The sequence below is a fragment of the Belonocnema kinseyi genome, chromosome 6 (genome assembly GCF_010883055.1).
Source record: "Belonocnema kinseyi isolate 2016_QV_RU_SX_M_011 chromosome 6, B_treatae_v1, whole genome shotgun sequence".
Taxonomy (NCBI): domain Eukaryota; kingdom Metazoa; phylum Arthropoda; class Insecta; order Hymenoptera; family Cynipidae; genus Belonocnema; species Belonocnema kinseyi.
In genome coordinates, this window is record NC_046662.1 from 12,779,981 (window position 1) to 12,852,069 (window position 72,089).

A 72,089-nucleotide genomic window follows, 5' to 3' on the forward strand; every position below is an offset into this window, starting at 1 on the left:
ATATTTTTGTTTGAAAATTCGTTTTTTTTTGGTTATAAAAAATAACGATTTTGGCAGAAGTTTCAATCATTTTTTTAAATTATTGTTTTGTTTCTGTTAAAAATTCATTTCTTCGTTCAATCAAATAGTTGAATTTTCAAAAAAAAAAGTTTCATTGTAAATTAAAAACAAATTCAATGAAAAAATACGAATTTTCAACCAAAGAGTTAAATCCTCATTTCCAATGTTTAAATAAACATTGAAATTCATTTTCAATATATTTGAAACGACAAATTTTGTAACTACTAAACTGTATTCGTGCAAAAATAAAAAAATAAAATCATACCAAGTTCCTTTCCTGTGAGGCCCAGAGAATCAAAAGCAGTTGGCCCAAAAGTGGTCAAAACCACTTTCCCATTCGCCTGACCAACAGCAAGTAGAATATCCGGTTCCGCTTGAGGATAAATATCAATACACTTGACATAATGATGACTCGTATTCGTCGCAAGCAAATAAGCAGTCGTCGAATCCGATACTTTAATACACGAGGGTCTGACAGTTTCTTTAATCTGCGAGATTTCGTACAAGAATATCTCGGTTCCCCAGGTGATGAATTTGTTCGAATGGATTGGAGACCATTGCACTTCCAACTTAATGCTACTCATTTTTTATTCCTCACTCGAAACACCATCTAATGTCCTTTTATTGGCAAATAAATAGAAAACACAACTGGCACTGTTTACTCTATTTACTCTCTCAAGAAAACATTAAAACCAACTGTTTTAAAAATCGTTCCTTGGCCCACATTTTTCGAGTTTAAATAATACACATCTTGCTGCTTAGAAATCTGTTTAAATAAGGACAATTTGTGCGTCTTTTCGAAAAATTGCGTTGTGGCTGCTGTGTGTTTTGATACTCGAACAACATAACCTTAATTCACGTCTCAAAACATTCTCACCATTTTGACAGCAATCGAGCAATGTGTCGTTTCAGAAACTTTTACTTTTTGAAACTTTCGGCCGAAAGTTTCAATGAAACATTTAAAGTAAAGGAAACTTATGACATTTTAGCGATAAAGTTTTGATTTTCTTCGTTGAGTTGCTCATTTTGGAATCTTTTTGTAGTGCGCATGCGTTTCTTGGCGCGCTTTTTTAAAATGATTAATTTTGTTTGGGTTTGTTTATAATTATTTACATTAATAATAACTGTAAAGTGCATAAATTGTATTAAAAATGAAAACAATTTTCTTGCACATTTAATCATTCAAAATAAACACGCCAAAATTAGGTCTTTTCACTTCAACCATCAGCTAACTTCACGTTGTTAAAAGCTGAGGGGAGAGAAATGAATCCAACGTAGAGTTCTTAAATTCCCGAGAATTTAAGTTCAGGTTATGTAACCGAGAATATGACAGAATTGAGGAGATTTTAAAACAATTTTAGAGAATTTATGAGTTTTAACAATATTTTTATTGTTCAGCGGTTGAATATACATTATTTTCTAACTCAGATACATTCAGAAATTACAGTGTTTTACATACGTTAAAATTTTCAAATGGATTAATTTATTTCAAACGAAAAAAAGTCTTTTCTACTTTCAAAGATAAATCTTTGACAAAGTACTAGAAAAAGAATTAAATTTATACAACAAAAGAAAAGCATTTTAAAACCAAAAAGACGAATTTCCAACAAATAAAAATTTTTCACTCAAAAAATAAATAAAAGTTTATCTAAATTATTGAACCTTCAAACCAAAAGACAAATATTATTTACCAAAATGTAATTTTTAAACAATAAATATTACTGCTTAACAAAAAATTAATTTTCCACGAAACTGATGCATTTTTACGCAAAAAAGGCAATTTTAAACTAAAACATAATTTAAAAAAAAAAACGAATTTTCAACTAAAACATATCAATCTTAAAAAATAGAAAAGTTTCATTTTCTGTTAAAAAATAAATTCGAAACAAAACAAAAAGAAGTATTTCCCACTAAACTGTTCAATTTTCAACCAGACATAAGCCTTCAATAAAAAAATTTCACAATGTAGCTTAACTTTGACCCAAATAGTTGAATTTTCAATTTAAAAATATTAATTTATAAGAAGATAATTAAACTTTTAACCGACAAGATAACTTAAAATATAAATCTTTAGCAAAAAAATTGATTTCTTAACAAAGCGATTCAACCAAATGTTTTAAACGAATTAGTCGAATTATCAAGTAGAGAAGAACGATTTTTAACCAAAAAGTTGCATTTTCATACAAAAATGAAATTTCTTCTGTAACAGACGAAGTTTTGAATCAAAAAGATCAATTTTCAAAACAATAGTTGAATTTTCTGTTGAAAATGATTTTAGTCGAGTTTTCATGATCAAACTGAATTTTTTAACAAGAAATAATTTTCTACCAAAAAAATTCAATTTTCAATCTAAAAAGACCAATTTTTAACAAAAAAGGATGACTTTTTAACAAGATTCTTGAATTCTCTAGCAAATAGTTGCATTTTGATTAAAAAATATATAATTTATCTCAAAGGAAAAGAATTTTTTATCACAAAAAAAGTTGCGTTTTCATTCAAAAAAGATTCCAGTGAACTCAGTAACATCAGATATTGAATTTTTGTAATAAAAAAAAGTAATTTTCTACGAAAATATTGAATTTTCAATCCAAAAAGACGAATTTTCAACCAAAAAGGATGAATTTTTAACAAAATAGTTACAATTCTCTACGAAATAGTTGCATTTTCATCGAAAAAAGATCAATTTTTTACTAAAACAGATGAATTTGTAATAAAACCAAAAAAAATGTTGTTATAAGTGGTATAATAGCTTAATTTATAACCAAACAGTTGCATTTTTATCAAAAAGAGATTTAATTTCTGCTAAAGCAGGTAAATTTTAAAATAATAAAGACAAACTTTAAAAAAAAGAGTTGAATTTTCAACCGAAAAGTTAACGAAAAAATGCAATTTTCGATTAATTAAAATAAATTCTCAAATTCTCGTAAATTCTCAGAGAATTTATTTCTCGGTTATATTCTCAGTAATATTCTCATTCTCGTTACCGTTCTCAAAGTAATATAACTGGCTCAGAACTCTAATCCAGTGCAAGGGATTAAGTTCATTTTTGCCCTATTTTGCTAATATCTTCGTAAAAGCTAATTTTTTCTGTATGAGTGCATTTCAAAAATATTTTTTATTTTTTAATTACTATTTAATGAAATAAAAAAAAGATAATAATAATGATTAATTATAAAAATATTACAGAAATAAAGGTTTGTTCTATGCATTTGATTCATTGTTTTCCCCTCAGCTTTTAACGAAGTGAAGTTAGCTGATGGTTGAAGTGAAAATACGAAAAATAACTAGTTGACGCCACGCATGCGCATTGCGTAAAGGTTTTAAAATAGGGGGCACTGGCTGAGGGAAAAAAATTTAACCAAATGCATATGGGACAACACTTTAATTTTGTTATATCTTCGTAATAAATAATAATTATTGTCATTTTAATATTTCTTCAAATAGTAATTAAAAACCAAAAACTAATTTCTGAACACAATTATATGGAAAAAATAAGTTTTTACAATGATAGCAACAAAATAGGGAAAACATGGACCGAATCCCATTCGCTTGGTCCATTGTTTTCCCCTCAGCGCTCAATGAAGTGAAATGAGCTGGTGGTTATGTGAAAATACCTGATTAGGTATTCCACGTTAGGTGGGGGAAATTCAAGATGTCTGCACGCCGAGGGCCAAACAACAATGCCAGTTGCATTGGATGAAACTTTATTTTTTTAATAACTTGAAAAAAAATTATCTTCCACCATAAGAATATCTTTGCCATAAGTATCTTTAAATATTATTTTTTTTCATAGGCTATACAATAAAATAATAAAATCGCTCATTTTCTTTGTATCGTGTTTATTATGCAATTAAACTGCTTTTGAAAAACAAAGAATAATATCCAAAGCACAAAGTTCCACGAAAGTTCAAATTGGAAAAATTAAAATAAAATTTTTATACCAATTAAAAATTAAAGTTTATCCACATAGTCCACATTTATAGTGTTAAATTTTCAACTAAAGGAATTAAACTAATAATTAATTTTCAAAAAACTAAATAATTTTTAACAAAATGATTAAAGTTTTAAACAAACAAAGGAAGTTACAAACAAAGAGAATCATATTTTACCAAAAAAGGCGATTTTGCTACAAAATGCATGAATTTTCAGCCACATAGTTGAATTTTCAACCTAAAAATATACATTTCTAACCAAAAATGGAATGGTTAAATTATCAGTAAAAAAATAATTTTCGAGCAAAGAAAAACGAAGTTTCACAAATCATTACAATTTTCGTTCAAACAAATTAATTTCAAACTAAAAATTTGAATTTTCAACCAAAGAAATTAATTTTCAACTAAAAAAGATACATTCTTATCAGAAAAGATATTGTTTAATTTTCATCAAAAGAATAATTTTCAACCAAAGAAAGAGAAGTTCCAACAAAATATTTTAATTTATAATCAAATAAAATAATTTCTAACCAAAAATGTTGATGCTCAAACAAATAATTTTCTCACAAAACACGAATTTTTAACTAAAAGAAAATTATTTTAAAAAAAGGAGTTTCAACAAAATAGTTAAATGTTTAACCAAATTGGTATAGTAAAATTTTCAGTTAAAAAAATTAGTTTTCAAACAACTAAATAGATTTCAACAAAATAGTTCAATCTTAAGCAAAAAAAATTAATTTAGAAACAAAAAGAATGATATTCTATGAAAAAATACGAATTTGTTACAAAACACAAATAATTTTCTATCCATAAGTCGAATTTTCAAGTAAAATAATAAATTTTTTTTACAAAATATTAAAATTTTTAACCAAACAGTTAAATTTTCAAACAAGAAGATTAATTTTGTACTAGAAAGACAAGTTTTTTAACAAAATATGAATTTCTAACCAAACTGTTAAAGTTTAAACTAAGAAAAGGTACATTTTCAACAACAACAAAAAACGAATTTTCACCATAGGAATTAATTTTAAACAAAATAGTTAAATTTTCATCCAAACAAATGATTTTTCAACTAATAAATGTAAATTTTCAAACCAAAGAAAAACTAATTTAAAAAAAAAATAGTTAAATTTTCATCAAAAGAAATGATTTGTTAAACAAAAAAATAAATCCTCAAATAAACATTATTAATTATTTGATATTTCAACCAAAAACGATTTTAAATGTAAAGACTAGAAATAAAAAAACAATAATAATAATTTTGAACAAAATAGTTCAATTTTCAACTAAAGAGAAGACTCTTCAGCCGATAAAATAAATGTTTAACTAAATATTTTAACTTTCAACCAAGTACTTGAATTTTCAACAAAAAAAAACTACATTTTTTAATTTAAAAAACTTTAATTCAACCAAAAAAATTTTATTTTCATGGAACTTTCGCTAGAATTCTCCTGTTGGTACTGTTGCTTGACCCTCAACGTGCAGCCATCTTTGATTTCTCCCACCCAAGCTAAAATGGGCTGTGAGCGTGACAGCGCAACCTCAAATTTACCCCTCAAAAGTCTCAAATGCTCAAACATTTTCACGCGCAAAGGCAAACACACATATCACACACACGCATACAAGTGGGTTAGTGAATATAAAAAGCTAAAGAGCCCCTAAAAATAACAAAATTTCAAGTACATTAAACAAATTTAAAATTGCAAAAAAAATGGAGAATTAAAGGCAGAATCTTTTAAATTTTTTATCGGCAAAGTGAGACGAATAGTTGAATATAGTGAATAGTGTTCCCCAGTGTATAATTGACTCCGTGTGTACATTTTTTTATAGCACTGGAATTTACGGAACGCCACTCACGCCGATGGCAGTGTGACGAACCAGGGCAAACTCACAAGTGGCAAGTAGTGAATACAGAGTGCTCGAAGTTTTTATTGTGATCCGATTCTGAAAGGTATTTACACGAAAGAGTGAGATTTTGATTGTGAAATTTAAAATTCGCTCAGCAGAGGTTTTCCAAAATTGTAACCGTAGTTCTAAGCCACGAAGAAATGAGAATCAATAATGGTTAACACACATCGAAAGATATCACCCGACAGCGCGGCACCGCCTTTTTCGTTATTCATGACTCGTATACGCCCTTTATCTTCGAAATTAATTACCATTTTAATTGTTATCACTACCCTATTCGGACTATCGCTATCCTAACCTCAAACTCTCCAGAACTCGATTTTTTCTCAAACGTTCTACCTATAATCAATTCAGTTTCATTAATTTCAATTAACAAGCGTGTTTCAACTTTTCACAAACATTTTCAGGAATCGGGAAAAAGTGGATAGTCAATCAAACGTTTTTTTAAAATGATTTTCGGAGAATTTAATTTTCTGAAATTGAGAAGTGACAGATGTCAAAAGTGACGTTTCGGAGTGTTTTTTTCTCTCTTTTTGGTGCAGATTTCCCTTGCGGGATTTGAGAAAGTTTTGGATTTTATTTTTGGTAGGTAGAATATGAGGTCCTAAATAATTACTTTTTTTTTATTGATATTCTTTGCGTTTGTTGGTTAACATTTGTTGAGTTTTGTTTTATGTAACTCCTTTCACTGATTTTATTTTGGATCTTGTGTTAATTTCATTTATCAAACTGAACTGGTTTCATAACTACTAATCTAACTTTCATAAGTTAAAAAATGTATAAGAAGGAAGTCAATTATCGAGGCGGAGTAGATTACAGTCCCGGGTGAATCACGTCTCTGATTCATTCCAATTTGGTTTCTAATTACTAGGGTGCTTTGTAAAAATGCTTAATCTTTTTTTTTTATAACATGGCTTCCCTACGTCTTGTTTCTTTTAGTTTCAGATTATTTCAGGCCAATTATAAGAAAAACCTTTTGAAATTTTTTTCTCTGAAATTTTTTTTCGATGATCTAAGTTTGATAATCAAATTGATGATATTTCAAACATGCAGTAACAAATATTTAAAAAAAATACAATTATCACGTTTCATTCGCTGATTTGGAACAGGGAATTTTAGAAAATAATTATCGTTTTTATTTTAGGGCAAGAAGTTGCCGTAGAGAAATATAATTTCACTTGTGACAATGAATTTTTGACATGGAACGTGAATTTTTTTAAAGAAAATGAAAAAATTAAGAAATTTGAGCAAGAATAGTTGAATTTTCAACCAATAAATAAACCAACAATTTTCTACATAAAAATTAAATTTGCAATCAACTTGATGAATCTTGAACTGAAATAGTTCCATTTGAAACAAACAAGATTAATTTTGAAATAAAATTATGTATTTTTGACTAGAATAGTTGGATTTTAAACCCAAAGGTGAATTAAAAAAGAAATAAAAAAAGAATCTTCATTGAAAAAAAATCTATTTTCAATCCAAAAAAACTTTTTTTTTCAACATAAAAATTAGATTGCAAACCAACTTAATGAAAATTCAAATGAAATAGTTTAATTTTCAACTAAAATTATGAATTTTTTACAAAAAAAAAGAACCGAATTTTCAACAAGATACACGAATTTTCAAATAAAAAAGATCACTTTTAAAACATTTAGTTGAACTTTCAACTAAAAAGAATGAATTTTGACTCAAAAATGGAATAGTTACATTTTCAATTACAAGATTAATTTTCAACAAAAAGAAAAAGAATTTTCAACTAAAATGGTAAATCTTTAACTGGAATAGATAAATTTTGAACAAAAACGTGATTTTTCAAGCAAAAAAGGTAACTTTTTAACCAAATATGGTATAAAAAAATTTTCATTTTAAAAATAAAAAAAAAATTTAACAACACACATAAATTTTCTACCAAAAAAGATCAATTCTAAATCAAATAGTTTAATTTTCAATTAAAAAATATATATATTCGGCCAAAAATGTATTAGTTAAATTTTCAGTTAAAAAATTAATTTTTAACTGCAAAAAATGAATTTTTAACAAAATAGTTCAAATTTAATCTGGAATAAGTAAATTTACAATTAAAAAATTAATTAAAAAAAAAAGAATAATTGTCAACAAAAATTTAATAATTGATATATTAATCCAAAAAGATTTTTCAGTCATGCGATTTTTAGATAAAGAAAGAAGATTGTTCGTTGCGAATTCATATTTTTTAATTAAAAATTCAACTTCTTAGTTAAAAGTTAACCTCTTTTGTTAAAAATTATTTTTTTGTTTCAAGCTTTATAATTTTTAATTGAAAATTCAACTCTAGTTTTTAGAGCAGAAGTAGTATTTCAAAGATGAAATATTTCTGAATTATAATAGAAATTTTTTTTACATTGTTTATTGCGAATTCATGCTTTTGTAGTTAAAAATATAAATACTTGGTTAACATTTCTGGGTGGCCGCTGAACCGGGAAATGACCGGGAATTTTTTGAAAATGGGAAATGACAGTGATTTTTTTTTGTTGACCGAAAATGTTATGTAGAAGAAAAATCTGTCCACGTTCGATTTCAGCAGTTTTTAAATAATTAGTTGAATTTCTATGTTTTTCAATTATGCAAATATTTAGCTTACAATACGTAATTAAAAATTTCTTTACATTCAAAATTTTTATTTTTAAGCTTATATTTTTAATTTAAAGAATTTTTAAATTCTTTCTTAAAGGCTCGATCAAATAAAAAAAAAAGCCTTTAATGTTGAAAATTTTGGAAAATAAACATTTTCATTTAATTAATAAATCTGTTTTTTATTTATCTCTACTTTAAGTAATAAAAAGTAAACAAAAACGATTTTAAATCAGTTCAAAGTTTAAGAATTTTCAGATTTTAACGTTAAAACTTAAACGGTTTCAATTTGAAAGTCTTAATCATTAAAAAAATATGAACGTGTGACTGAAGGTTTATAAACTATTTTCAACATAAAAATAACTTCATAATAATACATTCTTAATTAAAGGAGTTTATTACATTAAAAATATTGTTTCCGTCTAAAATATTCAATTTTTAACCCATTCAATTTGAAATGTTTAATTAAAAAAAAGATTAATTATTGAATATTTAGCAATATTTGAATTTGTATTTAAGACAAGTAAATTGAAACCAAATATTGAAAAATTAGGAATTTTCAACTAAATTGTTTGAAATAGAAAGCCTGGAATCGTTAAAATTTCGAAGAATCTTTAAACTTTGAACGTTGCAATTTTAATTGTTGTATTTGAAAAATGCTTAATGTGTAAGTGAAATTGTTTCAATTTTGAAGGATTAAAAAAAATGTAGGAAAAAATTCAAATCAATTTAAAAGATACTTAAAAGTTATGAAAACATTTCTAAAATAATTTAAAATTTTAAAAAAAGTTCAAACATGCTAATGTTTCAAGATTTTGAAATAAAATTTTGAATTTTAATGTTAAGTTCAGTTAAAAAAAATGTAATCGGTCAATTGTTAAAATTTTTAGCTTAAAATTTTTTAAAATGATATAATTTTGAAAAATTAAATACATTGATTGATTCTACAATTAGGAGCACTGAAAATGATAACTTGGATATCTAGTTTGGGAGAGAATGCATTTAATTTTTAATTGTTTAGTTGAAAAGTGTTGAAAAGCTTTCATTTTACACGTGGAAATTATTGAGAATTTAAATACAACGTTTTTGAATTAAAAAACTGTTAAACCTTAATTTAAAAAATTTTTAATTCAAGAATTCCATTTTTTTGGACCGGGAAAATCCAGGAAATGACAGTGAATTTTTTCTTTTACCGAGAATTTTACAAATTTGTAGAAGAAAAATCTGTCCACGTTGGTTTTTAACAGTTTTTAAATAATTAGTTGAATTGTTATGTTTCTCAATTATGCTATTATTTAGATTACAATGCGTAATTCAAAATTTTTATACTTTAACAATTTTCCATTAAAAATAAAAGCCTTTGATGTTGAAAAAAAGTAAAGAATCTTTAACTGAATTGTTTGACATAGAAATTCTGTAATCGTTAAAATTTCGAAGAGGCTTTAAACTTTGAATGTTACAATTTTAATGGTTATATATAAAAAATGCTTCTTTTGTAAGTGAAATTTTTAAATTTTGATATATAATTTTCAAATTAGCATTTGTAGAAAAAATTTGACTAATTTTAAGAGATAATTAGGATTTTTAAAAAGATAAAAAATTATCATGCAAATTTTAGAAAGTTTTCTGAAAGTCTTCTAGAATCTTTTTTGTAAGTTTTGTTTAAATCTTTGAAAAACTTTTAAAATATTCTCTTAAAATAATTTTTCAAAATGAAAAATTATTCATTGACCGTGAAAAATATTTGCGAACCGGGAAATGACCGGAAATTTATTTCGTCGATTAAAACGGCCACCCTGAAATTTAAACTCTAATTAAAAATTAATTTTTTAGGTTGAAGATTCATTTTAATTTAAAATTTATCTCTGGTTGAAAATTTAATTACTTTGTTGAATGAAAATTTGTGTTTTTTAAATTGAAAATCCAAATACTTCGTGGAAAATTCACGTATTTTGTTCAAAATTCGATTTTTTTGTTAAAAAATTATCACTTTATTGACGTTTTTTGTTTAAAAATTCTTCTTTTCGGTTAAAAATATAAGTATTCCAGTTAAATAATTATAATTTTAATTGAAAATTCATCTTTTAGATTTGAAATTAAATTATTTGATGTAAAGTTAAATTCTTTTTTAAAAATTAATTTTGTATGTTTGTTAAAGATTCATCGTTTTAATTCAAAATTTATTTCTTTAGTTGAAAACTGAGCTGCTTTATTAAAAACTTGATATTTCTTTGAATATTTTTTGGTTGAAATTTTTTTTTTTTTAAATGAAAATGTAACTATTATTCCAGTTGAATATTCCATTATTTTAAATAAAAATTCATCTCTTTAGTTGAACATTCATTTTTTTACTAACAATTTCTCATTATTAGTTGAAAATTCATATTTTTGTTAGAAATTAATCTCCTTGGTTGAAAATTAATATTTTTAGTCAAAAAATTAATTATTATAGGTAAAGATTCAACTATTTGGTGAAATATTAAATTCTTTTGTTAATTTTTTTTAAAGATTCAGCATTTTAATTGAAAATTCATCTCTGCTTGAAAACATAATTTGCTTTATTGAAAATCCATTTTTATTGTTAAGAATCCGATTATTTTCAAAAAGTTTAGCTGTTCTATTTTTGGTGAAAAATGTATCTTTTGGGATGAAAATTCAACTGTTTGGTTGAAAATTGATTTTTTTTTATTTAAAAATTAGACAATTTGTTTGAAAATTTATATACTTTGTGAAAAGTTCGCCTTCTTTTGTAGAAGATTAATCTTTATCGTTAAAAGATTCATAGTTTTAGTTGAAAATTCATCAGTGCGATTGAAAATTAATTTCTTCAACTGATAATTTAAATGTCCAGTTTTAGTTGAAAATTGATCTTTTCTTGTTCAAAATTCAACAATTTGGATGAAAATCTGTCTTTTTTAATTGAAAATTCAACTCTTTTGTTAAAAACTCACATATTGTGTTAAAAATCTTTTTTTTTTTGTACAAAATTATCTTTTTCTTTGCAAGTTAATCTTTTTGTTAAAAAATTATCTTGTCGGTTAAAAATTCAAGTATTCCAGTTAAATATTTATCATTTTAGTTGAAAATTGATTTTTTACATTTTTTGGGTTAAAAGTTGATATTTTTTTAGTGCAAAATAGATTTATTCCAAAGTTTATTTAAGTTTCTATTGCCTCAAATTCGTATTTCTAAATTAAAAATTCAACAATTTGATTGTCATTTTTTTCCTTGGCTGAAAATTAAACTGTTTATTTTTTTTATTTTGAAAATTCGTCTTTTTTGGTTAAAAAATCAAACGCAAACTGCAACTATCTGAATGATAATTCAAGAATTTCTTTCAGAAAATTTGGACAACTACCATAAAATGTTCCTTTTGCAATCTGAAAAAAAGAACAAAAAAAACATTTAAAAATGTGAAAAGCTTCACGATTTTTGGTTATTTTATTATAAATATAACTATTTGTTCGAAAATTAATTTCTTTTGATTGAGCATTCGATTGTCTTGTTAAAAATTCGTCTTTTTGGGTTGGAAATTCAACTGTTTGGTAGAAAATTCGTCTTTCGGTCGGAAAAATACAATAGTTTAATTTCATTTTTTTTTTACTGAAAAATCATCCTTAGTTAAAAATGCAATTGTTTGGTGCGAAAATAATTTGTTTCGGTGAAGGATTCAACTATTTCGTTGAAGATTCGCTTTTTTCGTAGAATTCTACCCTACCTTGATTTCAATTAAAAATCTCTATTAGTCGAAGTTAAAGTTTCCGCCGGTAATCGGTTCTGTCAGTTTTGTTGAAAATTAATTTTTTTGTTGAAAATTCAACTGTTTTGTAGGAAATTGGTCTTTTTTGCTTGACAATTTTCTTAATTTCTTTACAAAAAAATCTTTCTTGGTAAAAATTTCAACTCTATGTTTGAAAATTTATTTCTTTTGTCAGAAATGTAATCTTTTTTAGTTAAAAATTCAACTATATATTTGAAAATTAATCTGTTTTAGTTTAAGATTCAACCGAAATTTTAAATATTTTGTATTGAAAATTCAAAGGATTTATAAAAAGTTCGTCTGTTTTTTTTTCAAATACACCAGTTTGGTTTCAATTTTTGTTATTTTTTGACTGAAAAATTTTCCTTTGTTGAAAATATAATCCGTATGTTGAAAATTCTTCTTTTCGTTTTGCAAATATATATTTTTTTTAGTAGAAATTTTCACATTTTTGGTTAAAAATTCAACTATTTGGTTAAAAGTAGGACCGCTTTATTAAAAATCCATATTTTTAATTGAAGATTTATCAATTTAGTTTAAAACTCAATTCTTTTGAAAGAAAATATTAAATCATTCATTTTTTCGTGTTAAAAATTCCACCGTTTCCTTTGATTACATTTTTATCTTTAGATATAGTATAAATATTAAAATTAATCCCGTTAGTCAAAATTGTATCTAAAAAAATCAGTATTTAAATGCAAAAAAAAGCTGGAAATAAATTTGGTTGTGCCTCTAAGAATGTGAAAGTAAAACTTGAAAAGTATATTTCTTCACGGATTTTTGATGCAAATGTTCTACATTTTCTCTGATACATTAATGTTACTGTTCTAAGAGAAAATGTGAAAGAAAAATAATTGATTCCATTGCATAAAGTAGAATTTATGTTTGTTCTGGAGACCAGAGTTATTCAGCTGGTTCGCTATAATTACGTACACTTGACCCTTTACGAAAGATTTCCCACGCCGACAAGATAATTTCCATATCCTGTCTTTCTTAACACTAATGGAACTAAGAGAGCATTTCGCAGAAATTTTTCACATCTCTCTAATCAATCTGCATCGTGATCCCAACATCTTGTGGGAAATTCTCTTCTCTAGAAGTCTGTAACATACCTCGTAAATTTTTTAATCATTCTCTGGCCGAATATCATCTCAAAAATGTATTCTAGAAATTTATTTCCTTAATATTTTTTCCATTTCAGTTTTTTTTTATTACTGAGTGTGAATTTATTCCATTGTTTAAACTGAAACTTCAACATTGACAGAACGGGAAATTTTTAAATATTTTAGGATTTTTAAGATTTAAACCTTTTTAAATGAATTAAAAAATATATTCTATTTTTCAAGATGTTGTACGGGATTTTAAGCATTTAAAAATATTTTAAAGAATATAGTGTATTTTAAAATTTCAGAAAGTATTGAAGATTTCACGATCAAGATGTTAGGGAGTTTTTTCTACAGCGTTTTTCTTTTTTTAATCAAATATACAATGGAATAACAATTATTTTTCATTTGTAAAATGATTTTATTAAAAATCTAATCTGTTTGGTAACAAATTTAAATTTCTGCTTGAAAAGACTTTTTTTGGTTTAAAATTCAACAGTTTGTTTGCGATTTTTTCTCTCTCTTGGCTGAAAAATCTTTCTTAGTTGAAAATTTAACAAATGTTAAATGTCGTCTTTTTTGTTGAATTCAACTGTTTTTGATTAAAAATTGAAATCTTTCTGGGTTTAAATATCGACTACTACATGTTTCTTACAGAATTCATCCTTTTTTATATGAATATTTAACTGCTTGGTTGACAATTATTTAAAAAACATAATTTTTTAAATTCAAATTCATCAGTTTAATTGGTAAAATGAACTATGCTGTCGAAAATTCTTTCTTTCTTTAGCTGAAAATTAGTGTTTTTTAATGAAAGTTTAAAAATTTCAGTGGAAACTTGATCTATTTTGTTCCAGATGAATATTCCATTATTTTGTTTAAAAATTCATCTTTTTAGTTGAACAATATTTTTTTTAAATAATAATTTAAGTATTGAATTTCTAGTGAAAAAATGATATTTTTTAGTTGAAAATTCATCTTTTTGATTTAAAATTTAACTTTTCCAGCTGAAGATTCGTTATTTAAGTTGAAAATTCATCACTTTCTTTGAAAATGTAACTATTATTTTTGAAATAAGTTATTTTTTGTTGTAGAAAATTACTTTTTTAAAATAAAAATGTAACAAACTATTCCAACTGAATATTCCATGATTATATAATTTGAATTGAAAACTCATCTCTTTTGTTGGACATTAATTTTTTATGTAAAAATTAAACTATTCCATTTTTTATTATAAAATTATCTTTTTTTAGTAGAAAATTCGTCTTTTTTGTAGAAATTAATATTTTTTGTTAAAAATGTATCTTTTTTTTTTTAATTCAACTATTCTAATTAAAAGATTCATCATTTTAGTTGAAAATTTGTCCTTTTTACTTGAAAATTCATGTATTTTGTTCAAAAATCGCATTTTTCGATGGAAAATTAATCTTTTGATTTGAATATTCAAGTATTCGATTTAAATGTTCATGATTTTAGTTGAAAAATCATCCTCTTATTTTTAAGTAAAAAACTAATTGGTTGAAAATTAGTTTTTTCTGTGTGTGAAAAATTAGTTTTTAAAAATAAAAATTTAACTATTTCATTTCTAGTTGAAAAATGATGCTTTTTAGTTCAAAATTCATGTATTTTGTCGAAAAATCGTCTTTTTTGGTAGAAAATTAATCTTCTTGTTTTGAAATTTCATATTTTGGTTAAAAATTTAAGTCTTCCATTTAAATATTTGTCATTTTAGTTTTAAAAATTTCATATTTTTAGTGGAAAATAAAACTACTTTGTTGAAATTTGGACTCTTTTGATAAAAATTCATCTTTTTAGTTTAAAATTTATTCTTTTGTTTAAAATTTAACTATTCGAGATGAATAATTTACATTTTAGTTGAAAATTCATCAATTTTTTATTAATTAATTTGTTTTACAGATTTAAGTGTTCTATTTTTGGTTGAAAATTGATCTTCTTGTGTGAAAATTCACGTTTTTGATTAAAAATTCGACTATTCCAGTTAAAGATTCGATTTCAACAGTTTTTAAATAATTAGTTGAATTTTTATGTTTTTCAATTATGCTATTATTTAGCTTACAATGCGTAATTCCAAATTATTTCATTAAAAAATTTTCCATTTAAAATTTGTATTTCTAAGCTTACATTTTAAATTTAAACAATTTTTAAATGCTTTCTTAAAGAGTTGAACAAATAAAAAATGAAAGCCTTTTACGTTGAAAATTTTGAATGAAAAACATTTTTGTTTAACAAATAAATAATTTTTTTTTAATTTATCTGTACTTTAAGTAATAAAAAGTGAACAAAAGCGATTTGACAAACCGATTTTAAATCAGTTCAAAATTTAAGATTTTTCTGATTTTAACGTTCATTTGTAAATGTTCATTTACAAATTAACATTTGTAGAAAAAATTGGAGTAATTTTAAGAGATATTTAGGAGTTTCAAAAAGATTGAACATTATCATGCAAATTTTAGAAAGTTTTCTTAAAATCTTCTAGAGTCTTTTTTGAATGTTTTGTTTAAATCTTTGAAAAACTTTTTAAATATTGTCTTAAAATAATTTTTCAAAATGAAAAATTATTTTTAATTTTCCTATGAATCTTAAGAAAATGTTTTTATTCTTTTGAAGCCTTACACAATTCTTGAAAATAATCTAATTTTGTTGTTGAAAATTTGTGAAAATTTGTGAAAATCTACATTTTGTTTTATATTAGGCTATTATTTCAAATTTTATATTAAGTTTGAATCTTTTCGAAACTTCTACATATCTCTTAAAATTATTCAAATTTCGCTTACAAATAATAAATGTTGAATTTTTATTTGTACATCCAATTTGGAAAGAAATTTTCTAACATTTGCAGGATTGTCTGAAAATTGTAAAAAAAAATCAATTAATTTTAAAAGATATTTAGAAGTTCTGTAAAAATTTCCAAAATAATTTTAAATTTAAAACAACTTCTAGATTTCTCAAGATTTTGAAATAAAATTTTGAAGCTTTCCAAGGATGTTTAAACTATTTAGAAAGAAAATAATAGAATTTCTAATTTAAGAAGTGTTCAGTTAACATTTTTTCAATTTTTAAATATTTAATGTTTCTAGCTTAAAGTTTCTTAAAATGATATAATTTTGGAAATTTTAAAGTTCATTGATTGATATTTTAAATTAGGACATTGAAAATGATAACGTGGATTGATATTTTTTTATATCGAAAATTTTTAGTACCTTCAATTTTATACGCGTAAATTATTGAGCATTTGAATACAAATTTTTTTAATTAAAAACTTTTCAATTTCAATTTTAAAAGTTTAAAATTTAACAGTTCCACTTTGAGTGCTTTTATTTGCAGCTCAGTTTTTATTACCTCAAGTAGAACATTTTTCATCTTTAGCGTTCCATTTTTACATTCTCATCAGAGAAGGTATTAGATTTGTGTAAAATTTGACCCCCCCCCCCCCAGTTTTTGTCAAATGTCCACGTTTTGAGACCCCCTGAATCCGGAAAACAGGTTTTTAGTGTCCACAACTAAAGGTCAAGTTCTTTAGCCAGCCATTCTGGATAGAAATTCAAAAAGTGGGCACATTTTAAATATTTTTAAGACCACTTTTTTAAAAATTCAAAAATTCTCTATACGGTTATTCATAGAATTAAAAAAATTTAACAATTTATTCTAATGACTTTCGTTGAAAAATCAAAAATTACTAGAGTTATAGCATTTTCAAAATCCAGAAAAACAAACTAAAATGAACGATTTAAGGCAAAACAACGCATGATACGAAAAAAAGTCTAGAAAAGAAAAACGTTGCTTTGTGAAAGCCCTACGAGATTATCATAACAACTTTTCGAATTTTTTCGAATAATTGATTATTCAAATTTTGATCAAACAAAAAGTAATAAAAAATTGTATTTTGTTGTCAAACTATGCAAGGTAGAAAAAAAATTATAAGACAAACATTATGCACCCAAAAAATATCGACAAATTTTTTATGAATCAATTTTTTATAGGACACGTAGTTTTTGTTTTATTTATAAAAAAAAGAGAGAAAATACAAAACTTAAATTTTCCACACATGACACAAGCTAAGAAAAAATAAATAGATAAAATTTGTTTACCGAAAGTAGAGAACAACAATTTTTATAAATATTTTTTTTATATGATTAGTAGTTTATATTTTAATCGTGAATAACAACATTAAAAATAAAAAAATTAGATTTTTCGGTAAAATGACACAAGATATAAAGAGAAAGGTTCTTTAATACCAAAAAATCTAAAAATTTTTGTTGAAATAATTTCCTGATAAAATGCGTGGTTTTCGTTTTAATCGTAAAAAATAATATTATAAATAATGAAATTGATTGTTTGGAGAAACGGCACAAGACAAATTAAAATATTCATAAGGGCGTATGTTCCAAAACGTAGCTACAAAATTCTCTTTACCTATTTTTTTCGTATGACAGGCCGTTTTTTTTTTTTTAACTTTTAGCATGCCGAAATTTACCAGTTTTTTTTAGTCTCCAAAAAGGCTTTTTTCTCGTTTATATTTTCAAATTCAAAACATGACAAATATACAAATATTATGATTCAAAGTATTTAAAGCGCACTTTCTGAATCAAGGAATTTGATACGCAACCATTCTTTAAAAAATTAAAAACGTAGAAGCTGAATAGTTTTATGATAATATATTATAAATTAAATATATTTTTAAAAAATACTGAAATGTACAATTTTCAATTGGTTTAAAAAAATTTTAATATAACTTTGCCAAAACAAACTTATTTAAACTAACCACTTTCAAAATAAATCAGTTCAACATTTTGTACAATCATAATTCAATAAATTTGAAATTAATTAGGGAAAAATTAAAGAAACTTAAAAAGAATTTAATCAAATGCCTCCAAATTTAGGGCGAGTTTTAAAGACTTCAAAATGAATGAAATAAAAACTTTTAAAAACTTTATTGAATGAATATAATTGAGTAAATTTAGAAGAATGTACCAAATTTAGGATAATATAATAATAATTTAGGGAGAATTCAAAATGAATTGCAAAAAATGTTTTCAAATTTTTTTAAACGGGACAATGAAATTTCGTCTGTTTTAATACCAATGCAAGTTACGAATTATAATAATATACATTTATGTGAATGATATAAAATTTCAGGGATAAACTAGAGTGCGAAGCATGAGATACGTGATGAGAATGTGTTCGTTAAAGTCGAAGGAGCTTTAACAAAAGAGAATTCACAATCATTCAATTACTGTTGTCGATACTTTTACAATCATTAAATAAAATATTCTTGTTTAATAGGCATAAGCAAAAATGTCAAAAAAACCAGGAGCTACTCAGGCATTGCACAAGGTCATCATGGTTGGAAGTGGAGGAGTTGGAAAATCTGCTCTCACTCTACAATTTATGTATGACGAGGTGCGTGGGCGTAATATCGAATTCCTCATAGATTATAGTTTAATAACCTCTCACCTCATATTAACTATTTTATAAGGAAGAATTTTTATGACACTGACATACTTTCGCAAGTTTTGATTTTTTTTATGATCCAGAACACCTTTATTATGTTCACTGGTTATCTTAAGCCCAAAAATTGAGCTTTTGGTCAAAATGATTTATAAAATATTCTCTACCAATCTCATTGATACGTTTTTTAAAAAATGTTATTCATTAAAAGTATTGTTTATACAAATCATAATGGTATTATTCCGAAATAAAACATTTTTATTAAAAATGTAACAAAGAAATTTGTAGAGACTCCTTCAATGAATAAAAAGAGTGGGGTGAAATAAAAATTAAAACTATTACCCAATAATAAAATCCAATTATTTTTTGTTAAAAGTTCTTTTTTTTTTTGTTGGTTGAAAAGTCTATTATATTTAGTTGAAAACTTAACTATTTTGAAGGAAATTCGTTTTTTTTGGCTTTTTTTGTGGAAAATTAATCTGCTTAATCAACTATTTGCTTAAAAATGAATCTTTTGTTTCAGGATTCAAATTTTTTGATAAAAATTCGTCCTTTTGTGTAGAAAATTTAACTATTTTCGTAGAAAATTAAAATATTTGTCTGTTGAAATACCCACTATTAGATTTTCCTTGAAATTCATCTGTTTTTGGTTGAAATTCAACTGATTAGTTGAAGGTTGAACTTTTTTTTTTAAATCATCTTTTTTTTTGTCCAAAAAGTTATCTAATTGGTTGAAAGTGGAACTAATTATTTAAAAATTCTATTTTTTTGTTAAGAACTCTATTCTTTGGTTGGAAATAAAACTAATTTGTTGAAAATTAATTTTTGAACTGAAATTTAAAATTTTCCGTTTTTGGTTAAAACTTGATCCTTTTTGGTTGAAGATTCAACTGTTTTTTACAACACTCGTTCTTTTGTCTCCAAAAATTCAACAATTTTGTTAAAATTCGTGTATTTAATTAATATAAAATTCGTCTTTTTTGTTAGAAGAATAATTTTGGTTAAAAAATCACCTTTTTGGTTAAAAAGTGAAATTTTTCTTTTAAAATACTTTTTCTTTTGGTTGAAAATTTATCCTAAATAACAACTATTTGTTAGAATATTAATTTATTTTATTTAAAATTCGTCTATTTGGTTAAATTCAACTTGTTTAAAATTATTTTTTTATTATTAAAAATTAACTTTTCAGCCTTAACATTTAACAATTTCATTTTTGGTTGAAAATTTATATTTTTTTAATCAAAAATGTAAATTTTTTAGTTTAATATTTAAATATTTAGTTGAAAATTACCTTTTTGTTAAAACTTGATCTTTTTCGCTTCAAAAGTCAAATCTTTTTTAAAACTTTCGGTCTTTTTACCTTAAAAACTTAAATATTTTAAATCGTCTTTCGGCATGAAACATCAACTTTGTTAGTTAAAAATTCATCTGTTTGATTAAGGATTCAGCAATTTGGTAAAAAAATTAATTATTTGTTTAAAAATAAACTTTTTTTTTTTGAAAATTCAACCTTGGTTGAAAAATTGAGTTGGTTTTTTTCGTAGAAAATTAATCTTTCTGACTGAAAATTCATTCTTTTTGGAAAAAATGCAACTGCTTGGTTACAAATTTATCTGTTTTAGTTAAGCATTCAACTTTTTTGTATAAAATTCGTTCTTTTGGCTCGAAAATTCAACAATTTTTTTCAAATTCGTGTATTTTATTAATATAAAATTCGTATTTTTTGTTAGGAGATTAATTTTGGTTAACAAACCACCTTTTTGGTTAAAAAGTGAAATTTTTCTCTTAAAATACTTTTTCGTTTGGTTGAATGTTTATCGTAAATAAGTTTTAAATTCAACTATTTGTTAAAATATTAATTTATTTAATTTAATATTCGACTGTTTGGTTAAATTAAAATTTAAAAAAATTTTTTTTAATTAACTTTTTAACCTTAACATTTAACAATTTCATTTTTTGTAGAAAATTTTTATTTTTTAGTTTAATATTCAAATATTTAGTTTAAAAATTTTCTTTTTTAATTAATCTTTCTTGTATAAAATTCGTCTTCTAGGCTTAAAAATAAAAAAATTTAGTAGAAAATTAATCTTATTTATTGAAAAATTTTATTTTTGGTAGAACATTCATGTATTTTATGAAAATTCATTTTTTTCGCCGTAAAAGTCCAATGTTTTTTAAAACATTAGATTTATATAAAAAACATAACTTTTTTGTTGAAATTTCACCTTTTTGGATCAAAATTCATTTGTTTGGTTGAAAATTCATCTATTTGATTGAGGATTCAATTATTTTGTTAAAAATTCTTCTTCTTACAGTGAAATAAACTGGTGAAAAAAGGCTTTTTTCTTGAAAGGTTATTTTTAATCTGGAAATATTAATATTCTATTTTTGGTTGAAAACAGAGTTTCTTTAGTTGAAAATGCAACTATTTGGTTGAAAGATTCGTCTTTTTTGGTTTAATTCAACTGGTTTAAAATTCTTTTTTTTTTTTTTAATAATTGTTTAAACTGGAAAATTGACTATTTTATTTTCAGTTAAAAACTTATTTGCTATAGTATAAAATTGAACTATTTTTAGATAAAAATCGAATAATTCAATTTTCAGATAAGAAACTAGTTTTTAACCAAAGAAATTAGAAGAATTTTCAACAAAATTGTTGAATTTTGATCCCAAAAGGGCGAATTATCTACAAAACAGTTGAATTTTCAAACAGAAAATATGATTTTTCTGCAAAAAAGTTTAATTTATACCAAATACTTAAATTTTCAACCTGTTTCGTTAAGGATTTAACAATTGTGTTAAAAATTCGTCTTTTTTTGTGCAATTAAACTGATTACAACATTTTTTAAAGTAATTTCTTAAACTGGAAATTAAACTATTCCATTTTGAAAATATTGACTTTAATTTCATCAATAATTTTTAACAATACTCATAATTGAGCTTGAGATAACTACTGAGTATTCCTAATTATTTTGTTAACTTTTGCATAAAAAAGTTTCACTCAAATAAAATTTGAAACGTATTTTTAGTTCGTGGAAAACTACGAGCCGACAAAGGCAGACTCGTACAGGAAAAAAGTTGTATTAGACGGAGAAGAAGTACAAATCGATATTTTGGACACGGCAGGACAAGAAGACTATGCAGCTATTAGAGATAACTATTTCCGAAGTGGGGAAGGATTTCTCTGTGTTTTTTCAATCACAGAAGATGACAGCTTTCAGGCCACACAAGAATTCAGGTTAGAACAACAGTTTAAAGATAGTTCTAAGTGTACAGTGTCGTTTAAAATTAATCTTTAATTTTATTGAAAACAGTGAATTCATTTTTTCACCCTGAATTTTACAAATTTTAAGATAAAAAAATGTTTCCAATTTTTATTTCAACAGTTTTTAAAATAATTAGGTTGAATTGTGATCTTTTTAAATTATAATATCATACAGTTTACAGTGAATAATTCGAAAATCTTTCGATTAAAAATTTTCCCTTTTAGATTTGTATTTTCTAACACAAATTTTTCATTTAAAGAATTTTAAAATTCAGTTTTTAAAGACTTGAAAAATTAAAAATTACAGGGTGGCCGCTGGACCGGGAAACCCGGGAAATGACAGTGACTTTATGTTTGACCGGGAATTTAACCATATTTTTAGAATAAAAATTTGGTCCAATATTGATTTCAACCGTTTTTTAAATAATTTTTCAAATTTTGATTTTTATAAATTATTATATCAAAAGTGAAAATCTTTCACTTTAAACATTTTTCATTTTTTATTTTTAAGAATATATTTTAATTTCAAGGGATTTTAAACTGCAGGTTTAAAGTTTAAAACAAATTAAAAATTAGAAGTTTTTAAAATCGAAGATTTTTTAATAAAAAATAGGGTGGCTGCCGGACCGAGAAACCAGAAATTTTATGAATTTTCAGAAGAAAAATCTGCCCAAGTTCAATTTTAACAGTTTTTTTTAATAATTAAAGTATAGTTTTGAAGATTTAAACAATTTAAAATAAAAAAAAAATTTGATAAAAACAGTTTCATTTTATCAACTATAAATATAAAAAAATAAATTATTTTTAAAATGGATCTGTACTCTATAATTGATTTGACTAAACAATTCTAGATCAGTTCAAAATTTGAGAATTTCCAGATTGTAACTGTTTCAATCCGAAAGTCTTGAAAAGAATTAAAATTAATATATTATTTATTCTGAAAATTTAATTTTTAAATGAAAATTTTCATGATTTATCAATAATATATTTTTAATTCAGAGTTTTTAATTAATTAATTTTTAATTCCTTTATATTATTTTTTACATTAAATTTAATAAATAAATTTATTAATATATTATTTCTATTAATTTTTTCAGCTATTAAAAAATGTAAACGTGCATTTTACTATTTTTAACTTAAAAATAACTCCATAATAATATAGTCATAATTAAAGGTTTTTATTCAATTTAAAATTTAAAAATAAATAAGTGAAATTATTCAATTTTGACGCATAAATAACAATTGAACACTTATTATTTGTAGAAAAAAGTTGAGTAATTTTAAGAAATATTTAGAAGTTTTGAAGAGATTTAAAATTAATTAAAAACTTGAAATTATTTCAAATAATTTAAACGAAGTTTGTTAACATTTTTTTCAGAACTTCTAAATATATTTTAAAATTAATCGAAATTTTCCTACAATTTTTGAAAATCCTGCAAATTAAAAGAAAAGTTCTTAAAATCTTCCACAATTTCTCAAAGTGAAAAATCATTTTCAATTTTCCTAAGAATCTTAAAACATTTTTTTATTCTTTTGAAGTGTTTCACAATTCTTAAAAAAAAATTCCAAATTTTGTGTTTGAAATCTGCAAAAATGTACATTTTATTTTAAATTCGGCTGTGAGTATTTGAAATTATTTCAAGTTCTAAATTTAATTTGAATCTTTTTAAAACTTCTAAATATCTCTTAAAATAACTCTAATATTTTTAGAAACAAGAAGTGTTCTATTGTTATTTATAAATTCTAGTTTTTTTCTAAATTTGCAGGATTTTCTAAATATTATAGAAAAAATTCAATTCATTTTGAAATATGTGTAAAAGATCCCAAAACAAATTCAAAAATTATTTTGAATTTGGAAAAATTTTTAACCACTTCTAGATTTTTCAAAATTTTGAAATAAAATTTCAAAGCTTTTTACTGATGCCTAGACTATTTGAAATAAAAATAATTTAACATATTTTTGGAACTTAATCTGAATCTTTGAACTCTATAATTTATAAAAGTTCTAAATTTTGCAGTTAATTTGCATTTCATTTAACATTGTTTAATTGAAAATTGTTACTGCCTTCCCTTTGGTACGTGTACATTTTTGAGCATTTGAATACACTATTTTTGAATTTAAAAAACTTTTGAACTTCAATTTCAAAAGTTTGAAATTCAAGTGTTCCACTTGGAATGCTTTAATTGGTTGTTTATTTTTTATTACTTTATGTGGAAAAATATTTAGAATATCGTTTGATTTTTTTAATTTCATTGCCCGTGAAAAATGTTTGCGAACCGGGAAATGACCGGGAATTTTTTTCTTCGATTAAAACGGCCACCTTGAATTAGTAGCGTTTTAAATCTACAATTTTAGAGAGAAAAAATTTTTGATTGATCAACTGTGAATATACATTATAATGAATTTTAAAATTTAACTGCGCTTTAAGGAATAAAAAGTGAATAATTGCTCATTTTAAAATATTGTTCTAGTGTACAATTTAACAATTTTTCATTTCAGAAAAAGAACAATTACTTAATAATTATAAATATTTGACTGTTAATTTAAAGTCAGTAATTATAAATCAAATATTCGAAAATAAAACCAAAAAATTACACTTTGAACGCTGCAATTTTAATTTTTCTGTTTAAAAAATTATATTTACAAGTAAAATGGTTAAATTTGGATGTATAAATAAATATTGAACACCTATTATTCTTAGAAAAAAATTCTAGTAACTTTTAGAAGTTTTAGAATTTCCAAAGTTGACAAAAATTAATCTGATAGATTTCAAGGAAATATTTATATTTTTCAGGATTTTTTAAAATTTAAGGAACAATTCGAATCATTTTAAAAGATGCTTAGAAGTTCTGAAAAAATTTTCAATAATAATTTAAAATTCAAAAAAAAGTAAACCAACATGTAAATATTTAATATTTCTAGCTTAAAATTACTTAAAATGATTTGCAGCTCAGTTTTATTATTAAAATGGAGACATTTTTGGCTTTAGAATTTAAAATTTTGGAATTTCATTAACTGTACAAAATGTTTGCGAAACAGAAAAAAACCGGGAAATGACAGAGATTTTTTTTCTGGAAAATCCTGGAAATGTTAAGGAATTTTTCTTAAAGTCAGAGAATTTTTTCGAGAGCGTGCTTGATTTTTTCAATGCAGTAGTAAATTAAATAACAATAATTCTTTATGAGTAAAAGTAGATTAATATTACTCTATGGTTGAACATCAATTTTTTAAACTGAAAATTAAATTATTCAATTTTTGGGTGAAAATTGATCTTTTTTAGTTAAAAATGCATGTTTGTTAAAAAATTATCTTTGATTTTTAAAATTTATCTATTCCAGTTAAAGCTTTATCATTTCAGTTGAAAATTTGTTTATGGTTTTTTTTTTTTGAAAAAGTAATTATTTAACTGAAAATTAAACTATTCTATTTTTGGTTAAAAACTAATCTTTTTTAGTTAAAAACTTTACTATTTGGTTGTAAGTTATTTTATTTTTTAGTTGTAAATTCGAGTATTTGGTTTAGAATTGATTCATTTTGTAGAAAAGTCGTCTTTTTGGGAGAATATTCATCTTTAACTATTCAATTTTTGTTTGAATATTATCTTTTTTAGTTGAAAAATAGTCATTTTTTTGGTGGCAACTAATCATCATGGTTGAAAATTAATTTTTCTGGTTGAAAAATTAATTATTCTAAATAAAAACTTATAATTTCAGTTGAAAATTCATCTTTTTAGTTTGAAGTTCAAATATTCCAGTTAAAGATTCATCATTTTGTTTAAAAATTCATCATTTTAATTGAAAATTATTTATTTACCTAAAAATTTAACTTGCTCTCTTTGGTTAAAAAATCATATTTTATGTTCAAAATTAATCTATTCCAGTTGAAAATTAAATATTTTAGTTTAAAATTGGTCATTTTAGTTGAAACTTTTTTTTTTTGGAAAATTAATTTTTTAACTGAAAATTAAATCATTCAATTATTTGGTTGGGAATTCATTTATTTGGTTGAAAAGTCGTCTTTTGTGGTAAAAAATTAATCTTTTTGGTTGAAACAATTTATTGTTAGTTATTAGAATGATTATTCGAATTCATGAACATTAGGAACAAAATTATGAAATAATTTTCATTCCAATTTTCTTTACAAAAAACCTAATATTCTTTGAAATGTCCTTTACAATATTAATTCTTTACAAATATTCGTTCACGTTTTTAGGGAAATTATTTTATCTGGAAATTATACGTACAATTATTTTTAATTAGTAATTTTTTAAATTATGTTTATTGTAAAGAACAATTCAAAAAATAAAATGAGCTTTTATAAATTAAAATTAACTCTTTCCCCTCAAGCGGAAGCTAACGAAAAAATTAAATAAATAAATTTAGCATACAAAATTATGACTTCAAGTATTTTTGTGTTATTCTGTCGGTTTCTCTTCCAAAATTTGTTGCGCCTGCCTTCTCAAATTACTGTAGATCGTGACCTAAAATATTGAGTAGTCAGGGTGAACGTTGCACCGGAAACCCAGAAATTTTTTTGAAGCCAACCGGGAAATGACTGAATTTATTTTCAGACCGAAAATTTTACAAATATATGCCAGAAAAATGATTTTTAAAAATTATTATTTTATACAATATGATATAATGCAATTTAAAATAAGTACGATTTCAACTTCTTTTTTCATGTTAAGCTTAATTCTTAACTTTTTTAATTATGAAATTATTCAGTTTATAGTATCGTAATTCTGGAATTTTTTACTTGAAAAATTCTCCATTTTAGGTCTTCATTTTGAAGCTTACATTTCCAATTTAAATAATTATAAAATGCAGTTTTAAAAACTTACCAAAACTTTTAAAATTATTTTCAATTTTAAATAACTTAAAATTAATTTATTTATAATTAAACGCTTTTATTCAATTTTAGATCCTATTCAAATACTGTTTCAGTCCAAAATATTCCATTTTTATCCCATTCAATTTGAAATTTGTTTCACACGCTCAGAAGTTCAATTTTCAAACAAATAAATTAACTTTCAAGTAAAAAAGTTTAATTTTTAATCAAAAATGGGACAGTTAAATTTTGAGGTCAAAAAATTAATCGAATTTAAATTTTCAAGCAAAAAATGTAATTTGAAAACAAATAATTTAATGTTCAAAACCATAATTTTCTAGCGAAAACCTAAATTCACAATTTAGAAAATCACGCTTGTAACCAGAAAAAAACGAATTTTGAACAAAATAGATCAATTTTCAACGAAAAACGGTTACATTATTAGTTCAAAAAATTAATTTACAACAACAAATTAAAAGTTTTTAGCAAAATGGTTTAGTTTTCAACAAAATACATAAACTTTCAACGATATAGATGAATTTTCAACTAAAAAGATCAATTTTTATCGGAAGATAAAACGTTTAATCTTGATCTAAAAACATAATTTCAAACTATATTAAAAAAAATTTTACAAAAAAGATGCATTTTCAACGAAAAAAAAATGAATTCTTAATTAAAACAGATGAGTTTTTAAACAATAAGAATAATTTTCTACAAAAAAAGAATAATTTTTAACTGGGAAAGGTCAATTTGTAAAGCAAGAAAATGTCCACAAAACTGTTCAAGTTTCAAATAAAAAAAATTTAACCGAAGATGATACATTTAAATGTTTAGTATAAAAAATTAATTTTCAGCAAACACTTGAATTGTCAACAAAATAGTTCAATTTTCAACAGAAAAAGAATGTGTAACTAAAATAGATGCATTTTCAAACAAGAAGAATTATTTTAAATAATAAACAGATGATTTTTTAACTGAAAACAGTCAAATTTCAAGCAAAAAAAAAATTCGAATCAAATTGTTCAATTTTTATTGAAAAAATAAATACATTTTCAACTAGAAAAGATAAATTCTCAACAAAACATTATACAATTAAATTCTCAGTTAATTTATTCTTCAGCCCAAAAATAATCAAATTCTCAACAAAATAGTTGAATCATTAATTTCTAACATCAACAGATGGATTTTCACTCAAGAAGGATAATTTTTTAACAAAAAAGATGCATTTTCAACTGAAAATGATCATTTCTAAAAACAAAATAAAATTCAACAAAATTGTTAAATTTTCAACTTTAAAAATGAATATTTAAACTAAAAAAATAAGTATTTAAACAAAAATGGAAGTTACATTTTCAGATAAAAAATAACTCCTTTGTTGAAAATTCGATTCTTTTTTGGATGAAAAAAAAAATTTTAGCTAAAATTTTAACTGTCATTTTTTATTAAAAATTTACATTTTCTCGTTGAAAATGTATATATTTTGTATTTAAAAGTTGATTATTGTCTTAAATTTTTTTTGCTTGAAAATTGACTGCCTTCAGTTAAAAGTTCATGTTTTTGCCTTTTCGAAAGTTTTAATATTTTGTTGAAAATTATTTTTTTGAATTAAAAAATTTAACTGCATCATTTTTTTCGTGAAAAATCATTTGTTTTCAATCGCTTACTGTAAAAGAAGTTTTGAAAAGAAAATATTATTCTTGTACTGTTATTTTTTCTCATAGCAATATAGTGCATTTTTGTAAAAAAAAATTTATTTATTTTGAACTTGACGCCTTTTTTCCCCTTTTTTTACCGTAATACTTGGAGTTTTTATTTATTCATTTTCAAATTTTTCCTGCACATTTGAGAAACTTGAACAGCAATTTTAAGGGGAAAAAATCGGAAAAAAAATTTCCAAGATCAAAATAAAATTGTTTAAAAAAATGCAATATATTTTCAGTACAAGAATAATTTTTTCTATTAAAAACTTCTTTTACAGTGAGCGATTGAAAAGAAATGTTCTTCCCAATTACCAAATTTCGAGATTTTCGAGTATCACATTGAAATAAAAAAAAAATACCTGTGGATTATTTTCAAACACAAAACGCAAAAAAAAAATTTTTTTGTAGAAAAATAAGTTTTTGATTGTAAATCTCCCATGTAATGACCCAAAATTTAAATTTTGAACTTTACCATTTTAATTGTTTCTTAAAAAAAAATTAATTTCTAAGTGTTTAGTTAAAAAAAATTTATCATACAATTTTAATTTTTCTTTGGGTAGAAATTTCATCGTTTTTAGTGAAAAATGCAACTGTTTGGTAGAAAAAATAACTATTTGGTGGAAAATGAACTCCTTTTTTATTGTGGAAATTCAATTATTTTGTAGAAAATTAATCTTTTTGGCTTAAAAATTTAGTTGAAATTTTTTTCTTCCTTGACTGAAACATTTTCTTGGATATAAATTCGTGTTTCTGTGTTTTCAACTAATTTTTCAACTAAAAAAATATCAATTTTCAGTCAAAAATAGAGTAGTTAAGTTTTCGTTTAAGAGAATTATTTTTAAAATTAAAAAAAACGAATCTTCAACAAACAATGTAATTTTGTATCAAATAGTTGAATTTTCTATAAAATGGCTAGATTTTCCAACCAAAAAGGCGAATTTTCTACACGACATTTACATTTTAAAACCGAGAATATAAATTTTCAACTGGTCAGTGCAATTTTTAAGAAAATAGTTAAATTTTCAGTTATTTTAAGATTTTATTTAAAAATAAAAAACAGTTAAATTTAACCAAAAAAACAACTAAATCCTCAACTAAAAAAAATTCCTTTTCTACAAAACAGTTGAATTTGCAAAAACAAATTTAATTTTCACCCGAAACAGATTAATTTTTAACCAGATAATTTCATTTTTAACCAAAAAGATGAAATTTTTTACAGAAAGATAGAAATTTTGAAACCAAAAAAGACGAATCTTCAACAAAATACTTGAATCCTTAATCAAAACACATTAATTTTCAACTGAACAATTGCATTTTTAACCAAAAAAATATGAAATTTTTACCATAAGAGATGATTTTTCAAACCAAAAATGCGAATTTTCTACCAGGAAAGATTTTCCAGTTACAAAAAAATAAAGTTTTAATCAAGTTGTTGAATTTTCCAGCTAAAAATAGGAATTTTCTAGAAAACAGTTACATATTTAACACGAAAATATGAATTTTCAACCAAAAGAGAATAAATTTCACCCATACAGTAGCATTTTTAACCAAAAAAATTAACAATCTACCAAGATATGAATTAAAAAATAAAATAATTCTTAGCCAAGAAAGACAAAAAAATCTATGAAAGTTTTCAATTTTTAAGTCCAAAAGACGAATTTTCAAAACAAAATAATTCAGTTTTGAACCAAATAATAAAATTCTTAACCAGAAAGAAAAAATTCTTAACCAAAAATGTAATACGTAAAAGACTTTTCTATCGGAAAGAATGATGTTTCAACGAAAAATGGAACCAATTCTCAGAATTTATTTCTTTGGTTGAAAATTTAACTATTTGTTGAAAAATTAATTTTTGATTGATTACAAATTGATCTTTTTTTAGTTAAAAATTCAACTTTTTTTTAAAGATTAATTATTTTAGTTGAAAAATAATTTCTTTAATTGAAAATGAAACTATTTTTCTGGAAATTAATCTGTTTGGATTATAATTCAACAATTTTGTAAAAAAATCTCTTTTTAAGCTGAAAACATTTTGAACTGAAAATTCATGTAATTGAGTAAAAATGCATCTTTTATGGTAGAAAATAAATTTTCTTCGTTGAAAATTCAAATTGCACTTTTTTGGATTTTAAACTACACACATGTTAAGTTTAACTCTTAAAGGGCACACTTCCGTAAAATTACATAAAGAGCATACTGGGTATTAGATACCCATGGGTATTCAAACGTGTGCTGTGCCGACGGTATTGGATAGTTTTTTTACAAGAAAATCAATTAATGATGTTTAATCTATCTAGTTTAAGGAGAAAAAGGTTTCATAACAGTTTTGGAAATTTAAAGTAGTTAAAAAAATCTTTTTTGGGAAAAAAATTAAAAAGTGACTTCTTTCACTCTAAAATTTATAACTTTTTAAGTTTTTGATATTTTTGATTAAAATTTTACTAGAATACTTCCGAGATACGGCCATATGTTCCATTTTTTTTAATTTGGTACGTTTCGTTAAAGCGCAAATAAGTCGCTGGGTGTTTTACACCCAGTATGCCCTTTAAGGGTTAATACTTGAAACATTTTATGACACTATTTTGAAAATATTTCTTCAAATTCAGTCACACTGTTTACACTGTTTTTAATCTCTAAAGTGAGTGCAAGACCTAGAATTTCAAATAAAGAAATGTATTTTTCTTTCTCAGGGAGCAAATTCTCAGAGTGAAAAACGATGAAAATATTCCATTTTTGTTAGTGGGAAATAAAAGTGATCTTCAGGAGAAGAGAAAAGTATCATTAGCCGAGGCTCAGGGCAGATCGCAACAATGGGGAGTTCCTTACGTTGAAACGAGTGCAAAGACGAGAGAAAACGTCGACAAGGTGAGAATTTAAAAAAAAATCTGTAGACAAAAAAGATCCAATTCAGGAAACAATGAAAAAAATTATTTAAAAATATTTTCTCCGTCAAAAACTTTTCTCTAAATGTTGTCAATGTTCGCTTTTACTTTGTGACTGTATTACTTCAAATTTCATTTACTGCATTTCGGCATTTTGGACATTTTAGATTAGTAAAAAAAAACCAAGAGCGAATCTAGAGATTCTCTTAATCTTCTTGATAAATTTGAGTCCCCTAATGACAGAATACTTGAATCCCAAACAAAAAAGATTTTTCAGTAAATAGTGATAAAAAAATGTAATCCAAAATGTAGAATTTGTAATTAAAAGGAGATCAATTTTCAAACAAAGAAGCTTAATTTTCTACAATAAAAGAAAAAATTCTTAAACATACTTTAAAATAAAATGCATATATTTTTTAATCAAATAGTTCAATTTTCAACCAAAAAGATTAATTTTCTTATAAAAAGGCGAATTTTCAAAAAATCATACAATTTTTTTAACCATATGGTTTAATTTTTAAACTAAAAAGTTCCATTTTTAACCATAAATGGAATAGTTAAATTTTCATTTTGAAAGATTAATTTTTAATAATTAATCATTGAATTTTCAACCAAGAAGATTACATTTCTACTAAAAAATTTTTTTTCACAGAAATACATAAATTTTCAACCAAGTAGTTGAGTTCATAAAGTAAAAAAATTTTTGTTAACAAAAACTAGAATAGTTAAATTAATTTTCAATGAAAAATAATTTAATTTAACCAAAAATGCATATTTTTAACAAAATGCATAAATTGTTAACCAAATAGTTGAATTTTCAACGAAGAAGATGAATGTTTTACCAAAAAAAATGAATTTGTCAAATAAATAATTGAATTTTTAGTCTAATAAAGGTCACTTTAGGACCAAAAATAGAATTGTTAAATTTTCATTTTTAAAAATAATAATTTTTAAATTAGAGAAGCGACATTTTTATAAATCATTCGAATTTCCAACCCGAAAATATGCATTTTTAAGAAAAATTTAATTTGTGGCCTAATAGATGAATTTTCAATCTAAAAATTAAAATTTTAATTTTCAACTAAAATTATGAATCTTGAACAAAAAAAAGTCTATTAAATCGGAAAAGAAGCATTTTTAACAAGATGGTTAATTTTCAATAAAAAACGAGGAATTCTATAACGAAGAAATTTAATTTTTTACTAAAATATACAAATTTTGAATGAAAAATAGAGTCAGTAAGTTTTCAGTTTAAAAAATGGATTTTCGTCAAAAAAATTAATTTTTTAACGACAGCTAGATCCTCAACCAAAATAATAAATTTTTAACTAACAAAATTTTTTTAATATAATAGTTAAATTTTTAAATAAATATTTAAATTTTAACCAATCAGCGATATATTTAACTAAAATGATGAAAATTCAACAAAAAAAATGAATTTTTAACAAATTATTTAAGTTTTCAAGCTAAAAAGTTGAATGGTTTAGAAAAAATGTGATTTTTAAATCAACAAAAAAAAATTTTCATAAAAAAAGATGATTTTAATGCAAAAAGTCGAGTTTTCTACGTATTCATTCAAATTTCAACTAAAAATATAAATTTTGAATCAAAAATGGAATTTGTAAACTTTCAGTTCAAAAAACTAATTTTTAAACAAAATTCTAAACAAAGAGATTAATTTTCTGTCCAAATCGGTAAATTTTAAACAAATAAAATTTCTACTAAATTTTGACAAAATTTTTTGATAATTTTGAATTTATAAAGGAAAAATTTTCAAACAAAAATTGGAATAACCACATTTCAGATAAAAACAATTCATTTTTAACAAAATATTTAAATCTCCAAAGAAATATTTTAATTTCGTACCAGATAGTTTAATTTTCTACTAAAGTGTTTGATTAAAAATACAAAATATAAGTTTTTAATCAAAAAATATATTCTCATCTGCTGAATTTTTAACTGTAAAATATGAATTTTCAACCAATAAAACGAATTTTGTACAAAAAAGATAAATTTTTAACCCACAAATATGAACTTTGAAAAAAAAATTAATTTTGTACCAAATAATTGTATTTTCAACATAGAATAAAAAATTTCAACCCAAAAATGGATTACCTATATTTTCAGATAAAAAAAGTTCATTTTTAACTTTAAAAAATTACCTTTTTCAGGATAGTTAAATTTTCAAGTGAATATTTTAATTTTTAACCAAATAGTTTAATTTTCTACCAAAGTGTTTAATTATTAACCCAAAATATGAGTTTTTAATCGAAAAATGTATTCTCATCTGCTGAATTTTTAACTCGAAAATATAAATTTTCAACCAATAAAACGAATTTTTCACAAAAAAGTTAATTTTGTACCAAATAGTTATATTTTTAAGTTATTAAAAAAATTGATTCAAAAATGGATTACCTATATTTTCTGATCAAAAAAGTTCATTTTTAACTTTAAAAAATTACCATTTTCAGGATAGTTAAATTTTCAAGTGAATATTTTAATTTTTAACCAAATAGTTTAATTTTCTACCAAAATGTTTAATTATTAACCAAAAATATGAGTTTTTAACCAAAAAATGTATTCTGTTCTGCTGAATTTTTAACTCGAAAATATGAATTTTCAACCAATAAAAAAGTTAATTTTTAATTTAATTTTTAACTGACAAAATTAATTTTCGCAGAATAGTTCAATTTTAAAATAAATATTTAAATTTTTAACCAAATAGTTAAATTTTCTACCAAAGCAGCTGAATTTTTAACTCGAGAATATTAATTTCCAACAAAGCAGTTTATTTGCGATCAAATAGTTGAATTTTTTGTTTAAATTATAAATCTGCAAGCAATAAAATGAATTTTTTTACAAAATAGTTCAACTTTAAAACTGGTAGAGACGAATAAAGAATAAATCAATTTTCAATTTAAAATATTATTTTGGAACAAAAAATGTAGCAAAAAGTTTATATTTTAACCAAAGAGATAAAATTTTGACAAAAAAAAAATGATTACTACAAAAAGAAAAAGATGAACTTTCAACCAAATTGTTGAATTTTCAAGCCAAAAAGACGAATTTTCTACAAAACAGATGAATTTCCAACCCCCCAAAAAATGATCTTTTAACTAAATAAAATGTATTTAAAAATATAAATAAAGTGGAATTTATCGCCTTATTAAGTCAATTTGAGAAATTCTGTTAAATCCTCCAACCCTTTTGAAAAAAATCACAAATGCCTCATCCGAAAAATTTTCTGGATCCGCCCTTGGTAAAAGCATGAAAATGTTGGAGGATAAAATAAAGCTTTTTGTTGGCGGAAAATCGCTGTTATGCAAATTTGCAATTGAATTTATTTGATGCTTTTAGAAATTGCATGGATTGCGCATTTTCAGGTATTTTTCGACTTGATGCGTGAAATACGGTCACGCAAAATTGAAGACAAATCGGCGAGTAATGGTCGTGGAAAGGATCGTGCGAAGAGGAAGAAAAAGAAGTGCATTATTCTATAGGTTCGCTATTCAATTTTTGAGTTTTATACCATTTTTCAAAAAAAAAAAAAAAAAAAAAATGAATTCAAGAGAGTTTTGTTGTCGTATTACTCAATTTAATCGCCGGCTTTTTTGTGTTTTCAAATAGCTTATTATAGCTTTTACACAGCATGTTTTTTAAAAATAATTTTCATTTACACTTCTTAGGCTATCTGCTGCTTTGGTGGCAAAAGTTTAATGTTTTGTGCTTTTGTGTTTACTTTAATGTGCATTTTTTACATCACTAGTTTCTCAGAATTGTCAAAAATTTCTATAGGATTCAAATTTCACAATTAATTTAATGGGTTATCCAAAAATTACGTAAAGAGTTTTTCTGAAGGAAGGTCGATAAATGATCAAAATTCCTGTTTATTTATGGTTTCTCTCTAACTACTTTTGATTAAAAGTTTTATTTTCCTTGATAAAAAGTGTACTTTTATGATTTTAGTTGACAATGCATCTTTTGTGGTAAAAATTGTATTATTTAGTTGAAATTTAATTATTTTGTTGAAAATTTAACAACTTTCTTAAAAAGTCGTTTTTCTGGTTGAAAATTCAATTACTTGGTTGAAAATTTTATATATTAAAATATAATAAATATATTAATATATTAAAAAATTCATTCATTTCGTTGAAGATCAACTTTTAAGACCAAAAAAATTTCATTGGTTGAAAATTTCACAATTTTGTTAAAAATTGAATTATTTTGGTAGAAAATTCAACTATTTGGTAAAAAAATGCATTTTTTCGATGAAAATTGCACTGTTTTGTAGGAAAATTTCCGTTTTTGATTGAAAGTTCAACATTTGGGATGAAATTCCTTTTATTTTTTTGGTGAATAGTTTTTTGTCATTTTGGATTGAAAATTCAACTATTCTGGTAGAAAATTAAAATAAATTTTGCTTGAAATATTAATTACCGAATTTTCGTTAAAAAGTTATATTTTTAATTAAAAATGCTACTACTTGATCGAAAGTTTTTTTTTTAACGAAAATTCATTTATTTTGTTAAATATTTACTCTTTTAGATAAAAATGCATTTCTTTAATTGAAAATTTAACTATTTTGTTAAAAATTCGTTTTTTTTGTTGTTGAAAATTAATTTTTCATCTGAAAATTCAACTATTCCGCTTTGCGTTTGAAACTAATATTTTTTAGCTGAAAATTCAATTATTTGCTTGAAAAATGTATACAATTTTTTTGTAAATGAATCTTCATGGTTAAAAATTCGTTACTTTGTTCAGTAATGTAACTGTTTTGTTGAAAAATAATTTTTTTTTACTGAAAATGGAACTATTTCATTTTTAGTTGAAAAAAATTTCCTTTTTCGTCGAAAAATAATGCATTTCGTTGAGAATTCGTCTTTTTTGTCTAAAATTATTCTTCTTGGCTAAAAATGAATCACTTTGATTGAAAAATCAACTATTTGGTTTTAATTATTCCAATTTGAGTTAGAAATTTATCTTTTTTAGTTGAAAATTCAACTATTTGCTTGAAAATCATGAATTTTTTCAGAAATTAATCTTGATAGTTAAAAAATCATCCTTTTAGTTAAAAAATAATTTTTTGATGGCAGAAAATTAATTTTTTTAATTCATATTTTTGGTTAGATTCATTTTTAAAACTAAAAACCCAACAATTTAATTTTTGGTTGAAAATTCAACCATTTGGTTTAATATTCTTTTTTATAATTCATAATTTGTATTTAAACTTAATTTTTTTCGTTGAAAATTGATCTGTTTTATGAAAAATTAAAATCTTTTTTGGTTAAAGTATCAACTGTTATATTTTTCGCTAAGAATCTTTTTTTTTCGTTCAAGATTTAACTATTTCGTTAAAAATACCACCTTCTTGGTTGATTAAAATTTAATTACATACTTACTTTTTCGTCAATTTATCTTCTTTAGTTAAAAACTTGTATTTTTTGTTAGGAAAATAATCTTTTTGGTTTGAAAATTAAATTATTTGGTTGAGTATTCATTTTTTTGGTTGAAGATTCATTATTTTAGTAGAAAATTTCTTTCTTTTTTTGAAAATTGACCTATTTTGTTAAAAATTATTTTTTTTTTAATTCATCTGTTTGTTTAAAATTTCACTATTTTGTTGAAAATTAATTTTTCTTAGTTAAAAGTAATGTTTTTATTAAAAATTTTAACTGCTCCAGGTTTGTTTGAAATCGTATTTTTTAAATTGAAAATTCATGTATTTTATTGAAAATTTGAATTTTTGAGGATTAATTAGTATAGTTGAAAGTTGTTAAATTAATGAACTGTTGTGTTGAAATTTTTTTTTTTTCTTTTTTTTTTTGTGAAATTTAAAAAAATTTTTAATGTAATTTGTCCATTGTTTGTTGAAAATTCATGTTTTTTTAGTTGAAAATTTCACTATTTAGATGAAAATGTACGTATTTTGTTGATAATTTAATTATTTTGGTAGAAAATTCAACTATTTGGTAAAACATGAAATTTGTCGATGAAAATTATACTGTTTTGTAGAAAAATCGCCGTTTTGGATTAAAATTTCAACATTTGGGATGAAATTACTGTTTTTTTTTGTGAATAATTTATTTGGATGAAAATTTGTTTGGTTCAAATTTAATACATTTTGGTTGAAGATTCAACTGTTTTGTTGAAAATTTGTCTTTTTGGATTGCAAATTAAACTATTCTGGTAGAAAATTAAAATAATTTTTGCTTAAAATATTAATTATGGAATTTTTGTTTAAGTAATATTTTTTGGTCAAAAATGCTACTACTTGGTTGAAAATTTTTTTTATTATTGAAAATTCATTTCTTTTGTTAAATATTTACCCTTTTAGATAAAAATTCATTCCATTGGTTGAAAATTTAACTATTTAAAAAAAAAATTTTTTTTTTATTTTTGAGTTGAAAATTAATTTTTCCTCTGAAAACTTAACTATTCCGCTTTGCGTTTGAAATTAATTTTTTTTTAGTTAAAAATTAAATTTCTTGCTTGAAAATTTTATACATTTTTTTTTTGTAAATGAATCTTCATGGTTAAAAATTCATTTCTTTGTTCAATAATGTAACTGTTTTATTGAAATAGAATTTTCTTTTCAACTGAAAATTGAACTATTTCATTTTTGATTAAAAAATTTCCTTTTTCTTCGATAATTAATGCATTTTTTTGAAAATTAGTTGTAAATTCGTTTTATTTTGTTTAAAATTCGGTTTTTTGGTTATAAACAGAATCTTTTTTATTGAACATTCAAACACTTGGTTTAATACTCTTTTTTTTTCTTAATTCATTATTTTCGTTGAAACGTAATTTCTTTCGTTGAAAATTGATTTGTTTGACTGAAAATACATTCTTCTTGGTTAAAATATAATTTTTTTTTAATGAAAATTTAACTATTTTTTTGAAAATATTGGTTGAAAAATTAATTTTTTTAAATGAAAGTTTAATCATTTTCTTTTTCGTTTATTTATCTCATTTACCTGAAAATTCATGCATATTGTTAAAAATTGTTTTTTTTTTTGTTGAAAAATAATCTTTTTGGTTTTAAAATTAAACTATTTGGTTGAAAAATATTGTATTTTGTTTGAAATTAATCTTCATGGTTAAAAATTCATCTTGTTAGTTAAAAATTAATTTTTTGATTATAAAAAATCAATTTTTTTTAATTCCTATTTTTGGTTCAATATTCATTTTTTAAACTGTAAATTCAACTATTTAATTTTTGGTTGGAAATTCATCTTCTTGATTTGTAAATTTATTTTATTTTGTTTAAAATTCGTCTTCTTTGTTAGAAAAAGAATCTTTTTGTTTGAAAATTGAACCATTTGGTTTAATACTCTTTTTCTTTTCTTAATTCATTATTTTCGTTTAAACTTAATTGAAAATACATTCTTCTTGGTTAAAATATAATTTTTCTCAATGAAAATTTAACTATTTTTTGAAAATACATTCTTCTTGGTTGAAAGTTAATTTTTCAAATGAAAATTTAACTATTTACTTTTTCGTTGATTTTACCTTTACTTGAAAATTCATGCATTTTGTTAAAAATTTGTCTTTTTTGGTAGAAAAATAATCTTTTTTTGTTTGAAAATTAAACTATTAGGTTGGATATTCATTTTTTTTTGTAATATTCATTTTTTTGGTTGAAGATTAATTTTCTTTTAAAAAATTTCTTTCTTTGAAGGTTGACCAATTTTGTTAAAAATTCATATTTTTTTTTAGGATTGTACTTTTTTTTATTCGTTTTTCCTGGTTGAGATATAAACTATTACATTTTTTTATCGATAATTCAAATTTTTGTTGAAAAATCAAAAAATCAAAAAATATTTTTTTAATATAAAAATAGCTAGCTACTCCAATTTTGTTTGAAATTGTATCTTTTTTAGTTGAAAATTCAGGTATTTGGTTGAGAATTTCTCTTTTTTTCGTATAAAATTAATCTTCCTAATTGAAGGTTCTTTTTTGGTGAAAAAGAACTATTTGGTTAAACATTTATGTTTGTAGTCTAAGATTAATTATTTTCGTTGAAAGTTGCTAAATAAATTAATTGTTGTTTTGAAAATAATTTTTTTTATTTGAAAATAATTTTCTTTAACTAATTTTCTTCGTTGAAAATTACACTTTTTCGTTGAAAAGTCAACTATTTGGTTAAACTTTGTTCTTTTGGTCAAAGATTTAAATAGTTTAGTTGAAAGTTGATAAATAAATTGACTGTTTTGTTATGAAAATTGTTTTTTTTTTTTGCTGAAAATTATTTTTTCAAATGTAAATTTAACTATTATTATTATATAATACAATTTTTTGTTTTAAAAATCGACTATTTTTTAGATGAAAATTTGACTAATTTGAGTCCCCTAATGATAAAATACTTGAATTCTAAACAAAAAAGATTTTTCAGTAAATAGTGATAAAAAAATGTAATCCAAAATGTAGAATTTGTAATTAAAAGGAGATTAATTTTCAAACAAAGAAGCTTAATTTTCTACAATAAAAGAAAAAATTCTTAAACATACTTTAAAATAAAATGCATATATTTTTTAACCAAATAGTTCAATTTTCAACCAAAAAGATTAATTTTCTAATAAAAAGACGAATTTTCAAAATATCATATGATTTTTTTAACCATATGGTTTAATTTTTAAAATAAAAAGTTCCATTTTCAACCATAAATAGAATAGTTAAATTTTCATTTAAAAAGATTAATTTTTAATAATTAATCATTGAATTTTCAACCAAGAAGATTACATTTCTACTAAAAAAAATTTTTTCTCAGAAATACATAAATTTTCAACCAAGTAGTTGAGTTCATAAAGTAAAAAAAAAATTTTTAACAAAAACTAGAATAGTTAAATTAATTTTCAATGAAAAATAATTTAATTTAACCAAAAATACAGATTTTCAACAAAATGCATAAATTGTTAACCAAATAGTTGAAATTTCAACGAAGAAGATGAATGTTCTACAAAAAAAATGAATTTGTCAAATAAATAGTTGAATTTTTAATCTAATAAAGGTCGCTTTAGAACCAAAAATAGAATCGTTAAATTTTCATTTTTTAAAATAATAATTTTTAAATTAGAGAAGCGAAATTTTTACAAATCAGTCGAATTTCCAAACCGAAAATATGAATTTTTAAGAAAAATTTAATTTGGGGCCTAATAGATGAATTTTCAAGCTAAAAATTCGAATTTTAATTTTCAACTAAAATTATGAATCTTGAACAAAAAAAAAAGTTTATTTTTACTAGATTAGTTAAATTTTCAAGCTAAGATGCGGGAATAATTTAAAAAGCAGTTGTCTATTAAATCGAAAAAGAAACATTTTCAACAAGATAGTTAATTTTCAATCAAGAACGAGGAATTCTATAACGAAAAAATTTAATTTTTTACTAAAAAATACAAATTTTGAATGAAAAACAGAGTCAGTAAGTTTTCAGTTTAAAAAATGGATTTTCGACAAAAAAAAATTAATTTTTTAACAACAGTTAGATCCTCAACCAAAATAATACATTTTTAACTAAAAAAATTTGTTTAAAATAGAATAGTTAAATTTTTTAATAAATATGTAATTTTTAATTAATCAGCGAAATTTTTAACTAAAATTATGAACATTCAACAAAAAAATGAATTTTTAACAAATTATTTAAGTTTTTAAGCTAAAAAGTTGAATGGTTTAGAAAAAATATGATTTTTAAATCAAAAAAGAAAAAATTTTCATAAAAAAAGATAATTTTAATGCAAAAAGTCGAGTTTTCTACGTATTCATTCAAGTTTCAACTAAAAATATAAATTTTGAATCAAAAATGGAATTTGTAAACTTTCAGATCAAAAAACTAACTTTTAACCAAAATTCTAAAAAGAAGATTAATTTTCCGTCCAAATCGGTAAATTTTCAACAAATAAAATTTCTACTAAATTTTGACATAAATTTCTACTAAATTTTGACGAAAATTTTTAACACTTTTAAATTTATGAAGGAAAAATTTTCAAACAAAAATTGGAATAACCACATTTCAAATAAAAACAATTCATTTTTAACAAAATATTTAAATCTCCAAAGAAATATTTTAATTTCGTACCAGATAGTTTAATTTCCAACCAAAGTGTTTAATTAATAACACAAACTACTAATTAAACTATTAGGTTGGATATTCATTTTTTTTAATATTCATTTTTTTGGTTGAAGATTAATTTTTTTCTAGAAAATTTCTTTCTTTGAACGTTGACCAATTTTGTTAAAAATTAATATTTTTTTTAGGATTGAACCTTTTTTTATTCGTTTTTCCTGGTTGACCTATTACATTTTTTTATCGATAATTCATCTTTTTGTTGAAAATCAATTTTTCTTAGTTAAAAGTTATTTTTTCAATATAAAAATAGCTACTCCAATTTTGTTTGAAATTGTATCTTTTTTAGTTGAAAATTCACGTATTTGGTTGAGAATTTCTCTTTTTTCGTATAAAATTAATCTTCTTAATTAAAGGTTCTTTTTTTGGTGAAAAAAATGTTTTTAGTCGAAGATTAATTATTTTCGTTGAAAGTTGCTAAATAAATTAATTGTTTTTTCGGAAATAGTTTTTTTTTGGTTGAAAATAATTTTTTTTATTGTAAATCTAACTATTCCACTTCTTGTTGAAAATTCATCTTTTTTACTTAAAAAATTGACTATTTAGATAAAAATTTACGTATTTTGTTGAAAATTCATTTTTTATAGAGAACTAATTTTCTTCGTTGAAAATTACACTTTTTGGTTGAAAAATCAACTATTTGGTTAAACTTTGTTATTTTGGTCGAAGATTTAAATAGTTTAGTTGAAAGTTGATAAATAAATTGACTGTTTTGTTATGAAAATTATTTTGTTTTTTTGTTGAAAATTATTTTTTCAACTGTAAATTTAACTATTATTATGTAATACAAATGCGTTCTTTTGGTCAAAGATTAATTAGTTTAGTTGAAAATTGCTAAATAAATTAACTGTTGTGTTGAAATTTTTTATTTTTGTTTTTAACTGTACATTTAACTATTCAATTTTTTATTAAAAATTCGTCTTTTTTAGATAAAAAATTTGACCATTTGGATAATAATGTACGTATTTTGTTGACAATTCATTTTTTATAAAGAACTAATTTTCTTCGTTGAAAATTCAACTTTTTGTTTGAAAGATCAACTACTTCGTTAAAAATTCCCCAATGTATGTTTAATTTCTGCAGTATTTTAACTTGAACCGATAGAATTTTTGTTAGACTTTCCTCTAAGTAGTAATATCTTCTGGATTAATTCTTTGTTTATTAACAATTTTTCCTTTCCTTTTTCATCATAAAATAGAATCAGATTTTTTACGCAATTTCTGGATGACCCCTAAATTGATATTAAAAAAAATCGGATTTGAAATCTCTCATTTTACAAAAATTGCAACTAATTTTTGTAAGTTTGAACAGCTCAATGAATTATTTATTCGGGAAAAAATGGAAACCCCCTAAAACAGGATATCGTTTCAGGTATTTTTTGACTTAATGCGTGCAATAGCTGCTCGCAAGGCTCACGAGAATCAAGGGGAAGCGAGTGAACGCAAGAAGGAAGCAAAATGCTGCACTCTACTTTAACAAATCTCAAGTAACTTTCGACAGTGTCACATTATCCGACACCTCCCAGTGGAACAGGTTTTCTCCCATTTTACAGTGATTTTTCGAAAAGTGCGCTTTTTTCCATACACAAGGGACCGGACAATGATGATTATCTGACCTATCTCCAAACTTAAAAAGGCAAACAAAAAAAAACACTATTTAAAAAGCTATTTGAGCCAGGAGAGATTTTTTGTAGCACTTTACTTTTCTTAAACACGAACTTTTTGTATCTAATTTAACAAACAAACAAACAAAACTTTTCAGGTGCTAATATAATTAGATTGTCTCTCTCAATTTTTATTGTTCCTACTTTAAGAATTTAAGACATGTTTGTAAATCATACCACAACTTTTTGTAAAAAAATATACGTTTTCACAAAGATCTTAGATCTCTAGATTTCACCCAGAGTGCTGAAAAGTTTTAGGTGGATTCCACGCCGGACTTTATTTCATCGATTTTTTTATTTTTGCTACTAATTTTCTTAGGAGAAAAAAGATAAATTGCAAAAGTTTTCGATTTAAACCATTTTTTTATAAATTGTTAATTTTTTTTTTTTTGTTTTTGCTCAATTTCTAAGTCTTTAAAATACGAATTGTACTAGATAACACAAAAAATGCATGTCCTGATTCTCTTTATACTTTATTTTATACTTCGAAATATCTTTTTGGAAAAAGAAATTTTTTACATTTTGCTCAAAGTGTAATTTTTTTCACAATTTTTTGTTTAATTAACAGAAGTAGGTTTTTTTTAGTTTCATAATTTATTTGATAGATTTTTGATATTATTAATTTTATAAATATTGTTTCATTCAAAATAACAATAAATGAGACAAAAATTTTCAATGCATGTTTTATTTTAATTTTCATAGTTTTTTTTTTTTTAATTATTACTTTTGTAATAAAAATCTTGTATTGTTCTTTCTCACTGAAACAATATTAATAAAAAATAAAGTATTTTTTATTAATAAATATGATTTATTTTTAAAAAACACAATTTTTTATTTATTTTAATTCGGGAATTTTGCAGTATATATAGTAATTTTCTGTCGGAATTATAATTCGGGAATTTTTTAATCAATATCCGTCACTAAAAATTTATTTTATTATGTAACAATTTCTTAATTTCTTAGATTTGAAAATTTCCTTGTGTCGAAAATTTTCCAATTCCTTAATTTAAAATGTTCTAATTTTGGTTTTGAATTTCATAATTAAAAAAATTTTCTTTGCTAATCACATTTTTTTCAGCTTGAATAAAATAATCTTGCAAATATTTTTCTTTCATTGAAAAAAAAATTGTTTACGTTGTTTTGGATTATTTGCGATTTTGTGAGCGCTTTAATTTATATATTCAACTTTTTCAACAAAAAAAAAGTGCATTTAACTGAATCCAAAAGAAACTTAATTTTTGCGCGTTTTCAAAAAAATTCCTAAATGAACCAATTTTTTTTTAATTTGTCATTTTTTATGACAATCAAATAGCAAAAACTGTATAAAGAACAATTGTTATTTAAAAATAATCAAAAAGATTTTTAAAAATTCCGAAAAATAAAATTCCCGAAATTTTTAAATTCCCGAATAATAAAATTCTCGAGAGTTTATATTATTAGTGAATTTGAAAATATTTCCGACAGAAAACTTCCCTATTATAAAATATCCGAATTAGAAAATTCCCGAATTTAAACAGTTAACATCTTTTTTACATACATTAAGTTATTTATTTGTTAAAAATAAAATAATTGAATATTATTGCCAAAAAAAAACTTATTTTCAACGATTTAAAGTTTCTAAAGTTATTGTTTCAATTTAAAATAACATTAATTGAAAACAATATTTCCGAATGAAATTGTTTTTTAATTATTGTTATTCTAAATTCAGGCAATAATTTTAGAAACTTCAAACATTAAAAATATTTTATAGAATTATTTGATTATTGTAATTTCATTATAGTATTTGTAAAAAAATAAGATTTTATTTTTCGGGATTTTTCGGTCGCCCATCCCCTGACGACTAAAAATTCCTGAAAAATAAAATTCTCAGAATTATAAAATTGCCGAAATATAAAAATCATGAGTTCAAAAATTCTCGAACAATTTACAATATCAGCGAATTTGAAAATTCTCGAATAATAAAATTAGTGACATTTATAAATTTATAAAATATACGGGACGAGTGAAAAATCCCTAAAAATAAAATCTCGTAGGCTGTAAAATTCCCGAAACTATAAAGTTGCCGAAATAGAAAAATCCCGAGTTGAAAAATTTCCGAAAAATACAATTCTCGGACAGAAAATTGTCAAATTATAAAATATCCGTTACTACAGAATTCTCGAATTTAAACAATTAAAACAATTGTTTTTTGTTAAATGTTATTTATTTATTAAAAATGAAATTAAAAAATATTTTTATCAAAGAATTTTTTTAATGTTTAAAGTATTTTTGAAAGAAAATTTTTTGGTAAAAATGAGCTTAGTACTATTTTAAAAATTACAAAAAATGTTCTCAAAACTCGAATTTTAAATTTAAAAAAAGAAATTTCGAGATAAATCAGGGCCTATTTGAATCCGGCAAAGTTTTCTTTTGAAAAATGTTATTAGATTCGGAGAAACAATAATTTTAAAAAACTTTAAACATTCAAAAAAAAATGTTTGGTACAAATATTTAATTACTTTATTTTTTAATAAAGAAATAATATTTATTAAAATAACATTTTTTAATTTTATTCTTCAAGAATTTTTCAGTTTGCGATTTTATAATTTCGGCAATTTTATTTTTCAAGAATTTTCCAATCTGCGAATTTTACAGTGTCGAGAATTGTCTTGTAGTAGCTTTGATATTAACCGATTTTAATTTTTATGTTCGGTTGCTATAAAATCAGTTAAAAGTGTTAATTTGCATGAGAAAGTTTTAAAAAACTTATTTTCGTGACTTAAAGAAATAAGATTCAATTAAATACCGTAAAAACTAAAATCTTAAACAAAACTTTTTTTTAATATATATATATACATTTTTTTAATTTATATAAAGCACATAGATTTTATCCTTTTTCTCTAAAAGGAAATTTTTTTAAAGTCGAAAACTTAAAAAACAAATTAATTAACTGTTCAAAAAGATGAAAAAAGTGTTGGAAACAATGCAATAACTTTAGAAAAAAAAATACTTTGAAGTTATATCTTCAGTAATCTATATTTTCTCGACTAAAAAAAAAAATGAAGCCAAAATTTAAAAAAAAAATGGAATCCACCTTCAGTTATTGATCAAAATATTATTCTTAATTATTGTTTCGTACTGTAACTATTCTATCAAAATAAAATGATTGTTTATTGATTTGTAGACTCTGCGCTCTTATTTACATTTCTATTTTAAATATCTGAATTGAATATCAAAATTCTGCTTTTAGAAACTCTGCAAAAGTGAAGAAGACAAAATGTTTTTGCTTTCCGTTGCACAGTATGATTTAATTTTTCGTGAGAACATTAGAAAAAAAAAAGAAAAAAGAGCAAAAAGAACAAGGAAAAACTTTAATCCGAGAATGCAGAAAACTTTCATTTCTCTTATCAATTTGATTAATGGACAGCCAATTGAACAATAATGATTATCGACTATCGAAAAAAAAGACATGTGCCTCTGCGAGGAACAATAGTAGAAAAATAAAAAGATGCTCGATAACATCATACCTGTACACTGTTTTTCCATCAATTTATTGTAACTTTAACACGATTTTTATACGATTATTATAACTATAAGTAAGATATTTATTCGACAACATTTTCGACAAATTATATAAATGCATATTTGTGAAAATTTGGCCATATACGTAGTATATTTGGTTCTTTTATATTTTTGTATCGCTGCTACAAATCGTGCCTTTCAGTGTTCTGTATTATTATGTAATTGTTTAAAAAAGAGGTCTCTTTTTATTGATAATCGCTCGACAGGATTTGTAAATACCTTATCGAATCAAACTTAGCTATTATTCAAACTGTATTGATTTTCACATCAATTTACTTTTCATAAATTATATCTCAAGTACAATCTTCGATTTATTATTAATTATCCATTTTATTTATTTCCATAAAAATAATTCAAGTTTATTTTTAATTTATCGGGTGACTAATAAAGACCTGGAAAAAAATTCCTTGATATGTATACAATTTCGAGACTTTATTGTCAATAATGTGTTTTTTTTAGTCTTCAACTGAAAAAGATAAATTTTTAAACAAAAAGATTAATTTTCAACTAAAAAATATGAATTTTTAAACAAAAAACAAAGTTGAATTCTAACTTAAAAAAGAACCGTTTTCGACTAAAAATGGAATATGTAAATTTTCAATTACTAAAGTAATTTTTCAACCAAAAAAAAAAATGAATTTTTAACAAAACAGTTCAATTTCCAACCGAAAAGATAAATTTTTTAAAAACAATTTTGTATAATCTACCAAAAATTATATTTTTAACCAAAAAGATGAGTTTTTAAACAAAAAGTTTCATTTTCTATCGAAAAAGACACATTTTCAATCAAATTTAAAAATTTCTATTCAGACAGTTGAATTTTTAAATATAAAAGATCGATGTTTTAACATAAGCATTAATTTACTACCAAAAAGTCGAATTTTTAACAAAATTCAACAATTCTGAATCAAAACATTGAAGTTTCAACTAAAAAAGATAAATTTTTAAGCAAAGAAATTACTTTACTACAAAATAAAAGAATTTTTAAAGAATAATATTAATTTAATTCCAAAAAAGACCAATTTTCAATAAAATTCCAGTTTTTAACCTAAAAGATGAATTTTTTAACTATAATATTAATTTTCTATAAAAAAAAAACATTTCTCCCGGTCAATGAAATTTAAAAAATGGAGCACTAAAGCTAACAAATTTTCCACTTGAGGTAATAAGAACTGAGCTCAAATGAAAGCACTCAAAGTGGAACTGTTAAATTTTGAACTGTTAAAATTGAAATTTAAGTTTTTCATTTAAAAATTTTGTATTCAAATGCTCAATAATTTACGTGTATAAAATTAAGGTACAAACATTTTTCAATATAAAAAAAATGTAATTCTACGTTATCATTTTCTGGGCTCTAAATTAAAAAATCAATCAATGAACTTTAAAATTTTTAAACTTATATAATTTTAAACTAGAAACATTAAATATTGAAAAATTGAAAAATTTTTAACTGAATTTTTCTTAAATTAAAAAATTCAATAATTTTCTTTGTAATAGTTTAAACATCCTTGGGAAGCTTCAAAATTTTATTTCAAAATCTTGATGTTGTCTTAAATTTGTTTAAAATTTTAAATTATGTTGGAAATTTTTTCAGAACTTCTAAATATCTTTCAAAATTAATTGATTTCTGTCTACAATTTTCAGCGAATCCGGGAAATTTTAGAAAATTTCTTTACAATTTAAATGTATAAATAACAATTGAACATTAATTATTTATTGTGAAAGGCTTCAAAATAATAAAAAAAAATTCTTAAGATTCACAAGAAAATAAAAAATAACTTTTCATTTTGTGAAATTATTTTAAGAGAACATTTAAAAAGTTTTTAAAAAATTTAAACAAAATTTTCAAAAAAGATTCTAAAATATTTTAGGAAAACTTTCTAAAATTTGCATGATAATTTTTAATCTTTTTAAAATTCCTAAATATCTCTTAAAATTACTCAAATTTTTTCTACGAATGTTCATTTGTAAATTATGCATCAAAATTTAAAAATTTTACTCACAAATTAAGCATTTTTCAAAAACAACAATTAAATTTGTAACGTTTAATGCTTCAAAGCTCTTCGACATTTTAACGATTCCAGGTTTTCTGTGTCAAAAAATTCAGTTAAAGATTCTTTACTTTTAAATATTTGGATGCAATTTATTTGTCTTACATAAAAATTAAAATATTGCTAAATATTCAATAATTAATCTTTTTTTAATTAAATTATTTTTAACTTGAAAATAGTTTTAAAAAATGTGTGACTGAAATTTTATAAACTATTTTTAATAAAAAATAAAAGCCTTTGGGTGTTGAAAATTTTGGATAGAAAACATTTTTATTTAATAAATAAATAAATTTGTTTTGATTTGTCTGTACTTTAAGTAATAAAAATGAACAAAAAGGATTTAACGAAACGATTTTAAGCCCGTTCAAATTTTAAGAATTTTCAGATTTTAACGTTAAAACTTAAATTATTTTAATTTGAAAGTCTTAGTCATTATAAAATTTAAGTCACACATTTTTTTAACGACTAAGACTTTCAAATTGAAATAATTTAAGTTTTAACGTAAAAATCTGAAAATTCTTCAATTTTGAACTGGCTTAAAATCGTTTCATCAAATCCTTTTTGTTCACTTTTTATACGGATAAATCAAAACAAATAAAATGCTTTTAATCCAAAATTTTCAACAACAAAGGCTTTTATTTTTTATTTGTTCAAGTCTTTAAGAAAGCATTTAAAAATTCTTTAAATTAACAATGTAAGCTTAAAAATAAAAATTTTAAATCGAACATTTTTTAAGTACACAAATTTTGAATTACGCATTGTAAACTAAATAATAGCATAATTGAAAAATATAACAATTCCACTAATTATTTAAAAACGTTTGAAATCGAACGTGGACAGATTTTTCTTCTGCAAATTTGTAAAATTCCCAGCCAAAAAAAAATCTTTGACAAATTCTATTAAAAGATATTCTTAATTATCACAAATAATTATTAAATATTAAAAATATAATTATTTTTTAAATTTGTACCTAAAATCCCTGCATTTCAATAATAATTAAAATTTTTATTTTATTTTGAAAGAAAAATATTCTGAAGGTGGCTAACAGCGTGTAAAAATAGGAAAATATATTCTTTTAAGTAAAATTAATGTCAATAATATATTAAATTAAATTTAAAATGCTTCAAATTCCTAACTTTTGAGGTCAAAATATTGCAGTTTCAAAATTATATACGAATTTTCAACAAAAAAAAGGTACGTATTCTTTAAAGAAGAGCCATTTATGAAAATTGTTTAAATAATTACAATGTTTGAAGATTAAATAAATGCTAAAAGCCATAAATAAGCTCCACTCGAATTCGGCACGATCGCTGTAATTTAATCGCTAGGAGTGTTTACATCCAATAATTTAAAGAGATCCCTCAAACTTGCCTGTTTCACTTTTCTATCACTCTATGGAAAGCGCTGAGACCAACTTTTAACTATAGGGTAGTTCAATTCGAATCCAAAAAGATGATTTTTTTAACTAAAATTATGAATTTTTAACCATAATTTTTGCATTTTAAACAAAAAAGATGAATTCTTTAAAAAAAAACAACTAATTTTCAGCAGAATACATGAATTTTCAAAAAAAGAAACTCTTAAAACAAACATGGGATAACTAAATTTTCATGAAAAAAAAAACATCAATTTTAAACCAAATATTTGAATTTAAAATTTTTTAAATATGAAATTTGATTTGAAAATGGAATACTTCAATCTTCATTAAAAACAAATTAATTTTCAACAACAAAAAAACGAATTTTCAATATTCAACTAAAAAATATCAATTTCAATCGAAATAATTGAATTTTCATCTAAAAAATTTTTTGAAGCTGGAATATAAACTAAAATTGCGAAATTTTAACTAGAATAGTTGAATTTTAAACCAAAAATATAAATCTTGAGAAAAAAAACGAATTTTTAACCAAAAAGGTCATCAACTAAAAATGAAATGGTTAAATTTTCAGTTTAAAAAATCTAATTTTTAATAAACTTAATGGATTTTCATCCAGAATTTTTGAATTTTAAACCAAAAAGATTAATTTTTAAAGAAAACTAATTTTCAAACAAAAAAAAATACGTAACTTTTCAACCAAACATGAGAAAGTCAAATTTTCATTTAAAAAATAAATGTTGAACAAAAAAAACCGTTTTTTTAACTTTACAAAAATAAATTTTAAACCAAATAGTTGTATTTTCAACAACAAAAAAATAATTTTTATTCAAAAATGGATTAGTTCAATTTTGATTAAAAAAAATTAATTTTAAACGACAAAAAAACGAATTTTCATCTTTCAATTTAAAAAATATCAGTTTTAATCCCAATGTAGCTGAATTCTGATCTATAAAAGATCAATGTTTAACGAAAAATAGAATAGCTGAATTTTTAAACTTTAAAATTAAATTTTCAACAAACTCGATGAGTCTTCAACTGAATTGTTTTATTTAGTAACTAAAAAGATGAATGATAAAAAAAAATTCTAAAAAATATGTGATTTTTCCACCAAAAATGGGAGTCAAATTTTCATTTAAAAAATTTGAAACCAAAAAAAAAACGAATTTTTAACTCAACAAAAGATCAATTCTAAACCCAATAGTGGAATTTTCAACTAAAAAATATTATTTTTGATTTAAAAAAGTTCAATTTTCACTTTAAAAAGTTGATTTAGAATACAAAATAAAATCAATTTTCAACATTAAACTAAAAAAGATCAATTTTAATCGAAATAGTTGAATTTGTATTAAAAAAGGGAAAATTTTAACCAAAATAATTGAATTTTCAATTAAACAAATTCATTTTTAACACAAAAAAAAAGAACTTTCAACCATTTTAAGCCAGTTATTTAAATTGTCAACTAAAACAGATGAATTCTTACTCAAGAATTGAAGTAATTTGCCAAAAAATACGTAATTTAAAAAAAAATGGAATAGTTCAATATTATTTTATAAATATTAATTAGAAAAAAAACGAATTTTCAACATTCAACTAAAACTATCAATTTTAATCCAAATAGGTGAATCTCCATATAAAAGATATAAATGAAGAACCAAAAATAGTTAAATTTTCAACCTAAAAAGCGACTTTCAACATAAAAATTAAATTTTCAACCAGAGATGAATTTTTTACAAAAAAAAATTTGCAACCAAAAATAAACTGAATTTTTAACAAGATTCAAAAAATTGATTCTGAATCAAAAATAAAATAAATTATTAACATTCGATAAAAAAATATCAATTTTAATCGGAATTTTTATTTAAAAAGGATCAATTTCGAACCAAAAATAGTTAAATTTTCAATTTAAAAAATTCATTTTCAATACACACACACAAACTTTTAACAATTTTGAACCAGTTATTTGAATTTTTAACTAAAAAAGATGAATTTTGAATAAAAAATTTGGATAATTTTCAATTAAATACTAGATTAAAAAAAAATATTTATCAAAATACACGAATTTTCAACAAAAAAGTTCAACTTTCATCTCGAATAGTTCAATTTTCAGTTTAAAAAATTAATTTTTAATAAAAAAAAAAACATTTAAAAAAAGAATTTTCAAAAAAATAGTTAATCCCGGTAATATAAAACTACTTTTACAAATAAATAAAAAGAGAAAACAATAAAACTATATATAATCAATAAAATAATAAAAATATATATTAAGTAAAAAAAAACATTATCATTTAATTTTAAAAATACAATTAAAGTAAAAATTTATTCACGCTCTCAAAAAATTTCAGGACTTTTAAAAAATCCTGAAACTTTCAGCATATAAAAATTCCGCAGGTTTTCCAAATGAGTAGGCACTAAGGTGGGCCAAAAAATGTATGCTTGTTGCTGTCTCACCCTCTTTTTTTTAAATATATATATATTTGTGTAACTTCGCAGAAATGTCAAAAAAATATACCGGTTCATTTTTTTTACTAAACCTTAATTTTGTCATCCAATCTAAAGTGAATCAAAATTACACTTTTAAAGTTAAAATATGCGTCAGTGATTGAAAATAACCCTTAAACTTTCGAAAAAAATATCTCTTTCCTTCATATAATTTCTGATAATCAAAATCTTAGGCTAACTGCAAAAAAAAGTGTATAGTTATTATATTAAAAAAAAATTACTTGAAGTAAACTTTTTTTAAATAAAAAATTGCACAATTATTTTTCCACAAAATAAAATAAAATAGGGAAATGAGACAACAGCAAATATATCATTTTTGTTCCCTATTCTATTAAATTAAATTAAGTAAATTATTATTTTTATACCATTGCTTAATATTATTATATCAAGTAAATTCCATATCCTCTATATTTTCAAAAACAATTCGTTAATTTTGTAATAAATATTATATAAAATTTCAGAAACTTAAACAAAAATTTGAATTTCATTCTTTAATTTAAGAAAAACTTAATTTTATTTTTCCGTCCCACCCTTGTAGACATCATTTTTTTTTTTTTGTTATAAAAGTTTATTTAACGGTTTTTGACAGTACATTTACGATTATTATTCCTTACAATCGATTCTGACTCATAACTTGACGACATATTAAAAAGAAATGCGTGCGACTTCAGTTCTTTTTCGAGTGTAATCGCAAAAAGTTGACTTGCGTAAAATCTAAATTACTATTATTATTATTATTCTAATTAATATTTATGATCGGCTAACTCACCATTTAACGTCTAAAAGGTAGAACTGCAGTTCTATTGTCCAAGTATATTTCCAGTACAATTAACAAACGCCTCGATCTGGTATTAAAAATTAAATTTTATTGGTATTAAAAACTAAATTCATAGTCACTGTCGAAACTGGAAAACTTAAGCACGCAAACAACAGTTTTGAATCTCAAAAACTGGCCCCTCGATCTATACACAATTGCACACTGTTCCCTGAAAAATGTTGGACTATTTTAACGAAGAAAAAAAAACGGATATTATATAATTAACGGTATGTATATTATAAACAAAATGCGAACTTTTTTTGTTGTCTTTTTTTTTTGGCTCGATTTTCAGGACAAAACGTGGCGTGTAAAAATCGATGGAAAGATCGCCCGACGGCGAAGAATCGCGAATTGTGTTGCTTCTCTCTAGGCTAGCAAGTAGTACGATATTATTATTATTATTATTATTACTGTTTTTTCTTTTTCTAATATAATAAATAAATAATTGGCTTTCAAAAAGCTCAACAAGATAACGAAAAAAACTTCAGCATTCTAAGGTTTCCAAGAGAACTTGCATCATCAGCTAATGTACACCGTATGTTATTTATTACAATTAATATTTTTGTTCTTTTGTGTTTTTTAGAACTTGAATTTCCATAATATAAATATTATAATTTTTCATGTCGATCTGTACAATGGATCTGAGCCTGATTCCCATTTTTCATCAGGCATCTTGGTGCAATAAGGCTAATCACTGTTAGTCAGCCGATGATGTTTCTCGCCTTTTTTCGGCGTACTTCTTCGTAAAGTCCTCTGCATTTTTTAAGAACTTTCTTCTATCCCGAAGAAATTCCTCGGCCAAATCGCCTCGCAATGGATGCTCTGGCTCAGGATCGTTCACTAAAGCTATTAAAGCTTGGATCACTGAAAAAAAAACATTGCTCCATGAGGAAATTACAAATTTAATATACAGGCCGGCGCACATTGGGATATAGCAATAATTTCGTTCAAAATCACCTGCAGGTCGGAAATCTTAACCAAATTGAACAAAATTCAGCCAGAAATGTTTGTAATTGTATTGTTTAAATAAATTATTGCTAATTTTAATTTATTTGCAAGATAAATTCTAAAATATAACTCTACTGGGAAAAATATGTCCTAAGCAGTATATTTTATATTTAAAATACAATTTGTTACAACCGTATGACTAAATAATTAATTTTGCATAATCTATATTAAATCTTAATAAGGCTTTTAACATTTATAAGAAAATGAATAATAATACAAATACAACATATGTTAACCAACGTGTTTTTTTTCGTGCGCTAATTTCAAGTTTGGCATTAGTTTTGCAAAAAAAATTTTGTTGGAAATCATTTTTTTTTCTAGATTAATTTTTTATTTATATCAAATTGTATTTCTAAATAAGAACTATTTTTAAACCTCATTGTATATAGACAAATGTGTTCTTAGTATTGATTAAGTTGTTTTGAATTTATCTGTTTGAACAAATAAATTATTTGCAAAATGTATGGATTTAATAGTTAAGTTATTTTTGCTTTTTGGTCACTTATTCTGTCAATATTTGTTATATTTTATATTACATTTAAAAAATATATTTTTTATCTTAATTTTTTAAAAAATTTATTTTTTATTTTTGCATTTATTAATTTTTTTTTCTTTGTAACTATTTTATTAACTCTTATATGATTTAGAGTCTAGGATTTTAGGGTTCATGGATTAAGAGTTTATCCGCTTAGGGTTCACGTGTTTATGGGTTTAGGGTTTATGTGTTTAGGGTTTATCGGTTTAGGGTCTATGGGTTTAGCGTTTATCAGTTTAGGACCTATGGGTTTACAGTTTATGGTTTTGGGGTTTATGTGTTTATGGGTTTAGGATTTATCGGTTTAGGGTCTATGGGTTTAGGGTTAATCGGTTTAGGGTCTATAGGTTTAGCGTTTAGGGGTTTAGAGTGTAAGGGTTTATAGGTTTAGGGTGTATCCGTTTAGGTTTTATCGGTTTAGGGTCTATGGGTTCATCGGTTCAATGTTGATGGATTTAAGGTTTATTGGTTTAGGATGTATGTGTGTAGGGTTTATCGGTTCAGGGTCTATGGGTTTATAGCTTTATGGATTTATGGTTTATCGGTTTAGGGTTCACGTATTCATGGGTTAAGGGTTTATAGGTTTAGGGCCCATGGGTTTAGGGTTTATGGTTTTAGGGTTTATGTGTTTAGGGTTTATCGGTTTAGGGTTTATAGGTTTACGATTTATCGGTTTAGGATGTATGGGTTTATGTGTTTATCGGTTTAGGGTCTATGGGTTTATATGCTTAGGGTTTATCGGTTTAAGGTTTATGGTTTATCTGTTTAGGGTCTATGGGTTTAGGGTTTATTGGTTTAGAGTTTATGAATTTAGGGTTTATGGTTTATCAGTTTAGGGTTTATGTTGTTTTGTATGATTTTTGCATTATATTGCATATTTAGCAATAATTGTTTAAAATATTTTTTTTAAACAAAGTATTTTGAAAAATTTGGCTTCGTGATTCTCTTTGAAATTCATTTACAACATTTCCGGCTAAATTTTGTTTGATTTGGTTAAGATTAGCAACCTGTAGGTGGTTTTTAACATTCCGTCCCCAATACTCGGCGCACAGTGTGGATTGTTTCGATGTCAATTTTTTTAAATTAGGAACCTCATGATAATTTCAGAAAATTCATAATTTTGTAATAAAAAAAAATTTCACCTAAAAAAAAGTGATCTAAGAACTTTAATTTTTAACTGAACCTTATGAATTTTGATTAAAAAATGCAAGTTCAATTTTAATTTAAAAAATTGATTTTGAACAAAAAAAAACGAATTTTCCACATTCCATTAAAAAAGTATGTGAATTTCCAACTAAAAAAATTTTTATTTTTAACTAAACATGGGATAGTTAATGTTTCGATTAGAAAAATTAATTTAAAACGTATTCAATTAAACAAATTTGTTTGAACTAAATAATTTAATTCTTAACTAAAAAATATGAATTTTGAATCAAATTTGGAATAGATAAATTTTTAATATAAAAATTAAATTTTCAACCTTCTTGATTAATTTCCAACTAAGAATATTTTTTACACATAAAAGAAAACGAATTTTCAACAGAATAAGCTTAAATTTCCAACGAAAAAGAAACTAATTTTTAAGAAGATACATGAATTTTCAACTAAAAAAGATCAATTTTAAACTAGTTAGTTCAATTTCTAACTTAACAAAAAAAAATAATAATTTTCACTCAAGAATGGAATACTTAAATCTTCAGTTAAAAGCTTAATTTTCAACGCAAAAGAACAACTTAATTCTCATTTATCCTGACATGGAACAGGAAATTTTGAAAAATAGTTATCATTCTTGTTTTCGGGCTGGATTTTTCATAAATAAATATAATTTCACTTGAAACAGGGAATTTTTTTAAAGAAAATGAAAAAATTAAGAAATTTGAGCAAGAATAGTTGAATTTTCAACTAATATGAATTTTTATTAAAAAATGGAATAGTTTAAATCTCACTTTGATAAATTAATTTTTAACATCAAACTAAAAAATATTAATTATAAATTAAATAGTTTAATTTTCAATTACAAAAATTAATTTTCAACCAATAAAGAAACCAACAATTTTCTACATAAAAATTTAATTTGCAATCAACTTGATGAATCTTGAACTGAAATAGTTCCTTTTGAAACAAATAAGATTAATTTTGAAACAAAATTATGTATTTTTGACTAGAATAGTTGAATTTTAAACCCAAAAGATGAATTAAAAAAGAAATAAAAAGGAATTTTCATTGAAAAAAAATCTATTTTCAATCCAAAAAACTTTTTTTTCAACATAAAAATTAAATTGCAAACCAACTTAATGAAAATTCAAATCAAATAGTTTAATTTTGAACTAAAATTATGAATTTTTTACAAAAAAAAAGAAACCGAATTTTCAACAAGATACAAGAATTTTCAAATAAGAAAGATCAATTTTAAAACAGTTGAACTTTCGACTAAAAAAAAAAAAAGAATTTTGACTCAAAAATGGAATAGTTACATTCTCAATTAAAAAATTAATTTTCAACAAAAATAAAAAGAATTTTCAACTAAAATGGTAAATCTGTAACTAAAATAATTAAATTTTAAACAAAAAAAGATTAATTTTCATCTAAAATTAGCAATCTATAACTGGAATAGATAAATTTTGAATAAAAACGTGATTTTTCAAGCAAAAAAGGTAAATTTTTAACCAAACATGATATAAAAAAAATTCCATTTTAAAAATTTAAAAAAATTCAACAACATATATAAATTTTCCACCAAAAAGATCAATTTTAAATCAAATAGTTCAATTTTCAATTAAAAAAGATATATTTTCGGCCAAAAATGTATTAGTTAAATTTTCAGTTAAAAAATTAATTTTTAACTGCAAACAACGAATTTTTAACAAAATAGTTCAAATTTAAACTTGAATAATTAAATTTACAATTAAAAAATTAATTTAAAAAAAAAGAATAATTGTCAACCAAAAAAATAAATTTTTACTCAATAAAGATGAACTTGTAACGAAAAATGTAATAATTGAATCAATCCAAAAAGATTTTTCAGTCGTGCGATTTTTAGATAAAGAAAGAAGATTGTTCGTTGCGAATTCATATTTTTTAATTAAAAATTCAATCACTTAGTTCAAAGTTAACCTCTTTTGTTAAAAATTATTTTTTTCTTGTTTCAAGCTTTATCAGTTTTTAGTTGAAACTTTAATTATTACATTTTCAGTTATAAATCTATATTTTTTAGTTGAAAATTCAATTATTTGCTTAAAAATTCAAGCATTTTATTATAAATTAATGTTGATGGTTAAAAATTCATCCTTTTAATTAAAAATTAACTATTTTTTGAAAATTCTTTTTTTTTAGTTAAAAATTGATAGTTTTTAATTAAAAATTCTGCACACAAAAAAAGTTTTCAACAAAATATATGAGTTTTCAACCGAACATGAAATTGTTCAATTTTCATAAAAAAAAAGAATAATTTCCACACAAAAATCGGGTTTTTAATTAGATGTAACTATTTTCAACCAAAAAGATGAATTTCTAAAAAAAAAAAAATTATCAACAAAATACATGAATTAACCTAAAATAGTTGAATTTTTTTTTTTTAAATTAGTTTTCAAAGAAAGAGATGAATTTTCAAAATAAAATTATGGAATATTAAATTGAAATAGTTGAATTTTCCGTAAAAAAAATTAATTTTCAACAACCAAAAAACGAGTTTTCAATAAGAGTTCAATTTTCAGCTTAAAAAAATTACTTTTTAACAAAAAAAAAAAAGAAGAATTTTCTGCTAAGATATTGGAATATTTAACTAGAATATGTACATTTTTAGTTAAGAAAGTAATTATTTTAAACCATAAAAAACTAATTTTTAAAAAATAGTTACATTTTCAAACAAAGTGACAAATTTGCAACCGAAACTATGGATTATCAACCAAGAAGACGAATTTTCAACTTCAAAAATATAATTTTTAAAATTAACAATTAAGTAGTTAAATTTTCATCTAAAAAAATGAATATTCTACGAAAGAGATGAATTTTTTTCTAAAATTATAGAACATTCAACATCAATTTTCAGTTTAAAAAAAAATGAAGTTTCAACAAAAAAGAAAGAATTCCACAAATGAATTAATTTTTCACAAAAGAGTTTAATTTTAAAACAAAAAAATGTTATGTTAAATCAAAAACAGTTGAAATGATCCAAAAAATAGGATTTTTTAACGTGAGTTGAATTTTCAAGGAAAAATTCTTCAGTCGACAGAAAAATCTAAAAAAAAATATTGAACTTTCTTGCATAAAGATTGTTTTTCAACAAACAATATTAATTTTCTATCAAAAAGGACGAATTTTTAACCAAAAATAGAATAGTTAAAATTTTAGTTTTATATTCGACATCAATTTTCAGTTAAAAAAAAAAAAAGAGTTTTCAACAAAAAATAAAACATTCAACAATTAACAATTTTTCATTTACAATGAAAAAAATATAATATTATTACTATTAAAATAATGAATAAAAAATTTTAAACGATTATATTCAGCTAATCATAAAGATATTGGAATATTATATTTTATAACTTTCATGCATAAAGATTGATTTTCAACAAACAATATTAATTTTCTATCGAGAAAGGACGAATTTTTAACCAAAAATAGAATATTTAAAAGTTCAGTTAAAAAAAAATCACTTCAAACAAAAAAAAAGTAATAATTTTAGACAAAATAGTTCAATCCAGTAATATAAAGCTACTTTTGCAACTGAAGAATCCCTTTTATTTAATTTTATATTGCAATTTGGAAAAAAAATAAACACGCTTTCAACAAAATTCCCTGACTTAAAAAAAAATTTCCGTCACATTTGCAGGTCTAAATCAAAATCAAGATGAAAATATTAAATTATTTGGACTACCTTGATCTGTTTTGGTAGCGGGTTTCCAGTTTTCAGCGGTGATTATAGGTAGACAAACTTGGCCTTTTTCATCCACATTTGGATGATATATTTTTGTCTTAAATGTAATCCGCGGTGGCTTAAACGGATATTCAGCTGGGAAATTTATTTCTATGCGGAAAGCGCCTTTATTGTAAGGTGCGTTGTCCTGAAAAAAAACACACCAATAAAAAATTAAGGATTTTGGCCGAAAAGGATGGCCGTTTTAATCGAGGAAAATAAATTCCCGGTCATTTTCGAATTCACAATAATTTTACACGATCATTGAAGTTAAAAAAATTTAAACTCTTAAAGCTGAAATTATTTTTATTTAAAATATTCAAAACTGAACTGCAAATTAGATCCTTGAAGGTGGAACTCTTGAATCTTAAACTTTTAAAATTTAAGCTTAAGCAATTTTTAATTCAAACACTTAACTATTTATACTTATAAAATGAAAGCGCTTAACATCTTTTTATTGAAACTTTGTTTATTCAATGCGACTAAACTGCAAAATAACCCACTTTTAACTTTTATAAATTAAACAGTTAAAAGATTTCTGGTTAAAGATATAAATCCATGCTACCTATACTGTTTTTTTTTTATTACAAATTTTTTTATTGAATCTATTAAAAATTGAATATTTGACACTGGAACAATATTTGAATAGATTTTGAAACGTATTAAAAGCATTTAATTATAAATATATTAATTTGAAGTTATTTTTAAATTAACGTTAAAATCATTAAATTGTTCATTTTCATACATCATTGCAAAATCAATTATTGACCCATTAAAAAAAGAATCGATGTATTTATATTTTCAGTTGATCAAAACATTTCAGTTCTAAATCAGGGTGGCCGTTTTAATCGACGAAATAAATTCCCGGTCATTTCCCGGTTCGCAAACATTTCTCACGGCTAATGAAATTTAAAAAATGGAACACTAAAGCTAAAAAAAATTTCCACTTGAGGTAATAAAAACTGAGCTCAAATAAAACCAAACAAAGTGGAACTGTTAAATTTTGTATTCAAATGCTCAATAATTTACGCGTATAAAAATAAAGGTACTAACATTTTTCAATATAAAAATATATAAATCCACGTTATCATTTTCAATGCTCTAAATTAAAAAATCAATTAATGAACCTTATAATTTTCAAAATTATATAACTTTAAGGAATTTTAAGCTAGAAACATCAAACATTGAAAAATTGCAACATTTTAAACTGAACACTTCTTAAATTAGAAATTCAATTCTGTTCTTTTTAAATAGTTTAAACATCTTTGGAAAGCTTCAAAATTTTATTTCAAAATCTTGAGAAATCTAGAAGTTGCTTTAAATTTGTTTTAAATTTAAAATTATGTTGGAAAATATTTCAGAACTTCTAAACATCTGTCAAAATTAAATGGTTTTTTCTACAATTTTCAGAAAATCCTGCAAATTTTAGAAAAGTTCTTTACAATTTGGACGTATAAATAACAATTGAACATTTATTATTTGTAGGCGAAAAAATAATGTTTTATTTTGAAAAGTTATTTTAAGAGAATATTTAAAAAGTTTTTCAAAAATTTAAATAAAATTTTCAAAACAGATTCTACAAGATTTTAAGAAAACATTCTAAAATTTTCATGATAATTTCTAATCTTTTTGAAACTCCTAAATATCTCTTAAAATTACTCAATTTTTTTCTACAAATGTTCATTTGTAAATAATTTGTAAATTAAAAATTTCAAATTGAATCGGTTAAAAATGAAATATTTTAGACTGAAACAATATTTTAAATTTAATAAAATCCTTTGATTAAGAATATATTTATATGAAGTAATTTTTAAGTGGAAAATAGTTTATAAACTTTCAGTCACACTTTCGCATTTGCATAATGACTAAGACAAATTGAAACCGTTAAGTTTTAACGTTAAAATCTGAAAATTCTTGAATTTTGAAATAATTTAAAATCGTTTCGTTTAGTCGTTTTTGTTTCAATTTTTCAATTCAATTTATTCTCTCTCATGTATGCCCTGGTGGGTTTTTACATATACAATATAAATATACAGTGTTATAATATAATAAGCCGTTTATAAAAATTATGTGACTCAGAATATCCTAATTTTTGCAAAAATATAGCATATATCCACGCTTATTTTGTATTTCTAGTTTTAATTCTAATTCTGCATCACAATGTATACTTTGATTATTTATTATTAATTAATCTTCACTATCGCTGAGCTCTTCTAGTCCTATCTGCCGATTCCTATTTACACTTTCTTTTGCACATTTTTCGAAGTCTTTTTCATATCCGCAGAGCTTGGTTCTCTTTAATCGTTTTTGTTCACTTTTTATTACCTAAAGTTCAGATTTCAGATTCTATTTTTTATTTGATCATCTCTTTAAGAAAGCATTTAAAAATTCTTTAAATTAAAAATGTAAGCTTAGAAATACAAATTTTAAATGGAACCCTGCCACCCTGAAAATATTTGTAATTTGTAAGTGTTTATGTCTTCAAAAACACAATTTAAAATTGATATTTCCCGGTCCAACGGCCAATCTGCAAGTTTAACTTTTCGTAATTTATTTTATCACAGAAGTTAACAAAGAAAGGAGTGCCCGCGATAAGAATAACATCCGGCTTGTGGTCGGATTTTCCATAGAATGAGAAACAAGACGGTTAAATTTATAATAAAATACTTAATTTTTCTGTTAAAAATATTAAGTTTTAAACAAAAGAAACAAATTGTCAACAAAGTTATTAAATTTGTAACAAAATAGATGAATTTTCAATATAAAAATTATGAATCTTCAGCGAAAAAAATTAATTTTTAACAAAGGAGTTGAAATTTCAACCAAAAGAGATTAATCTCCAAAAATAGGAATTTTCAACAAAATAAAGAGAAATTTTAACCAAATAGTTAAATTTTAAAACAAGAGCATTAATTTTCTACCAAAAAGGACGAATTCGCAACAAGATAAATACATTTTTACCTAAATACTTAAATTTTCAAGAATAAAATAAACATTTTCAATCAAAAATGGAATAGGTAAATTATCAGTTAAAAAATTAATGTCAACTTTCGACCAAAAAGTTTAATTTTCCAGCCAAAGATACGAATTTCTACAAAACAGTTGAATTTTCAAGCCAAAAATGTGAATTTTTAACTGAAACAGATACATTTTTAACCAGTTTTTATTTTTAATAAAAAATATGAAATTTCTTCAAAAAGAGATGAGTTTTCATTATCATGAATATATAACATTAATTTATAATAATTAATATTTTCTGATACTGGTTAGAATTCAAAAATTTTTACTTTGGTTACTAAAATTGGATTACCTAAATTTAACAATAAGAAATGAAAATTTTAAGTCATAAAAAAGTGCATTCTGTGATATCAATTATTATTGAAAATTCTAAGATTTTAAGGATAAAAATAAAAATTCTAAATTTTGATGATTTTTCAAGACAACGTAAATAATCAAAATTAAAGATTTATTAATCGGAAATTTTCAACTTTAGAAAATTTACAACCAATCTCTTTAATTTTTGAGATTATAAATGGAAACAATTAAATTTGGATAATTTCGAAGGTCAAAAATCAAGTTTTCGATTCTAAATCTTCCAAATTAAAGAACGAAAGTAAAGCATCAAAATAAGGGTTCAATAAATAAATTGAAAAGATTTAGAATAAAAAATTCTTCAATTTTAAAAATACAAAATAGCCAATTTTTTTAGTTTCAAGATTTTTATTTTGTCGTTTTGTAAAAATACCAATTTTCATTTCAAAATAAATGAATTTTGAAACAAATATTTCAATTTTCTACTAAAAAATATACATTTTTCCAAAAATGGAGTAGTTAAACTTTCAGTTGAAAACTTGATTTAAAAAAACGGAATTTCAACAAAATAGTTCTATTTTCTTCGAGAGTGACAAATTTTTAAATAAAATTATGAATTTTAAACTAAAAAAAAAAGTTTCAACCAAAACAACAAATCTTCTAGTTGGATTTTCAAACAAAAAAATTGTGAACCAAATCTTAAATATTTAAATTTTAATTTAAAAACATCATTTTTAACCAAATGAATTTACAGCTACAACTATGTAATTTACAATTTGAATAAGTTCAATCATTAGATAAAAAATATTTTTTTAAACCAGAAAGATGAATCTTTAATTGAGGTGATGAATTTTTAACCAAAATAACTTAATTTTTTACCAACAATATCAATTTTCAACCAAGAAGATTAATTTCTACAAAAAAGAGACATTTTTTATCTAAAAAAAGTGTCAACCAAAAATGGAATAATTAAATGTGTAGTAAAAAAACATTACTCAAGCAAAGCGATGAATTCTTAACGAAAATTATGCAATATACAATTGAAATAATATTTAACTTTTTAGTTAATAAAAGACATTTTTTTCTAACTACGTCACTTTACTTCCAACCTAAGAGATCAATTTTCAACTAAAACAATACATATTTAACTGTAATACTTGAATTTTTAACAAAAAAAAAAAAAGAATTTTAATCAAGAAAATTAACTTTCAAAGAAATAGATAATTATTTACAAAAAATTGATTATTTAACAAAATACGTGAACGTTCAACGAAATCGTTGAATTTATCAATAAGAAAATACAAACTTTCAACAAAAATGGAATATTTAAAATTTTAGTTCAAGAAATAAATTTACAACCAAAAAAATGCTCTAAATTAAAAAATCAATCAATAGATGAAATTTTTTCAAAATTATATCATATAAAGCAATTTTAAGCTAAAATAATTAAAAATGAACGATTAATTTTTTTTATTTCCAAATTTTGAATCATCTGCCTGCTTGTTTTTTTACATTTTTTCAAATTCGAAATTATTTTGGAATTTTTTCAGAACTTCTAAACATCTTTTAAAAAGATTCGAATTTTCCCAGAAATTTTTTCTACAAATTTTTTCAAAATTCTGCCGAATTAAAAAAATTTCCTTAATATCTTCCACATTCATTTCTTATAATTTTGTCAATATTTCCAAATCTTTTTAAATATTTAATTAAAATGAACTTTTCAAAATAAAAAATCCTTTTTTATTTTCCAAGGAAATGTTTTTTTTTTTCTTTTTTTGAAGCATTTCAAAACATTCTTGTCGGTACAATTAATTCTAAATTAATTTTCAATTTTTTAAAAATGTCTAAATATTTCTTCAACTTACTCGAATTTTTTCTAAAATTAATAGTGTTCAATTGTTTATTTATACATCAATATTAAAAAATATGACTAAAATATATATGAAATGTAATAACAGCTTTTAATTATGAATATATTATTTTGAAGTTACTTTAAAATTGAAAATAGTTATAAAGTTTTTTAACGTTGGAATCTGGAAATTCTAAAATTGTGAACTAATTCCGAATAATCTTGCAAAATCAAATATTATTAACTTTTTAATCCTTAAAGAGCAATTCAATTTAAAAAATCATTAATTAGTTTATATTAGACAGTTTATCGACAAAAAATGTTTTTTATCCAAAATCTTCTCATTGTTAATTGTTTAAGTCTTATAAACTGCTTTTTGAAATTCTTTAAATTAAAATATACACTTGAAAATTCCAATCTAAAATGAAAATTTGTTAAAGCGCATGATTTTCGAAATGCGTATTCTGAAATGAATGATATCAAAATTAAAAAAGATAACACTGTAACTAATTATTTAGAAAACGGTTAAAATCAAAGTTGGACAGAATTTTTGTCTACAAATTTGTAAAATTCCTTTTCAAAAAATAAATTGTCATTTCCCGGTCTTATAATAGATTCTTAATTTTATATTGAAATGAAATTCATTGGTTTGAGAACAACTACAAACTAATGTCAACAAAAATAAATTATAATTCCTCTGAAATTTTCAAAAAAAATTTTTTTTATCAAATCTAGAATAAAAAATTATTAAATTTTTAAGATTTTTATTTTTAAATATTCTAATTTGGAAGATTCTTTCTGAAAAGTTTAATTTTGAAAATTAAGATATAAATTTTTCAATTTGTACGATCAGCAAATTAATATTCGCAATAAAAGGAAGTCTTAAAAATGAAGAAATCAGCTGACATGCTTGATTTTAAAATCTCAAAATAAGCCCACTGTATTTTCTAAAATAAACGAATCACTCGGAAATCGAAATCTTTCATCGAACACGTGAAACGAAGCTTTGTTTATGCAACCGTATTCGCGAACAAAGAAAAATGAAACCTTAAAAATAATCTCTGTAACTGGTAAAGCAGACAATGAAAGAGCCCGAGGTCAATATTTTTAACGGATCAAGAGCCTTCATTGCATGATCGAATGACAAGGAAGATTGCTAGGTTAGAATCAAAAATTATTTGTTAATGATCGATTTATCAGCAATTACTCACCGGTAATATGAGTCCTTGCCATGTAAGAATGTTTGACTCATCGACTTGGATATTTGTGAAATTCTTGATAGACGAAGCTCTCAAATCGCCCAATTCCTAAAAAAGACAAACGCCCGATCATCATCGGGGTCACGCAAAATGACCACAAAATCCACATCTTTGGACCCGAATTTACAAGATATCTAATTATTATCACTTTTCAACTTCCAAGCCGTAATTAGAAACCATAATTCAAGTAAAAAAAGGGAATATTCAAGAGTCCATGAGAATCTCAGCAATGAATTTTAATTAGTCTCATTTGTCAAAATGATGTTCGGGAAAATGGATTTTATTCGAAAAATTTCAAGTGGAATTGAAAAGGAAGGAGTTTGCTTATTTTGGTGTGTTTAAATGTCCACTAGTGATTATTAATGTGAATATAAACTCGGAAATACCTTTTGCAACCTTCTCGTAGCTGCCATTTTGAATGCTACCGACATTTTGAAAATACGAATTTCGGATTTCGATCTTATCTAGCTTTAAGATTATGATGATTGATTTTTCAATAACTCATTTATGAATTTTTAATTTTTTAATGGATCAATAGATGCTTTTGGATTAGAGATCTTGTTTTAGAGTTTTTGAAAATGAAAGAAAATTTAATAATGTAGAGGTCTCAAATTTAAAATTCGCGCGGCTGCTACCATTGACCAATCAGAATCATTTCCTTTTTTGATTTTTTTAGGGAGAAGTCAAGTTTAAAAAATTTTTTAGCGTTGTTGAAATTAAAAAAACAATTACAAAACAATTTAAATTAAAAGCTTGAATTTCTATTCAATCTATTTAAAAATTCAGGTAGGTGAAATCTGGAAATATTACATTTTTATACCAGATTTTTGAAAATAGGGTATATTCTGTAGAATGAGAAAAAAAATATTATCCACTTTTGAGATACTTCGTTTACGAATTTTTAAACGCTTTTATCTATTAAAAAACCACGGAATATTGATCAATCTATTTCAAAAATGATACAGGTAAAATGTGGAAATATTGCAATATTTTCAATTAATTTTGAAAATTGGGTGATTTTACGTTTTTACCCATTAAAAAAAAAAACATGATATCGATCAATCTATTTCAAAATTCAGGTATCTGAAATCGGGAAATATTACATTCTTATACCAGATTTTTGAAAATAGGGTATATTCTGTAGAATGAGAAAAAAAATATTATCGACTTTTGAGAAACTTCGTTTACGAATTTTTAAACGCTTTTACCCATTAAAAAACCACGGGATATTGATCAATCTATTTCAAAAATGATAAAGGTACAATCTGGAAATATTGCAATATTTTTAAATAATTTTGAAAATTGGGTGCTTTTACGTTTTTACCCATTAAAAAAAAACATGATATCGATCAATCTATTTCAAAATTCAGGTATCTGAAATCGGGAAATATTACATTCTTATACCAGATTTTTGAAAATAGGGTATATTCTGTAGAATGAGAAAAAAAATATTATCGACTTTTGAGAAACTTCGTTTACGAATTTTTAAACGCTTTTACTCATTAAAAAACCACGGGATATTGATCAATCTATTCCAAAAATGATACAGGTAAAATCTGGAAATATTGCAATATTTTCAATTAATTTTGAAAATTATGTGCTTTTGAAAATTCGCGCGGCTGCTACCATTGACCAATCAGAATCATTTCCTTTTTTGATTTTTTTTGGGAGAAGTCAAGTTTAAAAAATTTTGTAGCGTTCTTGAAATTAAAAAAACAATTACAAAACAATTTAAATTAAAAGCTTGAATTTGAAAATAACCAAAATTTGTAATTTAAAACTTTTAATTAATTGAAGAAAAATCAATAAATTACAAAAATAGATTAATTATATAATTTTAAACAAATTTAATTTAAAAACATAAAAAATTGAACGATTATAAATTTTTATTTATAGATCAAAAATACGTTTAATCAAAATTTAAAGTTTTTCTGGATTTTCAAGTATAAAAAATAAACTTTCAACCAAGACTAGAATAGTTAAATCTTCAGTTAAAAAATTTGATTATTAACAAAACAAAACAAAATTTCAACAAAATAATGAAATTATCAGCTATAAATCATTTTTCTATTCTTTTCTAAATAAGTTTTCTACCGAAAAGACGAATTTTTTAACAAAATAGGTGAATTTTCAAATAAAAATATATCTTTTAAACTAAAAATAGAAAAATTAGATTTTCAAGTAAACAAAATTAATTTTTAACAATAAAAAAGTTTGAATTTCCAACAAAGTAGTTTAATTTGCAACCGAAAATTAAATAGTTAATTAAACAATTCAATTTGCTGCTAAAAATTTTTTTAAAGCAAAATATAATTATAGTTGCCAAAGAAATGAATATTCAAATTTTCTTTGAATTTTTAACTAATCAGTTAAATTTTCAACCAGGACAATTTTTTCTCTCTAAAAAAAATAATTTTTAAAACAATGCAAGAATTTGCAACCAAACATTGGAATTTTTAACTAGAAAAGATAAATTTTCAACCTAAAATAGAATACTTAAATTGATAGTAGCAAAAATTAATTTTCAACAAAATAAAACAAATTGGTTCAACTTTTATCCAAGTTGTTGAATTTTCTACCAAAAAAGACGATTTTTCAACAAAAAATTTAATTGAGAAAATGTAGATTATGACAAAATTAATATTAGCTATTCTTGTAACAATTTCTTAACGAAATTAAAATTCTTTTTGCCCATTAAAAAAAACAGAATATTGAGCAATATATTTCAAAATTGAGACAGTTAAAATCTGGAAATATTTCAATTTTATAACAAATTTTTGCCAATTGGGCATATTATATAGATTCAGAAAGAAATTATTATTAGCGATTTTTGAAACACTTTGTTTACAAATTAAAAATTTTTTTTTGCACCGTAGAAAATTAGGATATTGATAAATCTATTTAAAAATTTTGAAAGGTGAAATCTGAAAATATTGCAATATTATACAAGATTTATTAAAATTGGTCATATTATGTTGATTACTAAGGAAATTAGTATTAGCGATTTTTTAAACACTTTGTTCACAAATTTTTAAACTTTTTTTTTGCTCCGTAGAAAATTAGGATATTGATCAATCTATTTCAAAATTGAGACAGGTTAAATTTAGAAATATAGTAATAGTATCAAAGATTTTTGAAAATTGGTTATATTCTGTAGAATAAGAAAAAAAATATTATTGACTTTTGAGAAACTTCGTTTACGAATTTTTCAACGCTTTTACCCATTAAAAAACCACGGGATATTGATCAATCTATTTCAAAAATGATACAGGTAAAATCTGGAAATAATGCAATATTTTCAATTAATTTTGAAAATTGTGTGCTTTTACGTTTTTACCCATTAAAAAAAACATGATATTGATCAATCTATTTCAAAATTCAGGTATCTGAAAGCTGGAAATATTACATTTTTATACCAGATTTTTGAAAATAGGGTATATTCTGTAGAATGAGAAAAAAAATATTATCGACTTTTGAGAAACTTTGTTTACGAATTTTTAAACGCTTTTACCCATTAAAAAACCACGGGATATTGATCAATCTATTTCAAAAATGATACAGGTAAAATCTGGAAATAATGCAATATTTTCAATTAATTTTGAAAATTGTGTGCTTTTACGTTTTTACCCATTAAAAAAAAACATGATATTGATCAATCTATTTCAAAATTCAGGTATCTGAAATCTGGAAATATTACATTTTTATACCAGATTTTTGAAAATAGGGTATATTCTGTAGAATGAGAAAAAAAATATTATCGACTTTTGAGAAACTTTGTTTACGAATTTTTAAACGCTTTTACCCATTAAAAAAACACGGGATATTGATCAATCTATTTCAAAAATGATACAGGTAAAATCTGGAAATATTGCAATATTTTTAATTAATTTTGAAAATTGTGTGCTTTTACGTTTTTACCCATTAAAAAAAACATGATATTGATCAATCTATTTCAAAATTCAGGTAGGTGAAATCTGAAAATATTACATTTTTATACCAGATTTTGGAAACTTGGGTCTATAATGTACATTTCGAAAAATAAATATTAGCGATTTTTGAAAAACTTTATGAATTTTTGAACCTTTTTACCCATTAAATAAACAGGATATTGATCAATCTATTTCAAAATTCAGGCAGCTGAAATCTGAAAATATTGCAATCTTATAGCAGATTTTGGAAAATTGGGTATATTATGTAGACTACGAAAAAAATTATTATAATAGCGATTTTTGCAACACTTTGTTTACGAATTTTTAAACGTATTTACCCATAAAAAACAACCGGATATTGATCAATCTATTTGAAAATTCAGGCAGCTGAAATCTGGAAATATTGCAATCTTATAAAAGAATTTTGAAAATTGGGTATATTATGTAGAATGAGGAAAAAAATATTATCGACTTTTGAGAATCTTCGTTTACGAAATTTTTAAACGCTCTTACCCATTAAAAAACCACGGGATATTGATCAATCTATTTCAAAAATGATACAGGTAAAATCTGGAAATAATGCAATATTTTCAATTAATTTTGAAAATTGTGTGCTTTTACGTTTTTACCCATTAAAAAAAAAACATGATATCGATCAATCTATTTCAAAATTCAGGTATCTGAAATCGGGAAATATTACATTCTTATACCAGATTTTTGAAAATAGGGTATATTCTGTAGAATGAGAAAAAAAATATTATCGACAACTGAGAAACTTCTTTTTCGAATTTTTAAACGCTTTTACCCATTAAAAAACCACGGGATATTGATCAAACTATCGCGATCTTATAGAAGAATTTTAAAAAATTGGGCATGTTATGTAGATTACGAAAAAAATTATTATAATAGCGATTTTTGCAACACTTTCTTTACGAATTTTTAAACTTCTTTTTTGCCCCGTAAAAACTCAGGATATTGATAAATCTATTTCAAAATTTATGCACGTGAAATCGGGAAATATTGCATTCTTATACCATATTTTTGAAAATTGGTTCTATAATGTAGATTACACAAAATAAATTTTAGCGACTTTCACAAAACTTTGTTTACGAATTTTGAAACGTATTTACCCATAAAAAAACCGGCTATTGATCAATCTATTTGAAAATTCAGGCAGCTGAAATCTGGAAATATTGCAATCCTATAAAAGAATTTTGAAAATTGGGTATATTATGTAAACTACGAAAAAAATTATTATAATTGCGATTTTTTCAACACTATTTTTTCTAATAATAATTTTGTCCATTCAAGCTACAAAAAATAACTACGTAATGAACAAAAATTAGAAATAGAATTCTATAAATTTGTAGCAAAAGAATCTTTATTCACCCCTTAAAACTAGAAATAATAGGACTGAACATTGCCTACACTAAAAAAATGGGCAAAGTCTAAAAATAATCGAATCACAATTTATCCTAATTAAATATCAAGCGCATTATAAAAATATAACAAAAAAAGTACAATCATTTCCGCTTTCTTCTGTATAACATACGTTGTCTGTACAAGATTGAGATTACTTTTTTCGAGCCCTCAAACTCCTGAGTGCAGTAAGTGGCGATGGAGTAGGTGCAAGATTTGGAGCCTGAAAATAATTTTTTATTAACATTAAATTT

General features: G+C 23.1%; 4 protein-coding genes across 7 annotated transcripts in view; 1 reads left to right on the top strand and 3 right to left on the bottom strand.

Annotated features, from left to right (window-relative positions):
- LOC117174502 (GATOR complex protein MIOS) overlaps positions 1-956 on the bottom strand; it is a 40,607-nt gene extending 39,651 nt beyond the window's left edge. The window contains exon 1 of the mRNA XM_033363674.1: positions 326-956. Coding sequence (XP_033219565.1) covers positions 326-644 — 319 coding nt within the window. The 5' untranslated portion in view covers positions 645-956. The remainder of the gene's footprint in view (positions 1-325) is intronic.
- A 4,610-nt stretch (positions 957-5,566) lies between these two features.
- LOC117174503 (ras-related protein Ral-a) lies at positions 5,567-43,500 on the top strand. 4 transcript variants are annotated; one of them, XM_033363675.1, is made up of 7 exons: positions 5,606-5,621; positions 5,823-5,943; positions 18,681-18,797; positions 21,875-22,083; positions 31,329-31,503; positions 34,904-35,020; positions 43,012-43,093. In XM_033363675.1, exons 3-6 carry the CDS (start codon positions 18,693-18,695, stop codon positions 35,018-35,020), a joined length of 606 nt encoding a protein of 201 aa, XP_033219566.1. In that variant the 5' UTR covers positions 5,606-5,621; positions 5,823-5,943; positions 18,681-18,692; the 3' UTR covers positions 43,012-43,093. The 4 variants fall into 4 exon arrangements, with proteins under 4 accessions (XP_033219569.1, XP_033219567.1, XP_033219566.1 ...); XM_033363676.1 differs by having other exon boundaries at positions 5,568-5,889; XM_033363677.1 differs by lacking the exons at positions 5,606-5,621; positions 5,823-5,943 and adding an exon at positions 5,966-6,485.
- A 10,136-nt stretch (positions 43,501-53,636) lies between these two features.
- LOC117174895 (ubiquitin-conjugating enzyme E2 L5) lies at positions 53,637-66,912 on the bottom strand. Its single transcript, XM_033364322.1, has 4 exons — positions 66,874-66,912; positions 66,440-66,535; positions 60,029-60,215; positions 53,637-54,473 (listed from the first exon to the last, which is right to left on the bottom strand). The coding sequence occupies exons 1-4, from the start codon at positions 66,898-66,900 to the stop codon at positions 54,307-54,309; spliced, it is 477 nt and encodes a 158-aa protein (XP_033220213.1). The 5' UTR covers positions 66,901-66,912; the 3' UTR covers positions 53,637-54,306.
- A 4,869-nt stretch (positions 66,913-71,781) lies between these two features.
- Positions 71,782-72,089, bottom strand: part of LOC117174226 (kinesin-like protein KIF20A) — a 57,592-nt gene continuing 57,284 nt past the window's right edge. The window contains exon 14 of the mRNA XM_033363100.1: positions 71,782-72,058. Coding sequence (XP_033218991.1) covers positions 71,990-72,058 — 69 coding nt within the window. The 3' untranslated portion in view covers positions 71,782-71,989. The remainder of the gene's footprint in view (positions 72,059-72,089) is intronic.

Excerpts from the sequence above, each read along its gene's own strand:
- LOC117174503 (XM_033363676.1), top strand. The coding sequence starts at position 18,693 with ATGTCAAAAAAACCAGGAGCTACTCAGGCATTGCACAAGGTCATCATG. Across the intron at positions 18,798-21,874 it reads TACAATTTATGTATGACGAG|TTCGTGGAAAACTACGAGCC; the intron begins GTGCGTGGGCGT and ends ACGTATTTTTAG. Across the intron at positions 22,084-31,328 it reads CAGGCCACACAAGAATTCAG|GGAGCAAATTCTCAGAGTGA; the intron begins GTTAGAACAACA and ends TTTCTTTCTCAG.
- LOC117174895 (XM_033364322.1), bottom strand. The coding sequence starts at position 66,900 with ATGGCAGCTACGAGAAGGTTGCAAAAG. Across the intron at positions 66,536-66,873 it reads CTACGAGAAGGTTGCAAAAG|GAATTGGGCGATTTGAGAGC; the intron begins GTATTTCCGAGT and ends TGTCTTTTTTAG. Across the intron at positions 54,474-60,028 it reads CGCTACCAAAACAGATCAAG|TGATCCAAGCTTTAATAGCT; the intron begins GTAGTCCAAATA and ends TTTTTTTTTCAG.